The sequence below is a fragment of the Mustela putorius genome, unplaced genomic scaffold (genome assembly GCF_011764305.1).
Source record: "Mustela putorius furo isolate JIRA1106 unplaced genomic scaffold, ASM1176430v1.1 tig00003853_pilon_pilon_pilon, whole genome shotgun sequence".
In the NCBI taxonomy this organism is placed as follows: Eukaryota; Metazoa; Chordata; class Mammalia; order Carnivora; family Mustelidae; genus Mustela; species Mustela putorius.
This window is the reverse complement of record NW_025422005.1, coordinates 28,827,839-28,886,795: the sequence shown is the minus strand read 5'-3', so window position 1 is coordinate 28,886,795 and position 58,957 is coordinate 28,827,839. Positions and strand designations below refer to the sequence as shown.

Sequence of the window (58,957 nt, the reverse complement as noted above, 5' to 3'; positions counted from 1 at the left end):
TCAATCATCCAGTTTAACAATCAGGCCCTATGTTGAGCACTGAGAACACAGAGATAAATCAGACCAAGACCCCTGTCCTTAAAACACTCCTGGATTTGCTTCTTCTCCTCCCTACCTCTCAGTCATGTAGTGTAGCATGTGAGGGCCCAAGTGAGACCATTATTTGGGAGGAAACAATAAGGCTATTGTTACATCTATGCATCTTGGGTGTCAAAGCACCAAGAACCTCCACGCTCCATTCATTTCTTCAGGGCCCCATAGAAAATACAGTCAGTATGGCTTCTGTATGGCCCTAGGAGGCCTTAGGCTCTGATTTCTCACTCTAGGGATACAAAGCGCTGATCTGAACTAGAGAGATTTCAAAGGAAGTAGAGGACAGGAAGGCACTTATGAACATAACTTCTGCTAAGGCCAAAGAGCACAACTGAGTCTCAGTTTTTCTACCAGAAATGGCAGCAGCATCTCAGCACCAGGGACATATGGAGAAATGTTCTGGTCCCAGGCCTGTCACCACCTAGCTGTGTGAATTTAAGTAGTCCCCGCGATTCTCCAGACCTCAATTTCCCCACCAGTGTAATGTGATTGGTGGTCCTCTCAGCTCTGAGGTAGACCCTCTCAATCACTGTTTCCCTTCTAGCCTGGGTGGGCCCGCCCCTCTGACAATGGGGCCTCTCTGAGTGGCCCACACATGAGGAAGGGTGGGAGATGATGTGGTGGGTGTCCACAGCCCAGAGTCCTCTGACTATTCAACATCCGCCACCGCCCACCACCCCCCCACTGCGGGCACAAACAACCCTTAGTTGCCTCCCCCTCCCACCCCCCAGAATCTGGCCACAGCTGGGGCTTGCTATGCCCTGGCCACCCCATGAATCACCCCTCTATGGTCCCACGGGGGAGTGGTCCAGGGAGCATCCTACGCCCCCCATGGGGTGAGAGCCAGAATCACAGCCCTCAAGTAGGCAGTGTCCACAGGAACAATGGGGGCCTGTGGCTCACAGCAGGAATGCAGCCATTGTCCTGCCCTGGCCCCCAACCCCAGGGCCTCAGGTCCCCAGGCCAGGCAGGCTGGCGTGGGTCGGTGCGTCAGGCACTCGTGTGCCAGGGCCAGGACACATGGCCTGCTGGTTCCCCTCTCTGGGCAGGCGGGTGGGTGGGCCCATGGGCCGGACCCCATCCGCACATCCAGCCTCACAAAGGATCCCGTGCAAAGAGGGAAGAGAAGCAAGAGGGCCCAAAGAAGCCAAGGCAGCCTCCAACCAACCCATCCCTGGGGTACTTGGAGCAGACTCAGAGAAGGGGCCTCGCAGCTCTGAGACCTAAGCTATACATCACAGTGGGGAGGGGCACCACATTAGAATAATGCAGGATTGGAGTGGGGTTGCTATAGCGACGTATTAGGGCAATACATCTAGGGAGCCCCGGCCCCTTGGTGATGTATGACTCTGCTGAGCTGAGGGGAGCAGGGGGAGGGGATCTATCCCGCCCCTCCGAGGGGAGCACAGACACCAAACATTCTCTTCACTGGGGGAGAACATCTGCCTTGGACTCCAAAAATAGGCTTCTCTGAATCCTGTCAAGACTGAAAGAGATGCTCTGCCAACCCAACCTCCAACAACCCCACCTTCGTCCGTGCTCTACTCGGCCTCAACTGCAGATCCTGGCCTCAGCCTCCGCCCCAGCCTCAGCCCGGCTGTGCCCCGTGCCAACCTCAGCCCCAGCCTCCGTCCCAGCCGCCTCCAAGCTCTGTCCTTTCTGCTTCAGTGCGAAGGACCACTCCTGCACGATCTCCCCAGCATCCAGTGGGATTAACAGAACTATATTGGGAGGGGGGGGCAAAAAAAGGAATAGAGGAGGTGGAAATGTCCAGAAATGCTCCTCAGCCAAACCACTCAAAGCTATTAATTTGAGAGATGCCTAGAGAATAAGTCTGAGGTCACGTATGCTGTCCCTTTCTCACCCACGGGCCTCCTCGTGCTAGTATCTGGGCACCCATCCCCATCTGATCCCAGGTCTGGAAATTTAACTTCCCTCCACATAGCACCAGGGCCACCAAGGGGATGCAGGGTAGACTAGCCCTGAAGAAAAAAAGTTTTACGGGGCTCCCCACAAAGGAGAGCTCATTTAAAAATCTTTGCGTAATGTTCATAATGTTATTTGGCAAAGTCAGGCCTTAGGCTCTCTTTCAAACTGCTGGGTCAAGTCATTCGTAGTGGCTTGCCCCAGCTCAGAGGTCCTGGCCCTCAATCCCCGGGAGACCTCAGGGAAAGACTCTCCTGGGAGAGCCTCCATTGGTACATCTGCCTGAGCATCTCAGTGAGGAAGAGGACAGATAACCCCACATAAGGATCAGAGGTATGCATATGAGCACCCCTGCCTCTATCAGGACTCTCCCTGCGCACACCCTTGTCTGTGGTTAGCTTTTACTGTATACGTGTATGTGTTGGTGCACACGTGTGCACGCACCTTGCCTCCTCACTGAAGAGTAATTTTTCCATTAACTTCATTGATCATGATCATTACACCACCCAAAAGAAGTCTTTTTTCCTTTGGAGAGTGCCCACGGCCCTGTGCCAGAGAGGGCGCTACGGCTCCCCAAGAGGTAGAAGATGCTTGCCAGAGAAGTCGCCCCCTCTCCCACAGATGACACAGGTCACACGGTAAGCCCAGGGAAGGAGCACTGCTCTCCCCACGGACACACGTGTCCACCCTGCCCAAGAAGACACGTGCATAGACGTGCATGCCCACTTTGGCCCTATACTGGCGTTGTCCCCACAGCAAAAACTAGGTTCATCCTTGATTGGAAAGAACCCACAAAGCGTGTTTCTCTCACTGTCCTTCATCCTCGGGATGCCTCCTTGCTCACACTCTCACACACATGCTCACACACAGTACACACACACACTCACACACAAATGGAGCAAAGAGAAAGGGAAGAGAGAGACTGAAAGAAGGTAGGTGAAGACAGAGTGTGTGTGCCCAGAGGGCAGTGCCTCGGGCGGGGGCGGCAGGGTGCCCAGGGCACTGAGTGGGCAGGAAAGCTTCATGGCTTCCTCTCTTCCCTAGCCAACGACCAAAGGTCAGCCCTGGCGGCTCAGCCACGTGCAGTCCATCCACCCCCATCAAGTCATGTGAGGCCAGAACCAAGTCCTCATCAACATGCCATTGTCCTACAGGGCCCCAGCCTTGGGCTGAACCGGACCAGCCCCCTCCAGCCCAACTAGTCAGTGCCCCTCCAGAACTGATGGTCTCCACCCAATGGGACCCTCTGAGGGGGGTTCTTTCAGCCCCTATCTTGAGAGTCTTTCAGCCCCTACCTGGGTGATGATCCCCAGAATTCTTTAGGGCTTTCCATCCCCTTCTGAGAAATGGGAAGAAGCCCGCTTTCCATTTGCACTGAGAGTGCCTGAGTGGGAGCCACAGAGTAGGGGGGAGGAAGGGCCCTCTTTCCCGTGTTCCCTCCGAGGGGCACATACACCATCCCATGTCACCCCTCCCTGCCCATTCCCCCAAATGCTCTGGAGGGGAGAGTGAAGCAGAGGGGGTTGAAAAGTTGCCCTGAAGGTCATCTTGAACGTCAGCACTGGGAGGGGCCTCACAGCCCCTTGTGCCCTGGCTCCTAGCCTGGACCACAACACAGGCTCCATTGACTCCTGGGCACCCTTTTTCCCAAGATGCACGCAAAGCTGTGGGCTTGTGGTTCCTGCCCACGGGCCCCTGTGCCCACGGGGCTCCATGGAGCCTGGGCCCACAGGACCCACCCAGGGAAAGAAGCCAGAGCTGGCTGGATGGCTGGCCGTGGGTGGACCCAGCTCCCAAGGGGCTGGCCTTCTTCCGAAGAAGGAAGGGATGGATACCGCACCAGCGCAAGAATCTCTTGGATCTGGGCTGAAGGCCCTCATGGCCAACCTCCAGACCCTGCCCTGGCATGGAACCAAAGATACTGGGAACCTGGCTGGGACAGATTCTTCGCCAGCACCACCTGTACCCATCCTGTATTCCTTGCAAAAACAGGGAACCCCCGGCCCCCACCCCCGAGACTAAACCTGGGGTAAAGCAGCCCTGGCCCACCCTCTGTCTCCTAGAAAGGAAGTCCAGGAGAGAGAAGATGGTGTGTCTGGGGGAGGGGGCTTGGAGGAAAGCTGGGGCAGGAAGGGGAGGGCTGTCCCAGCAGGATGACAGAGAGATGATTAAACCCACAGAGAAGATTGATAAGGGAGCTGAACAGCTGCAGCTCTGCAAGGTGGGCTGGGGACAAATCTCATCTTGTCCTGGCAGCACTCAGAGCACTGGGGGGCTGGGACAGCCAGGATGAGCTCATGACCTCCACAAGCTCCCAGGGCAGGGATTGCGGACGGCGGGGGGGGGGGGGGGGGGCTCCCACCTTCTTCCTCTCAAAGGCCTCTGATGGTGGCTCCCAGAACCCAGCCCCCATTCCTGCCACCCTCCCCACTTAACACCCCAGTGCACCTGGGCAGTGTGCCCCTTCTCACCGGCGCCCCCTTCACCCACAGCCTCTCTGCCACAGCTCTCACTCTCGTTATTATTAGATGTGATTTACAGCGGAAACGCTGAGTCAGACAAACTCAGACTCCCCAGACGGAAGCAGTGGCAGAGGACAGTCCAGGGGAGGCAGCCCTCTCTGGACAACGTCCTCAGAAGCCAGCGAGCAGGTGAGGCTCCAGGAGGGGCTGGAGGTTCACCTCTCCCATTTCTCCTTGTTTGCTCCAGGCCCAAGATCCTCACCTGGGTCTCCTGGGACATCCAGATCCCCATTCTGACCCCCACCCAGCCTCTTGGTCTATTCCTGTCCACCCAGATCTGCCTTGGCAAGTCTGGGAGAGCAGCCCAGGGATCCCAAAGTCTTAAAATCCGGGTGGTTCTACTGAGCCATTTCCTCAAACCAGGGCCCATGGTTCAGAAGGTAGCCCGATTCCCAGAGATGGAGACAGGCAGGAAAAGTGCACTGTTGGGGTCCCAGCCCCCCACTCTGCAAGCAGCAAACACGGGCACGGTGCGTTCATGTGGGCGTCCAAAGGCACAAGAACGAGCGGGGAGCACGCATTCCTGCTTCCACCTTGCTCAGAAGAGCTCAGTGGGCAGGTCCATCTTCACTCCCTGGGTCTCTGACTCCCTGGCAGGGAGGAACTGGGCATTGTTGCCAAAAATAAACGTTCCCTCTCCCGCTCCCTGGCTCTCAGCTCCCGCTCATTAGGATGCGTGGCGTTTGGCTGCGGTCCCACACCTTGCAGCTCATTATAAATATGCAGTCGCTGCTGGCGCTACCCCAATCATCTCTGCAATCAGAGCTTTTAATTAGGTTAATTAAATTGTATCAAATCTCGCAGGGACGCAGTTCACTGATGCTGATGAGGCAGCCAAAACAGACCCCAGCTCCCCCGCTAATGAAGGCCGCTGCCTGCCTGCGCAGTGAGGGAGCCCGAGCGCATAATAAACGGGCGCGTCCTTTGGGAGGAGCCGCTGCCCAGGCCCAGCTCTGGGGACCTAGCAGGAGGTCTGCCTCAAGCCCACCAGGCTCCAGCTGCAGCAGAGACTCCCATCCTGGGGACCATCCCCTTCACTTGAGAGCTAACTGGGGCAGCTCTGGGAGCCCGGGCAGGTGGGCAGTGTCAGGGCCCCGAGCCACTTCTACACAAGAAACTGGGTGTGCCCCCAAGACCCAATGATCTCATCTGAGGTTCCCTCTTTACCTCTCCCCCAGAATGACCCAACAAGGCCAGGACTCCCATCTCCTAAACACACACACACTTAGCCCTGTCACTTTCCCTCTCAATTGTCTTATTAGCCAGAGAGGCCAGGCTGGGACTGGAAAGCTCACCCAGCCATCGCTGGCCTAGTCTCCATCTGCCATGGAGGCCATCTGCCCCTGTCGGGGGTCAGGCAGGGAGTGGCTTATAATACTACCAGCCAGTAACAGGAGGAGGTGGCCCCCCAGTCTCCATGTGCCAGATGGACCCTGCAGCTTCCCACCTACCACCCCACCTAAAGAGCCCTCTCTGAGGGAGGGACTTGCCCTCGACCTCCTGGGATCAAATTAGCTAAAGATATGAGATGGTTTCCTCCCCTAGCCCCTGCCGCTCCGGAACAGACTGGCCCCACCCCTTGGCAATACTACTGGCTCCAGAGCCAGAGGGCTCTGCAAAGGCTCTCCCCTGCCTTTAAGCAGGAAGGCAAATGCTGCTACCTCCAAAGGGGCTGTCCCCAATACTCTACACGCCCTAGCTCCAACCCCCACCTCTTAACCCCTCTGTCACTGGTCTCTGTGGCTGAGCAGATGAGGAGAGGGGATGGGGAAATTTCCAGTGCTCTTGGGACATGTTTCTGCTGTAAAAGCTGGGGGGTTTTGTTTTGTTTTGTTTTGTTTTTGGTTTGGAAAGGGTTTTTTTTCCACTCAGTAATGTAAAAACATGAAACCTGAAACCAACCCTCTACATTTGTCACCTCAAAAGAGAAGCCTTTGGGGTAACTGGGAGAAAGCTAAAAATGAGTCAGGCTGATTCAGGGCGGGGGGGCGGGGGGGGGCTGCCCAGCTGCCTCCAGGGCACCACAATTTTATTAATACTTATGATCGGAGCATGGCCATCAGGTGACAGATAACAGGAGGAATGGAAGGGCTTCCTTCCCACCCTTAACCCCAAACACAGCAGTCCCCAGATAGATTCCTCTTGCCTAGAAATAGCCAGGTCCAGCTCTGTTCTGGCCCAATGTCTACTACCACCAAAGCAGGGGACTCAGGACTGTACCACAGGCCTGGCACCAAACACTGTGCTCCCCGACACAAGAGAGGAAAGGGCTCTCAGCATTATCAGAGCTATCAAGTGAAGGAGACAAGACTGGTCAGAGACTACTAGGTAAACTTTGGTTACGAGAGATACAGAGGAGACAGAACTCTCCAAATGTAATGATGGTGGATCCAGGAAAGAACAACACAGAGATTCCATGGAGTCTGAAGAAGCAGGAGAGATTTCTTTTTCTTCCTCTCCAACCGGAGCAGTTTAGGAAAGAACAAGAAGCATAACCCGTGCAGCCTCTTGAGCTTCCACACTCTACAGGGTGGACTTGGGAAAGCCAGCTCTGCCTCTCAGGCTGTCGAAGCTTCTCCCCAATCCTTCCATGCACTTTCTGCTGAGACAGACCCACAGAGCTGGGTGAGAACCCCGCCAACAGGGAGGTCTGGTGATGGGCTCGGTGAGAGAGCGCACACCCTCTGACCCCAGGAGGCAGCCACCCAAGCCCAAGAAACCTGCCGGCTCAGCCCCAATAGTACTCCAGGTCCACCCCCAGTTCCTCCACTCACCTGGGGCTTTGAGCCAAGACTCCCACCCAAGCTTTACACGCACCCACCCCTTGCCCAACACCCTGTGCATGAGGCTGTGAATGGCCACGCTGGGAGAGCTTGAGGAAGGAAGCCGGCACCACACACCCACTTGCCTCACCAGTGCAAGTCTCGACAGGCCCTGGCCTCACCGGCCTCTACAGGCAGGCAGAGCAAGTCTGCGTCTGCTGGCTGCCTTCCCTGCTGGAGGACGTGCAGTTCCAATTGTTCACTGCCCCACAGCCAGCGGGGGGGAGAGCCAGACACAAACCCTCACAACTGCACATGGGGAGACCCCTACCATTTCCTGTTGAAACCACCCTCAATGTGGGACTCAACAATAAGCCTCCTCCATAGGCCTCACTAGAAATGAGGGGAAAGCCCTTTCCTGCCCAGGCCTTGTCTTGGGGCCACACTAATCTCAAAGTGGTGAAGCAAGCGTGGAGAATATCTTTTTTGCCAAGAGCTCTCCCCCATGGCATTAAATCCAATAAACAGGCACTGAGCACCAATGGAGCACGGGATGCTTCCAACAGAAGCCAAGAGTGCTAAGAGGGTAGACACCAGCACCCAGACAAATAACCCCAGCAAAGGGGCAGCAGCTCCACCTACTGGGCCTTTTCCTACCCTGTTGCCAATAATCAGTTCCCTCCAGAGTTAAAAAAAGATAAAATCCAAGAATAAAGCTAGGGCCTGACACTCTCCTGCTTGAGTCACAAGGGCTCTAAGAAGTGGCAACAGAGTGGGACTAAGGCAGGACAGCTGGGTTCTCTACTGGGGAGACCCGGGTGTCCCACAGCAGCTAACGTAGCTGACACTCTGGAGACCTCATCTGTACAAGAGACCTGAGCCACACAAGTTCTGACTCAGAGAAATGCTTTCCACCTCCGTAAGCTGCCCACGTTCATTCCCCTTGGCCTAGCCAGAGCAGGCTCCACCAAGAGCCCAAAACAGCCGCTGGGCCTGGAGGGGTGGATCCTAAGGAAACAATAGTCTTTCCCCTTCCCAAGCAATGAGCCAGGAATCTGAAGCCCCGCTGAGCACCAAAGCATGAAGTCCTGGCCTGTTTTTAGGACGCATGAGGCTGGAGCATGTCTTGGGTTAGTCACAAGGGAAAGCCACTCTCTCCTAGGGCCTCAGAGACAGCCCTCAATAGAACAGCAGTTCAGGACACCCAGTTTTATCCCCTCACAGTTCTCTGCCTCTAACCTGGCACTTGCAGTACTCCAACCGGCCTGTGCACATACCTCTTCAGGTATCATTGTGTTCCTATGCAACATGTGAGGACCCCGTGTGTCACCTGTGGACGGGAGGCATGTTCGTGTACCAGAGGGTACACAGATGTGCATGCACCTGTGTTTATGAGGTCTGAGCTGCATCCTGTGTGTCAAGTACCTTTGTGTAATGTAAACTCCAACAAAAAGGAATCAGGTATACTCCTTACCTCCTACCCAGCAGGGACAAGTGAGAGAGCAGCAGTACCAAGCTGTTCTGTGTCAAGAACAGATTTCTGCTTAGTCTGCCCACCCCTCTGTCCAACACCCATGGGATAAATCCCTTCCCTGGCTCAGAACTCAGTCCCCCAAACCCTTCATGTTTTAAGACCATCAACATGTACTTAGCTCACCACCCCCCAAGAGGGAAACACACAGACTGGGAAGCACTTCCTTCCTTAAGGCAAAAGCTGCTAGCTTCTATTCCCCAGCCCTCTTCCTCTTTTCCAGGGATCCCAGATCTAAATCCCACTGGGTACACCCTGAGGAAACAGGCTTTCATTTTACACTTTGTACAGGAGCCTAGCAGTCATAAGAACATACTGTTTTAACGATGATTTTTTTTCTTTTTCTTTTTTTTTTTTTTTGACTCTTTAAAATCCAGGCACAACTGTTCCTCCTCCAGGGGGTGAGGTGTAAGCAAGCCTCCCAGAACCCTGCTCCTCCCACCTTTGCTTTAAGCATGCTCAGCCCTGTCTTGACAGCCTCAGCCTACCTCCCCTCCATGGGCAGGGAGGGGTGAGACTCTGGGAAGAAAGCTGCTACACATGCCCTGGAGTCCCTATCACCAGGGCAAAGGCCTGAACCAAGCCATTTATAGCCTTGGAATCATGAGTTGGCCAGAAGTGCAGAGGGGAGGAACAGAAGGCCCTGTCTGTTTGACTGAGCTTCATCAATAAGGAGGTGCCACTGTGGCTTCCTAGTTCCAAGGTTTCTATCTGTAGCTATAAAGTATAAGAGAAAAAAAAATTCCTCCTTGGCTAATTTATGAAGCCACCTGAACAGCCAATAAACACAGAAGGAAGGAGGGTAAAATTGGTCTACCCACTGGATAGGACATGCGAATAAATAATAAAAATATTTATTTTAATTTTTACTACGGACATATATTATTTTTTTAAAATTTAGTGATGTAACAAAATGGAAGGGCTAATTTAAGTAAAAAAGGTATAAAACTGTTTGCTATAATTATACTTACAGAACACAAAAATAAAGCAAAAAAAAAAAAAAAACAGTACATGCCTTTACAGAAGGGAGAAAATAAAGCAGAACATTCACAATATTGTTCACTTCCAATGCCCTAGCTCCTAGCACTAATAACTATTTGGTGTTCTTCAGTAAGTACTGGGGTTAGAGAGGAATTCATTTTTTTCCAAAATTTGTCATAATGAGATTATAGAACGGTCAGCATGAAGAAAATACATTGGGGGCGCCTGGGTGGCTCAGTGGGTTCAAGCCTCTGCCTTCAGCTCAGGTCATGATCCCAGGGTTCTGGGATCAAGCCCCGCATGGGGCTCTCTGCTCAGCAGGGAGCCTGCTTCCTCCTCTCTCTGCCTGCCTCTCCTGCCTACTTGTGATTTCTGTCTCTCAAATAAACGAATAAAATCTTTTTAAAAAAAAAGGAAAATACATAGGTATATAAAGATATATTGGGGCATGATTTCATACCCCAAAAAAAAGTAAGACAAAGGAAAGCGTTTAAATGTTGTTCGCAGAAAGATATCAAATGCCAGATCTGTAATAAATTAAAGTTACAAACAGGAAAAACCATGTCATTCAGACTAATGGAATGTGAAGTTAGGAAAAAAACAATTATTTTCCATGTGGAATGACAAAGCTTATCTCTACCACTTCAACGTTTTCGACGACTTTGGAATTTGTAAATAGCTGGAGAGTTCACAGTTTGTTTCTTCACCTTCACCTTCTGAGTTTTATCCTACAAAAGAGTAAAAAAGTTACCAGTAAACATCAGGAGAGGGTTTTGAAAAACAATTAGGTTAATAAACTACCATTAGAGAGGCCCTAGTTCAGTCCTTCTCAAAGTGCAGAAGAGAAGAAGCCCACCACCCCAAAGTATCCCCAAACACAATGAATCCTTTTCTCCCCCAGGGACCTAGAATGCTACCAGTGTGTAGAAGTTCTTGGAAAAACTGAGAGGAGAGGTACTCAAATTAATTTTTTTGTAGGGCATATTCTCTCAGAACCCTAGCTGAGAAAGGCAGATCTGAAGGATCTGACATTTAAAGGAATGGTACGAATATGAACGGGACACCGCATAATCCTTAGTTGTGCTCTTTAACTACACAATGTTGTCTATTTTTAAACACCAGTGAGTGACACGCACTGTTTTGTTAACCTGTTTAAATGTTACACGTAGCTGCTCACAAGCTATAAAGTTCATGTGCTACCTGATCCTACCCTTGGCTGTTCCAGAGCACTGACTAATAAGCCCCTTATTACCCTTCTTAATCAAGGAACATTTCAACACTGTCAGAGTAACAGACACTGGCTCAAACCACTGCCCCTGAGGAGCAGACATTTTCACTGGGGTTGATTTACACACAGCTGAAATCCAGTTTCAGTTAAGACCTTTACAAGAGGAAGGCAGGGGGGGGGGGGGGCGCCTCAGGCTCTCTCTCCTCACCAGAAGATCTTTTCGTGTTTGAATTTTCTGTGCAATAACAAACAATTTCTTCTCACGTTCAATCCGCTGTGTCAGGCAGTTATACTGCTTTTGTCTTTCTTTAGCTATCCGCTGCGAAAAAAACACACACACATTTTCAATAAAATGAACAAGATATAAATGAATAAAAAACCTGCTTTTTAATCCACTTAAGTCCCAACGCATAAATGGTTTCATCAACTCCCTTCTCACTCAGAAATCAACATAACAAGGGACTATAAAATTGTCCATTTTAGGAACACCACATTCTAGAGCTAAGCAGAACCCTGGAGACTTGCCCAGGGACACGTGGTTCACCTGGAACAGAGTCAGGACTGTCCCGAGAGTCTCAGAGATCCCAGGAATCTTTCCACTACTACACTAAGCTGTTCAACCTCTATGTGAGCGTCCCAGTTACCTAAGGCAATACAGGAATGAGCCAGACCTGGAAACCCTACACAATGTGAACAGAGGACAGAAAGGCCACTGGCCAGTGTGCTGATGTCTGAGAACCACAGAACTCAGAGAGAGGGACTTTTCTGGTGAGAGCTGACCCAAGAACACTCCCTGCTGAATCCCCTTCAAAGGCCAGGGGTCCTTCAATTTGGGGGAATTATAAGCCCCTGAGAAACTCATGAAAGCTTTGGATTCTTCTTTTTTTTTTTCATTCTTTCTTTTTTTTTTTTTTTTTTTTTTTTTTTTGAAAGCTTTTGTATTTTATTTATTTATTTGACAGAGAGAAATCACAAGTAGATGGAGAGGCAGGCAGAGAGAGAGAGAGAAGCAGGCTCCCTGCTGAGCAGAGAGCCCGATGCGGGACTCGATCCCAGGACCCTGAGATCATGACCTGAGCCGAAGGCAGTGGCTTAACCCACTGAGCCACCCAGGCGCCCGTCATTCTTTCTTGAAATAAGCATGTATGTGTGTTGGTACAAATCTGTGCAAACATATATACCCATTTACACAAAGTATCAGAGTGGAAAGAGTGTTCACAGACTTCCTGCAGCTCACCCACAGACTGTCCACCCCTCCAAGTTACAGGTTAAAAATTCCCTTGCAATCACCCACCAGCAGACTTAATGAACATATTTTTGCTCTCAACAGAACCACCGAAAGAAACAATACCACTCGACAAAAATGGCAAGATCCAAACCTTCCCAACTTCTCAAAAGGCGTGTTGGTGAACTGTTTGTTCTGTTTGGAGCACTAATCTCTTTAGGGACTACCACAACACTTGAGAAGTGTTAGTGACACAGCTAATTGAAAATACAACTAATTGACAAACAGGGTTATCACGAGAACACTAGTCAGCCGGCTCCTCAGCTGGAAGTGTTATCTTCAAGAGGGGACTATGACTGGGCTTCAGATTTAAACAATTCACCAATTCTAGCACAGTCTCACAGCAGTGGTTTCAGACAGCTTTTGTTTTCACTTTATTACACAGACTGTCAAATTTATGGGATTACCCAATATAGTCAAACTAATTAGGGGTATTTATATTACTACAGCAAGTTTAGCTGCCTCTGAGCTAGAGAAACTGCTGTGAAATTAAACATTGGAAGCAAAGCTGATGCGGTGTAAATGATTCAAATCAAAACAGAACAGCTGTCTGCTTGAAACACATTGACAGCATTTTTTTAAATGAATCAGTCAGAAGTGAGAGTTCAACTCCAGAAGGCTTTGAGAAAAAAGCATGTCTTCTGCACAAATCCAGTTCCAGAGATGGAAGGCACCATAAGGAAAAGTCAATACAAAACTTTGGTTACAGGGCGCCTGGGTGCTCAGTGGGTTAAAGCCTCTGCCTTTGGGTCAGGTCATGATCCCAGGGTCCTGGGATCGAGCCCCACATCAGGCTCTCTGCTCTGCAGGGAGCCTGCTTCCTCCTCTCTCTCTCTGCCTGCCTCTCTGCCTATTTCTGATCTCTGTCTGTCAAATAAATAAATCTTAAGCAAAACAAAACAAAACAAAACAAAAACTTTGGTTACAAATGCATAATACGTAAAGACTTTCTGACATATGTTTGGTGCTAAAGGTGCGGTATCAGAATATACCCATCCCTTAATCTTCAGTGTCCCCTCCTCTCTCTGCATCAGTCACAAGCCTTAAAAGCACAAAGCCCAGAGTGAGAGGTGGGATTCAAATGCAAATCTAAAAGCCAGACCCTAAACTACTGACCATTAGGCCACAAGTTCCCCAATCTTAAAAACCAAGGACCCAAAACCAAAAACAAAACCCCAAGGAACCCTCCTCCACTCCCATCCCCAATGCAGTGACAAAAACCAACCAACCAACCAACCCCAGATGCTCCCAAGCTCAGACTCAAAAAACAACAGAGGAAATTACCTTCAGTCGAGTCTGCTGGGTAACCCCCTTCACTTTCTCCTTCTGCAAAGTCTCTAGTGTTGGTCTGTTAAAGACTCTGTCAACAAGTTCCGGGGCTGTTCGCAGGTGAGTGGCAACATCAAACTGCTCAACTGAAAGTCAAGACAATTCTTAAGGCACCCTGTAATGCCAAACACAGACCAACACGCTAGAAATCCCAGAAACCCTCATATATTTCATACCTTCCTTTTTGGTGTCAAAAAAAAACACATGCTTATTCTGCTGCTTCCCCTGGAAATCCAGCAGATGGAGCTCTGATTTTAGTCTTTCAATTTTCTAGAATACAGAACATGATCCCATTTTACATTGGGTTCATCAGGGTATCAGAAATGAACGTGCACAAGTTTAAACCATTTCACATCATTATCACGGGCCACCAAAAAATGTGCCTCATTTTTTTAAAGGAAAAGGTAACTAAAATTTACCAAGCACCAACCATATGTCAGGTACTGGGCTACACATTCCACAAAACTCACTTAACATTCCCATGAGATAGAAATAAGGCATCAATCTCTCAAAAAAGTTAATTTGTCCATAATCATGGGGCTAATAAATGGCAAAGCCAGAATTCAAACCTAAATAAGTCTCATTTCCAAACATGAACGCTTTTCACTCCACCATATTGACTATACTTCTAAATCACTACAACCATCAAGAAGCACTTTGAATCTGTAAATGCCAGAAGAAATCAACTTACAATTTGATACCAGTGAATTTTTATTTTTCTTCAATAACAAAAATACACCAGAACAACGGGTTTCAATTATTACCTTAGCTTCCGCAACCCTTTTCATTTCTATATATTTGACATCCTGGGTTCTCATCAGTTTCAGTTGTTCTGGAGTTACTTCCTCCTTAGTCTCCTTAATAACGTGAACTCCATCCTAAAATCCAAATTTAAAACATACATTGCCTATTAGATTAAAATCATGAATAAGTCATTAACATAGCTCATGACTATGAGCTATGGTATTCGGTTGAATACCATATGCAACAGCGGTCCGGTACACAAAGCCCAAGATGCGTGTTCAATTTAGCACCTTGTCATCCACTCTAAGAACAGCTCCAGACATAAAACAACTCAGATTCCGGAGCAGAAATGCATGCTGTCCATGAAGGGGCAATTTGCCTTGGACAGGGACCAAGAACACCTGGACTAACTAGAGAAGGGCTAAGTAAAGGCCAAGGATCCTTCCTCTCCATCTCTTCCCCCATCCTTATTTTCTTTAATGAGGTGGAGCTCGGAATACCAACTGATCCATTAGGCACCCACCTGGAGTTTAACCCGAGTCATTTTGTAGTAGAATTCATCTGGATTTTTTTCAAGAGCCTTCTTCCGGAGAGCTCTGAGGTATTCCTGTTTTTTTCGGTAGTCACTAAAAGGTTAAATGAGGTTCACAACAAAAACAACAAACTCACAATGAGCAAACTTTAGAAGCATCTAAAGTTTACTTAAAATGAAACCCAAAAAAACCAAAGCAATGACTAGATTTGATCCAGACTCCACAGTCATTGATGTTGAGCTACTGTCTGTGTAGGCTCCTCTCCTATCCCAAAACTCCCCTGAGATTAACATCTCACGTATTTTAGTGCCATTTACCTCCTCACAGAGAAACACCAAACAAAGCACACATCAGAGCTCATTAGACAGGGTTCTCTTTTTTTCCCAAGATTTTATTTATTTGACAAAGAGAGAGAGAAAGAGAGATCACAAGTAGGCAGAGACGCAGGCAGAGGGAGGGGGGAAGCAGGCTCCCCGATGAGCAGAAAGCCTGATGCAGGCTTCAATCCCAGGACCCCAAGACCATGACCCGAGCCAAAGGCAGAGGCCCAACACACTGAGCCACCCAGGTACCCCTAGACAGGGTTCTAAAGCAAACTTGGGCACCAAGTGACCAAATAAGATTCAGAAACTCCACAGTGCAATACAGCATATGGACTAGAATCATGGACTCTGGAGCCAGACTATTAGGATGAAAATCTGGACTCTACCACTTCTGGCTAAGTAATGTGGGTAAATTAGCTAACCAATCCATATCTCAATTTAATCTATAAAATGGGTATGATAGTAATAGCCTCCCAGAAGGCTACTGGGAGGAATGCATAAGTGTAAAAATTGCAAGTCTTCTAAAACACTGCCTGGTGCAGTAATAGCATTCAGTTATCATTATTAGCCTTAAAAACTCTGGGACGCAGAGCAATCCACTTAATCCATCACCATCTGTACCGGGAGCACAAAAGGACCTCAGCTGACAAGCATGGTTAACAAACAATTATAAAGTATTCTGCAAATAAAGTGCTAAAGGAAAAGAATGGGGGTAATTGTTTTATAAAATGTTTTCAGAGCTCATTATCACCCACGCTCAGTCTTATGAATCCATCTTTCACATCTCTTCATTCCACACCACACACGCAGTGATGTAAGAGACTCAATGACTGGAATTTTAGATTATATCTCGCATTTCAAGAAAAGGGAGAGGGAAAAAAAAGATTCAGCTTTTGGCTCACACACCAAGGCAGGAGCAAATCAAAGCCAATCTGAGAAAACTATCTAGAGCAACATAATTAAAAAAAGAAAAAAGAAAAAAAAATTTCACAATGCAACTACAGTTAAATAAATTATGCTCTGCCCAACAAAGAGAAAAGGTTAGGGTCACAGACAAGTATGTAACAGGTTGCCAGAGTTTTGGCCATTTTGTCAATGGCAAGAAATTATCCCGTCAGACACGAACAATTCAGCTGCAGTGCAGGGAAGCTGTCAGCTATCTCGGCAGCACCCCCACCAGAAAACTGAACTCACTCTGCACGAAGTTTGTAATCTTTCTTTTTCTCCAACAGGCCCAGATGTTTTCGAAAGCCAGGCTAGAAGACAAAAGGAAAAAAAAAACTCTTAGTTTCCTCAGCAAAAACATACTGAAATCAACATGACACCTGACAGGAACAAGAGTCTCTGGAGTGCTCAGTAAATCCATGTCCTTGGAGCCAACTTGCTACCCTGTTCCCTCCCCTCCCCCAACTGGGCTCTGCCCAAGGATGAGAGGTACCATACAGCCGCCAGAGAGGTCACAAGCACTGCCATAGTAGGCTTCCTGGCCTATTAAGGACAGAGAGAGAGGCAACAATGACTCGGCACTAAGCAAGTAGTTGCCAGCTGTACTAAAATTACTACAGACTTAATCCAAGGGTTTATAAAATACTATGAAGGGAAAACATAATAACAGGGAGGCAACTGTGGCAAGGGCACTAAATTTAGTTTGGAGAATGAGGTTCAAATCTAAGCTTTACCTCTTAACAACCTGTGACCTTGGGCAAGTCACTTAACTTCTCTGAGCTGCTGGTTCCTAATTATAAAATGAGTAACAGTACCTGCTTCTCATGATTATCATGAGGATTAAATGAGCCTATATGAGTGGGAGTGTCTGCACATGGCCTGGCACAAAGCAGGCACCCAGTATATTACTATTATATCTTTGGTAAGAAATATGAGAGAAAAAGCCAAGTGTGACACAAAATACTTTTTCTTACACAGAACTTGGATAGTATGGAAGGACTGTATCTTGGCACCATCTTTCTACAAGCTATTTGTTGAGCAATTAATACATGTCAGTGTCTGTGCTAGATGTTTCTGCCCACACGGTAACAGGCCACAGTTATTAGACACCAACTCTGTTACAAAACAATCTGCTATGCTTGTTACAATCTCATTTAATCCCCACAACAAACAAGAGAAGTAGATAAAACACACAACTGTTATCCCAATTTTCCAAAAGGGGAATGAGGCTTGCCCAAGAACACAGAATAACTGGCAAAGCTAGAACTGGAACCCGTTCCATATGGGGCCACAGTCTGTGCTCTTCCTCACCACACGAAGACTGCATCTTCTGCTCTGAATAATCTCAACTTTTGAAGAAGTACATAATACCTCTCTCTGTTTAAACTTCTCCAATAATTTAGATGAGATTTTTAGTCACGTCTCTTATCCTTGAAATGAAATAATAAATAACTCAGTAATTAAAATAACACCAACACTAAAAAGAAATAATAGTAACAAACAACACAAGAACAGGTGCTGGTGAGGACATGGAGAAAAAGGAACCTTCTCACACTGGTGTTGGGAATGCAAACTGGTGCAGCCACTATGGAAAACAGTATGCAGCTTCCTCAAAAAGTTAAAAATAGAACTACTCTATGATCCAGGAATCACACTACTGGGTATCTATCCAAAAAATACAAAAACACTAATTCAAAGGGATCTGTCTTATAGGAGACCTGGCATTGCGTCATTAATAGCTCCTCTAAGTACACCTATCCCCTCCAATACAAAACACCAGCACCTCAGTAAAGGATCTAGAGAATAAAGTCTAAATTGACCCAAACATGGAGCTCTCTTGTCAACATGCTTACCCACCTCGCCAGCATGGCCTTCTCTTCATCTCTCCCACAAAGTCCCTCTATTCCTACCTCAGACATGACCATGTCATGCTTATGGCCAGCCAAAGAAGCCCGGTCTTCTCTGTTAATCCAAATCAACTACTTACAACTGTGACTTTAGACACACTATTCAATCTCTTTAAGCATCAGAGTTCTCATCTGGAAAATGAGGATAATATCCACCTCACAGACATGCTGCAGATTTAAAGAACATGATCCTGTATAGCTGTTGGGCTGTACCTAGCATACAGTAAGTGCTCAAAATGCTATTATTGTTGCCTTTCAAGTCCAGCAAGTTCCATCGTGATGATTTCCCTCATCATCTCTACTCTTTGCTTTCAAATTCCTCATTTGGCATTCTTCACGTGTCATCTCTTATAAAGGTGCCTCTTAATTCATCTTTTAGTGGCCTCTGGATTCAAAACATGGGGCCTGATTCCTGGCTTTGCTGCTTGTCAGTACGCACTGTATGTCTTTGGGCAAGTTAACCTATCTGAGCCTTAGCTTCCCCATCTCCATATGTGAGAAAATAGTAATACCTACTTCCACATGGTGTGAGAGTTAAATGAGATAATGACAGTAAAGCATTCTGCACTTTCTCTGGCTCTGGCACACAACAAACATTTTCTATCATTAGCTTTACACAAGTCCACAAATAGGTTCAGAGAGGGTGGCAAACAAATTACACTACTGCTCCCAGCACACCACGGAGCACATAGCAAGTGCACAATAAATGTCTGATAAATGCTATTATGCAGGAAGACTGAACTGCAGTCAAGAGGCCTTAGTTCCATCCCATCAGTCAGAAACACAACCTTGCATGAGCCCTTCTCCCTCTTCCCCAACTGCTAAATGAAGCTGGACCAGATATCCCTAAGGGCCCTTCTGGATTGGTTACCATGTGATTTCTAAGCAAAGTGGAATGAATACACTGATTCTTCATATACTAAACGAATTTCTACTCAACCTTCTCAACACAGACACACCCTCCAAAGTCCTACAACTGTTTATCCACCTGAATTTGGTGTTTGTCACTAGGCAAGTCACTTCAGCTCCCTGGACCTCAGCTTGCTCATCTATATAATGGGGATAGAAAACATCAACGTTACAGTGTGAGACATAAGCAAAAACGAATGTGGCGGAGCTTCACGGACTTTGCACAATGCCCACGCCAAACGGTGATAAAAACATTATCATCACCAACCTCTTGGGTCACAGACCCCCTATGCAGCGGGCAGGGCCCACAGATGGGATTCCAGTTCCAGCCCGTGTGCGCTCTGACATCACCTTCCCCCCAGTCAAGCGCTTTATACAGTGTCTCACCCAACTCCCTCCCTGAAAACTCGCAAGACAGCCAATGCTCCCCCTAGAACGAGAACGACGACCCCCGACCCCGCCAAGCCGCGAGGCTCCGCCCCAGGCACGCCCGCGTCTTCAGCATACATTTGAGTTTATTTACGTGCCCCCTTGACGTTGGGAAGGGACCGGGGCCCGCAGGTGGAGAGAGGGAGGAGGCGAGGGTAGCACATGAGGCCACGGGCCAGCACTCGTGGGGCTTGTGCAGTCCTACCTGGCTTCGCTCTCGGTGTTCCCGCTGCCGGGATTTAGCCGCCTTCCGAAAAGCCGCCGCCATGTCTGCTCACGCCTGGAAAAACTCGAGTAGACAACGCCTTCCCCGCAAACCCTCGGCGGCCGCGTCCGCCGATCCTACCGGAAATAGGCCGGGGCGCCAGCTGCCTAGAACAGCCCACGTCCTATCCGCAGCCTATCCGGCGCCTGCTTTTCCGGAACTACGTCCTCCAGCGGAGGCGTCCAGCTCCAAGCTGCTTCTGGGAAGTGTAGTTTCCTGGGTCTAGTCCCGTGACTCTGCAAGAGTCTGTTCTCATTCGCCAGAACTTGTGCACGTGTACCGAGATCTCGTTTTCGCGCTCGGCTCCGCGTTGGCTCCTGGGAACACGTGGCTGGCACTGCCCTCGGGCTGAGCAGGGCTTGGGTGTGCGCATGCGCAGTCACCTACCGCTCCGCTCCAATTACCCGATTTATGCCGTGCGTGACAAGGTACGAGTCGTGTGAATTTTTTATCCTGTGCGGGAAAGCGCACCCTATAGACAGGAGAACTTAAAGCCATGTTTGGCTCTGCCATTTACCAGCTGTGTGACTTTTGACAGGTCTTTGATTTTAATGAGCATCATTTTTCTCGTCCATAAAACAAGGATAATAATAGCGTGTTCTGCTTGCTTCACAGGACTGTCGAGAGGCTCACAGCTGAATGCAGGAGTTCTCTCCCGGCGGTAGTTAAAAGCTTTGAGTCCCTCACACCCTGAAGGAATGGCTGGCTGACAGAATGAGTTTCAGAGGTAATGATTAGGACCAAAAACCACAGAGGTGTGTTCTGATCCTAACTGCCATCAGCCAAGGCAAAATTAGCTTCAATGAACCTCGATCTCCCCATCTGTAAAATGATAGTAATAATAGTATGTCCACGGAATTGTTGTAAGGATTAAAAGAACTAATACGTTTAAAGTGCTTAATGCTGTGTTCACCCCTTGAACGAGTTCACAATCAATTGGAGCAATGGTTGTTGTTGTTGTTACTAAAGCTACCAGTAAGGCTAGAGAGAGGGTTGGGCACCGTAGGGCACTTCAGAGGTGTTTGGTTTTCTTTTCTATCACATGAAGCTAACCCTCAGTGAGTTCAGCAATTGCACCCATTTGTCGTGACAGAGCTCACGCCTCCCACTGAGGCTTTCCGAGGAAATTCTCTCCTCAGTCCCCGGAGGTGCCAGTCCAGCAGATGGGTGGGCATGACAAAGCTGAAAGTAGCTGAGATCTGCCATGTGACAAGTTTTTTCCTGCCTCTCAATCTGAGCCTTTTGCCCAACTCAGGTCATAGACATTAACAAACTTGCACCGCATTTGTGACTTAACCGTTGAAAGACAAGGCCCTTCGTGATCTGATCCACCATTCCAGCCTCAGCTCCTTTAAGGGACCCAGGAATCAGCCTTGGGTTTGAATCGCACAGCCACCGCTATCAGCTTGGATTTAGGGCACGTGGTCAAATTCTCTGAGCTCCGCCTCCTATCCTATCAGACAGAAATAATAACATAACCAATTCATACCGCTTTTGTGAGAACCGAAGGAGGCAATGACTAACACTTAGCATGGTGCCTTGCTTGTAGAGGGCATTTAACAGGTTAATTCTCCCGCCCCACCCACCCCCAACCCTGCATACTCTTTAGAAGTCACTCACTTCACCCTCTACACCCACAGAGTATTGCGAGGCTTGGGTTCATGAGAATAGTGTTTCTGGGCAATCTGAAAGGGTGTCTGCTAAGCCATGAGGCCAGGCGGGGGCTCCAGGCAGCCCAGTGGGTAAGAGTGGGCAATACGCCCAGAGAAGGAAGGAAGTTTTCTCACTGGGGAAAGAAGGGCTTGTGATCACAAGCATCGGGGAGTGATTCAGCACCCACAGGAAACTAAGAGAGGCCTGTCAGTTGTCACTCAGGGGCTCCTCTTTAAAAAATGCTTCCAAGGTGAGAGAACAGCCAGAAGACCCAGAGTGAGACCTCCTCCAGCATGAGATAAGGAAGGGTGTGGGGGGGCTTCCTGAGGGGCGAAGGGATTGCCAGTTCCCACTCACCCAAGGCTAGTCATCCAGCAATCAGGCTCTTCTTCCAGCCCCAGCTCAGACACACCTGTTCCCTAGAGAAGGGGGGGAGGACTGATGGGAAATGGGAACAGGGAGTCCATGTGGCTGATCCCTAGACCTCCCTGGGGCACGTAGTCCTCCTGGGCCAAGGGAAATGTGAGCCCACTGGAGAGCTAGAAATGGGGAGGGGAAAGGACACATAGCCCCTGCCCTCTACCAGTGTCCCTCCCCCAGGCTGGCCCAAGCCAAAAATCTAATTTTCTCTGGCCTCCTGACTCCCAATCCAAGCAGCAGAACCTTAACACTGGACCATGAAAGGGAATGTGTTGGGCCGAGTGAGTCCCACATACTCAATACCTACTGTGTACTCACCTCTAATACTCATGAGAATGCTGGGAGACAGGGAGTCAAGCACTCTTAAGGGATGAGCAAATGAAGCGTAAAGAGGTTGAGTGACAAAAGAGGCTGCAGGGCCTGCCGGTTAAGCTCTTTATAGCATAAGGAGCTCTGACATTTGATTGTGTGGATTTGAATCCAGCCTTTGCCATTATTAGCTCTGTCACCTTTGGCAGGTTACTTATTCTCTCTGTACCTCCATTTTCTCAACCTTAAAATGGGGATAAGAATACACATTTCATACAGTTGTGGGATAATCAAGTACATTAATGTATGCCAAGTGCTGGGGCGCCTGGGTGGCTCAGTCTTTGAGCATCTTCCTTCAGCTCAGGTCATGATCCAGGGTCCTGGGATGGAGCCCGGGTGTCAGGCTCCTAACTCAGCAGGAGGCCTGCTTCTCCCTCTCCCACTCCCCCTACTTGTGTTCCTTCCCTCTCTCACTGTATCTCTCTCTGCCAAAAGATATAGATATTTATTTAAAATCTTTTAAATATATATATATGTTTTTTAAGATTTTATTTATTTATTTGACCTACAGAGATCACAAGTAGGCAGAGAGGCAGGCAGAGAGAGAGCAGGGAAGCAGACTCCCTGCTGAGCAGAGAGCCCGACTCGACTGGGGCTTGATCCCAGGAACCTGAGATCATGACCTGAGCCGAAGGCAGAGGCTTTAACCCACTGAGCCACCCAGGTGCCCCTAAATATATATATTTTAAAGTGTATCTTTAAAAAAAAAAAAATATATATATATATATATGCAAAGTGTTTAGGCAGGGAGGGACTGGTGCAAAGAACTCAGGACATGCCAACTCTTATTAAGGCTGTTCAGCAGAGGTTCAAGCGTGAGGAAACACCAGAGACTCCAACTCTATCTTTGATCCGTCACCTTCCTTACTCAGTCTTAAGCCCTCCCTCTCTGAAAGCGGCTCATCTTTGCCCTCTCCTTACCCCAGATCAGACCCTGCCTTGTCATCTACTCCAACCAGGCAATCTTCCCTGCCCTCCCCAGGTCTAGGAGTCACCTACACCTTCAAGACAAAGCCCAGAGCAAGGGCCCACCCATGGGCGGGCTGCTTACTCCCTGGACTCTGGTTAGCAGGTACCTATGGTCCAAACTGAGGTAGAGAAGAGTGCAAACTGAAGCAGTGCCATTCATTCATTCATCAGATATTTATTATGTGCCGACTTCAGAGTAAGTACTGGGAATGGGGTAGTGAACAAGAAGGACCTAGTCCCTGCCCTCATGGCACTTACAGTCCAGGTATCAGGAATAATAATAAAGCAATTAGTTTGATTTTGGAAGGAAACCTGGCCTCAAGGGTGACTTGGGATCCAGGAAGGCAAGCACATGATTCAGAGATGGGAGTGGAAGGAATTCAGGAGCTCCAGCCTGGATGGGAATGAGTCTCTGCTCTGAGAACTTGGCTGGATCCAGCCTGGGGGATGGGAGATCCTCTGTGGGCACCTGAATCTCGACTCTAGATGCTGAGGTTATTTCTAGGGTTGGTTTGTTGTCTCTTGTTTTGCAAACAGCACAGCAGAGCCTCCTCCTCCCTCCCCCACCCTTCTACATCGAGGCTATTTATGCCTAGTGACAAGCCTGAGGATCCCAGGGGAGTTGGCCTCAAGGACCTGGAGGGGCCTTGTGTCCCTGGCAGGCGCCAGTCCTCCCTCCCAGGCACAGGGAGGAAGCCAGAGGATTGGAAACTGTAGAGGTGGGGGAGGAGGGGTTCCCTCCACTTCCCTCCACCAACCCTGCAGTGCCCCATCTGAGCACAGGCTTCACACCCCTTCCTGAGAAATCCAAAAACCATGAGGCCAAGGATTAGGGTCTCCCCTGGGCTTCAAAGGTCAAAACTATTCCTGGGCACTGTGGAAACCAAGGCCAAACTTCTCTGTCCCAGGACGCGGCTGGAGGTGAGGAGTTGGTTACTTCTGTTTTTGCCACTCAGAGCCCTGAAATCAAGCGCTTTGAAGGTCAAGGTCCTCTCCGGGGTTAGGGGGTCTTCTCTTCACTGCTTGTTGCCAGAGAACACCTTGGTTCCCACTGGTAGGGCCCTGACGACAGAATCAAAACCACCCTCTCTCCCAGGCTCGATTAAGTACTCTTACAAACTCGGTCTAGGTGTGACCCCCGGGGTGGGAGTGGGGGGTAAGCTGGAAGCGGGGGGAGGGGCGCACTCACGAAGAGGCAGGGACTCTTGGCCCCCTAATGGACCTTGGTTTGGTCTGCTGGGTACTGTACCCCTTCCTTGAGATGGAGTAGAGCAGTCTCCCGCTGGCTGCCGGTAAGAGAGGGGAAGGCAGGGGGAGAGTAAGGCGAAAGCGAAGAGAGGACGGGGGCGGGGTCCTGGCCACCCGGGAAGGTTGGGAGAGCCAGGTTAAACTGGGCCAGCCGAGGGGACCTGGAGCGGGCTCCAGCGCAAAAAGGAGATGTGGGCGGGGTCTGGCCCCCAGCTTCTGGGATGCGGGGCCGGGGCGGGGTCCCCACCCCGCGGCCAGGGGCGGCCAGGGGGCGGGGTCCGGGCGGGGCGGGCCCCGCGCGCACTTCCTCGGGGAGGGGTTGGGGCAATGCTCCCACTCGCCCACACAGTCCGTGTGCAGCCGGCAGCCTCGCGGGCGCCTTGCTCTGCCCCAGCCCTGCCCGGCCCGCAGGTACGAGCCGGCGAGGGACGCGCGGCCCGGCTTCCCCTCCGCCGCCGCCCGCTTCGAGGTGAGCTCCCCGCCGAACCCGGCTCCGAATCCCCGCTCCCTGCCCCAGCCGCCGCCCCCTGCTCCCGACCCGGGTCCGGCCGAGATGACCCGGAGCGCGCTGGGAGCGGGCGGCGCGGGGGCGCTGAGCCCCGGAGGGTGCCTCCCGGATCGCACTGATCCTGGACTCCAAGCGGGGCGGGGGCTGCTCCGAGACTTGGGCGGGGGAGGGGGCCAAGTTTGAAACGGAGAAGCCAGAGTGAAGCGAGCCACCGGGAGGGTTCGAAAAACTGAGGCTCCCAGAAAGCCCGGTGGAGCGCGACCGAGACTGGGACAGGAGAGTCAGGCTTAGACAGGAGGCTGCAGGGATACCCGAGGAAGGGACAGAGGCTTGGCGGTAGAGTCAACGAGAGGCAGACCCGAGGCAGAGGGACCGACCCAGGTTTTGTGGAGCGGAGCATCTGAAGGAGAAGCGTACATTGCCCCCCGTGGACACGTTTTAGCGACCTTCCCGGGGCTTTGCAGGGTCTTTGGCAAGTGAGGGGCGCTGAAGCCTAAGATTCGTTAGCCTCGTGATAGATTAGCCTCTGTGAGGCCTAGAGAACCCTCCAGAAACTGGAAACAGAGACACTCAGCAACAGAGGTGCTAAGTGAGAGAAGGGGTAGGAACCCCTTAGAGAGACTCAGGTACCAAGATTTGGGTGTCCAGGGGTAGAAACCCGCGGGGGTGTGCGGGGGCATTGGGAGCTAACCAGCCAGAGAGATAAACCGCTCAAGTGTGCAGAGGAACTGACTGGCTGAGTGGGGCAGAGCTGGCTTTGATGGGGGCGCATTGACAGCTTCCCAGACAGACCTGTAAAGACTCTGGCCTGAAAGACTGGGAAGCAACAATGTGGGGAAACAGAAACTCTGGGCCAGCCAGACCCCTGTGAGGCAGAGGACCTGAGACAGACTGAGATCAAAAAGGAGCCCCAGGCATATACCAAGACAGCCCAACTTATTTTTAAACTCACATCTTGGACGGGCTGCTTCAGCCCTGGGGGACTCAGGGTGAATGAACTGTTCCTCTGCTGTCCCCAAGGCAGCTGCTGGATCCTGCTTCCCACCCCCCTTCCCCTATACTCCTTTGACTCCTAGGCCCCATGGGGGGAGGAGAGGAGAGAAGGAAAAGTTTGGGGTTGGTGCCTGATAGCAGGAGGTGAGGGGGTGGGGGGAATTAGGTTTCTCCCCTTAAATCTCCTGTCAGTTCATGGGAGCTGGGGGAGGGGTCTGTTCTGATCCTAACTCACAGCTGTGGGACCTGGCCAGGGTCCTCCTGGACAGTGCATGGTGGAGGGGGGCGAAGGAGTTGAGCGGTTGGCATGGGTAGTTGGAAAGGCTTCTGGGTGTCTTCCAACAGCAGGGTTGGCAGCTGGGGGAGAAGAGTGAGGTTCCTGTGCTGGTGATGTCACCCCGTATCTCCCATACCCCTGCTCTTAAGTGTTGACCACCCCCTTTACTGCCACTGCAGCAATTTTAGGGAGAAAAACAGGAAAGGGCTCCAGGCTGGAAAGCAGGCCTTTCTGAGACCTGAGTGACCTTGGGCCTGGCTTGTCCCTGGTTTCTATGCTCAACTGTAAGATGGGAACGATCCCCTATCCTGCCTGTCTTCTGTGAGATATGGTGAAATGGTGGATAGGATGGCACTTCGTGCAAAGCAGGACATCTTGCAGGTACTTATACCTGTGTACCCGGGTGACGGGTCTCTCTGGGGTCAGGCTGGTCCCACTGAGCTCCCTGGCCACGTCCTGGGCATCTTTACTTCTCCCAGCAGAACAGGGCTGGGGCAGCAGGAGGGCTCTTTGTTCTATCCGTGGGTCTACCCTGAGAACTTCCAGGTCAAAACCCAGGCCAGCTCCCTGACCCAGGCCTGGCTCAGAAACTTCTCTGACCCCTGGTGTGTGAGGGGCTAATAATAAAAACACCAACGGCTACCATTTTACTGACTACTCACTTTCTGCCAGGTGCTTTCCAAGCACCAACATTTCAGCCTGACAGCAACCGCAGGAGTAGGAGGTAAGCTTAGATAAGGAAACAGGCCCAGGGACCTTAAGTGACTTGCCCAAGATCACCCAGCTAGTAAGCGAAGAAGTCAGGATTCAGATCCACATGCCACATTTGAGCCTCTGTAAGCCACATGCCTCAGCCATTTATCCAGCCGTTCTGAGCTCTGGAAGGTTCACCAGGATGTGTCAGATGTGTGTGTGTGTCTGGGTCAGGTGTAGGGGTGTGTGTGTGTTGGTGGAAGCAGGGACTGAGAACCATCTGGCAGACTGAGCAGTCTCCCCTTGCACCCCCCCCATACCCCACTAGCCATGAAGGAATATAAGACTGGCTGTCTTCAGTCCCCTAGCCCTGCCAGGGAAAGTAGGAGGGAGATGGTGAGGGAGGGGGATGGGCAGGGACAGGTGGGCCTTGACTGTGCCCTTCACTCTGTCCTCATTAGCATCCAGCTGGACAGACTAAGAGCCTGGGGGATTCTGGGAAGGAAACAGAAGCCATGCCCATACCCTATTTGGGGTGCCCCTGTTTCAGAGTGGTGACTGCCTCCCAGGGTGTGGCCCCAGGGCTAGCCTGGGCCCAGGAAGGTGATGGCTGCTGTGGGCCACGCCAGGAAGGAAGGAAAAGACTCGGGTCACTCCCAGACAGACCACAGCCACATGCTCCACCTGTGTTGCCCCCTGCTGCCCAGTGGCTGACAGCCCAGGCAACCTTCAGATGCTGGGCCAGAGGAAACCCAGCCTGACTGGTGGGGAGTGGACCAAGAAAGAGGGCTACCCTCTACTGTACAGCATAGCCCTCCTCCAGAATCTGCTCTCTGAAGATCCCAGCCCCTGGAGGCCTCACGGCCTGGCCTGGGGTATGAACTTTGTATTCCCCCCCAACACACACATTGTACAGAAGGGCAGCTTTGAGTTCACAGAACATCCCTTCAAGAGCCAGGCCCTCCAGGCTTGGGCGTTTGCTGGCACCTGGAATCTGAACTCCAAGCTAGAGCAATGCTTCTTGGCCAGAATTTCCCACTGGGGGTGGCCGAGAAAAGGAGCACTTTTCCTTCAGCTTGAGCCTGGGCAGACTCTGGGGACTGCCAGTTAGTGGTGGCGGGGGGTGGGGTAGTGGGTTGGTGGGTTCCTTTGTCCTCTCCAGGCTCCTCTGCAGCTGTGAGAACATCCCCTTCCCATGAATCCTGGTGGTTCCTCTCCACCCAGCCAGGGATCCCAGCCCTTAGAAAGCAAGCTTCATGACGAGGACGCTGGGGGCGGGGAGCTCTGAACCTGGGGCTAGAGACTGGAGTCGAGTCAGGGGCAGCAGAAGGGACTGGGAACCCCACTTCCCTGCCCCCCCACTCCCTATGCTCCTGTTCCAGAGGCAGCTGTGTGGATGACCTCATCCCGCAAACATGCTTTGTTCCTGAGAAAATGGAAAGTGTCTGAGGTTTAGTGGGGGCTGGGGCTGGGTTCTGCAGCAGCAGCTCTGAGGGCTCCCCCTTGCCTGACTCCCCACCCAAGAGGGGGCCTGATTGGGGAGAAAATGTCTTCTGTGGCTCCCATTCCCTCACCCTCTACTCTCCCTACCCCAAACCCTCAGAAACCAGAAAAGCTGGGGAGACGCTGTTTCTCCCAGAGGCAGGGGGAGGGAAATAATGACCCAGGGGACTGGAAAGATCTGCCAGGAGGGATGCCTGGCTGGAGATGGCAGGGGCATGCTGCGTAATCCCGTCTTCAGTTCTTCAGTTCCCCGTCCCTCCCCAGGCATCTCACTTCCTTTTTCTTGCCCCTGTTGCTGGCCAAACCCGACATCTAGCCATCCTTCTGCCACAGCTGCTGCAGATGTGCAGGCCAAGGCTGCCCAGGCTGGTGTGACCAAGAGACCCAGCAGGGGCTGCATGGGGTGAGGGCAGAGGGTCCAGCTGGGGAAGCTTGGCTGTGTCCAGCTTACAGGATTTCCTTCCTGCTTAAACCTAGCCTGAGCCTCTGAAGTCCTTGCTTGGGCTGATTCTCCCGGACGGAAGGAGGCCCGAGGTGACTTCCACCTCCACCATTCATGGCCCAATATCCCTCTAACATTCCACTGGCTTCTGGACCGGGAGAGGGCGGGCACAGCCCATTCATATCCCTAAGCTCCTCACTCCGGGAGCTCTGAGTGGAGGTTCCTTTTTCCATATCCCTAAGGCCCCTTCCTGGGAGTCAGAAGAGGGCGGGAGTGCTCTTCACTCGCCATAGAGAGTGGGGTGACTCTCTGCCCCTGCTCCTGTCCCTTTGGGGACAGTAGGGACAGTAGAAGCTAAACTCAGGCTGGGGCAGGAAATGAGTCACTGACCCAGGAAAAGCCCCCTCCCCCCAGATCTGCCAAGGCTCAGATAAGAAAACAACTTCTGCTTCCTGATTTTTTCCTGACCCCTTCTCCCCCGCCTCACACGCCGTTAAATACAGAAGTAAACATGCACAACTGGCTTTCCAGAAGCACCCCCATCTTCATCATCTGCTGTTTGGACCCCACATTTCTTAGGCCTGGTCTCTTGGGCTTGTTGTTGTTGTAGTTGTTGTTTTTTACACAAAGGGCTTTGGCAAGGGGCTAAGCCACAGCCCGACTGAGTGACCCATGCCCCACCTTTGGCACCTGGCAGGGCTCACTCACAGCCACCATGAGCGAGGCCTTTGACTGTGCAAAATGCAGTGAGAGCCTGTATGGCCGCAAATACATCCAGACGGACGATGGCCCCTACTGTGTGCCCTGCTATGACAGCACCTTTGCCAACACCTGTGCCGAGTGCCAGCAGCTTATCGGGCACGACTCCAGGGTAAGGACTGGACCAGACCGGGCAAGGAGTGGGTGGAGGCTGGCAGAGGGGCACAGGTGCCAGGCCCCTGCCATGCTCCCTGCAGGAGCTGTTCTATGAAGACCGCCACTTCCATGAGGGCTGCTTCCGCTGCTGCCGCTGTAAGCGCTCCCTGGCCGACGAGCCCTTCACCTGCCAGGACAACGAGCTGCTCTGCAATGATTGCTACTGCAGCGCCTTCTCGTCACAGTGCTCTGCCTGCGGGGAGACCGTCATGCCCGGTACGTCCCTGGAGGCCCCGCCATGCACCTGCCGCCCTGATGCCAGGCCTCTGCGCAGGCTCCGTGCATGGCCAAGGGACGGGCACGTGTACGGTGCATCCCGGGAGGCTTAGTATTACAAAGACCTGCACGCATGGCATCTTTTTGGAAATTGAGCACGTACAGGACCAGTCCTGCCTGTACACTCGTGGGAGATGAGCGTGCCCAGGGACTGGCATGCTCAGGGATACACATGAGCGCTTAGCATGTGCAGGAACCCACATGCTTGGAATGTTCCTAAAGGTTTAACATGTGCCAGACCTGGTACAAACCTGTGGGCTTACCATACATGGGCAGACTGACAAGCTTGAAACACACCTGCGTATTTAGTACACTAGGAGCGAGGAGTTCAGTGAGACCATCCTGCTGGGCGCATCAGGGCTTGGTAGAGATGGGTAAACAGGGCCTAACATGTATGGTGACCTTCATTCCTCGTAGATAGGTGAGGGCTGAGGACATGTGGACAATGACATGATTAGTAGATACCAAGGCTTTGCATGTACTGAATCCAGGTGCCCGGCATTAGAATCCAGTAGGGGCAGAGACTCGCTGGCGTAGTGCACCTGGGTCTTTGCAGTTGTGCTAAAGCTGGTGTGTAAGGTGTCTGGTGTGTAAGGGCTTAGCATGTGCTGAGTCATCGTGCCTGTGACATGGAGGCCTGGTGGATGCTGACGTGGTCCTATCTAGCACATGTGGGGACTTCACACATGCCAGACCCTCGCGTCTAGATTCTGGGGGCCTAGCATGTGTCGTCTTGGGGAGGAGCGGGTCGTGGGTGCCATACGGGTGGTGAGGGTCCTGATGCGTATGTGTGGATGCTACCCAGCTTAGGCTTTGGGAACAGCGGGGTCTCTTCTCGGGGGCAGCAGAGGGCAGCGCTCAGGAGCTTGGGACCCAGCCTCTGAGAGGGACCCCTGTTCCCCACAGGGTCCCGGAAGCTGGAATATGGAGGCCAGACGTGGCACGAGCATTGCTTCCTGTGCAGCGGCTGTGAACAGCCTCTTGGCTCCCGTTCCTTCGTGCCGGACAAGGGTGCTCACTACTGCGTCCCCTGCTATGAGAACAAGTTTGCCCCTCGCTGTGCTCGCTGCAGCAAGGTGGGGGCAGGGCCGGTCGGTGGTGGGGAGTGAGCGAGGCTCTGTCCCAGGGTGGGGATCACCGCTCCCCACTGCTGACCGGTGCTGCCCCCACAGACGCTGACGCAAGGCGGCGTGACCTACCGTGACCAGCCCTGGCATCGAGAATGCCTGGTCTGCACGGGATGCCAGACGCCCCTGGCAGGGCAGCAGTTCACCTCCCGGGATGATGATCCCTACTGCGTGGCCTGTTTTGGAGAACTCTTTGCACCCAAGTGCAGCAGCTGCAAAAGCCCCATCACAGGTGCGACATGGGTCAACGAGCATGGCGGGTAGGGTGCAAGCAAGGGAACGGGATCGGGATCTGGAATGGGATGAGTCTGAGGGACAGGACTATGCTCTGGATCCTCAGAGCTAACCTCCAGCCTCCCTCCAGGACTCGGCGGAGGCAAGTATGTGTCCTTTGAAGACCGCCACTGGCACCACAGCTGCTTCTCCTGCGCCCGCTGCTCCACCTCCCTGGTGGGCCAAGGCTTTGTGCCGGATGGAGACCAAGTGCTGTGCCAGGGTTGCAGCCAGGCAGGGCCCTGAGCCAGGACTCCGGGGCCCAGGGCCTCCCAAACCAGGGCTCCAAGGACTAAGGCTCCTTTTCCATACCATCTTTGGGACCCAGCCCCTCCTCAAATCAGGGCTCCTCCTGGGCTCCAGGATTTAGCTTCCCCACTCCAACACCCCCATACCGGTACACTGACCCAGGGCCCCCAAACCTGGACCTTTATGGAGCCTCCATGGTTCAAATCCCTTTCGCCAGCCTGGACTTCAGGATTCAGCCCTTTCCCCACAGTCTGGTGCCCAGACCAAGACCTCTCCCCAGATCAGGGCTCTCTATCCAACCCTCCAAACCTGGACTCTGGGACCCAGGCCCCCTTCAATCTAGACTTCTTTCCAGAGACTTTAGGTCTTCTATGGGTGCCTGAGAAGCCCTCAGAAGTGGACTCTTCTCAGGCTTGATCCTCCCCACCCCCAATCCCACCGTATCCCCAGGGCTGGGGCTCTCTAGGCAGCAAATCAGGGGTTCACTGTTTAAGGGGATCCTAGAGCACAGGGTTTTGCCCAGTCCGTGTCTGTCGAGTGTTTTCTCATTTTGTTTGCGCTCCGTTTTGCCCAGAGATGGGCAGAGGGGTGGAATTGGTGCATTCCCCCCTCTTCCAGATTCTGCAATAAAGCAGTGTGAGGAAGCAAAGGCCTCTCTCTGTTTGTCCGCGGGTGGTGGGGTGGGGGGTTCCCTCGCAGACCGGGAGACTCAGGCTCTTCCAGACCTCCTCCGTGCAGGGCAGAGGAGGAAGCTGCTGGGCCACGGGGTGGGAAATCTCCGGAGAACTGGGATCCCCGACGCTGCTACCGTCCCTCTCAGGCTTAACCAGCCTCCCCAGTGCTGGCGAAGGGCTTTTTCCTCCGGGTGGGGGTGGGAGGGGTTTGGGGGAGGTCCCGGACTCGAGTGGAGTTGGCGGTGGGTTCCCCGCTGCAGTACAAACCGCCCCCCTCTTTTAGCAGCCCTTCCCAATCCCGCAGAGCACCCCGTGCGGATTCCCAGTCTGGACCCAGACCCCCAACCCCCTTCCCCCTCTTCCCGAGGATTAGCGGAGGCGGCCCGGGAACCGCTCGCGGCCGCACGTTTTTTGCCAAAAAAGGCAAGGATGCAGCTGCACGCGCCGCGGGAACATCTGGATCCGATTCCCGGCATGAATGGGTCACGGCCCCGCCCCCCCGTGATTCAGGGGCGGAGGCGGGAATGAGAGAGGGGGGCTGTCCCCCGAAGTGGGGAGATGGGGCGGAGCGCTGCTCCCCTCTGCCGACGTCCGACGCCGGCGGCCCCTGCCCCGCCCTCGGCCCCGAACGGTCGGAGGCACACTGGTGCGCCCTCGCCGGGCGCGCGGCTTAGGGAGCTCCTGGTCCCGCTCGCCGCCTCCTGGGGTGGGGACCGGCGCCACGGAGGGGCCCACGGGTCCGGCTGACCCGCGTGATCATCTGTATCTCACACTAAATGCTCCCAGAAATCCTGCGGGGCGCGCATTTTTCCACTTCACAGAGGTGGAGACTCCACTCGGCAGTTCCACAAAGTCACCTAGGTAGTCACAGGTAGATTCCTTTCAGACTGCCTCCCGGGCGGATTCGAATCCTAAACTTTCTGGGGCTGTGGTTGACATGTTCAACAAACCTTTACAAATACCCACCACGCGTGCTTATAATTAATAATTACATGTTTACATTTTTGTCTCTCCCATCGGCTTCTTCGAGAACTGGGCTCGCGCCTGCCTTGTTCGCACTACTGTTCTCAGCTCCTGGTACTTACTACGTGTTCAATAAATACTTGTTGAGGAAGAGTCGTCCGAGCATAGAAAACAGCTGGTGCAAAGAAAGGGCGAGCTGAAAAAACATATGGCGCTTCGGGCAGCAGCAAATAATTTCATTCGGAGGAAGTGCCGAGAGACTAAAATGGCAGGCAGAGGCCAGGTCGCAAAAAATTTAATGCCAAGTGAAACAGACCTCACCCTACGGGTAAAGCAGCCAGTGGAAATGTTTAAGCAGGGGCTTAAGTGATCACTCTGGCTACAGCATGAATAATGGATAGCAGGGGTAAGATGAGCAGGCTCTGTTGGAAGCTGGTGCACTGGTGGAGGAGAGAGGTAAAGAGGCATCGGGGTGGAAAAAAAGCACTACTTGGTGACTGGCTCAAGGCAATGGAGAAGGCTTTAAGGGAAAGAAGGTGAATGCTTTTGCTTAAGTGGTCCACCCCCCTAAGAGGAAAAGATACACAGTTACGGTGTCATTGATTTCAAGAGAAACATTTTTCAGATTTAACATCTTGGAAACCCAGATGCATTGTATAGTAGAAGATGTGACATAGTTTAACAATTTTTTCTTTCTTAGTGGAACATAAAATAATGGTGGAATTAACATTTGATGGCATCTCATATTTGATGAAATATGGTAGATTCCAAACCCTACCAAACACACACACACACACACACACACACACACAGATTGTCTTCAGTCTTAAATAGAGATTTCCCACCTCTTTGGGGAGGGGTGGGGCACCTCTGGTGAATTTTGCCAGGGGTGCTCTCTTTAAGGTTGAAATCTTGCTTAAATTTTTTAGGCATAAATATAACCCTCAAAACACCCCATGAGCCGGCAAGACAAGAGTCATTATCATCCTGTGTTATTTTTCAAACTTTAAAAAACAAAAAGCAACGCATTCCTATTTTAGAAAAATTGGAGACTTACAAAAAGTAAAGAGAATAGGTAAATCACTAATAATTCCTTGATATATTACAGCCTCCTGGTTCTTTTTTGTTAAGCATGCTTACGTACATACATATTTTCATTTTGAGTTTTAAGTTTATTTTTTAAAATGCGAAAGTGGGGTGGGTGGCTCAGACGGTTAAGCAGTTGCCTTCAGCTCAGGTTATGATCCCAGGGTTGGGCTCTCTGCTCAGTGCAGAGCCTGCTTCTCCCTCTCCCTCTGCCATTCCCTCTGCTTGTACTCTCTGGCTCTCTCTCTCTATCTGTGTGTGTGTGTGTGTGTGTGTGTGTGTGTCTGTGTCTGTGTCTGTGTGTGTGTGTGTCAAATAAATAAATAAACATTTTTCAAAAATGTGAAAGTAATACATGTACATGTTAAGAAAAAACCTTTCATGCTGAGTACACACAAAGAAAAGTTTCCCGCCTGTACCAGATCTTCTGGGATATCTCCTCATAAACAACCATTGTTTACTGTTACTTGGATATCCTCACAGAAATAACCTCTTCATGCATCTATTTTTATACACACTATTAGGTGTCTAGATTTTTTTTCACTTTGTGTGGCCATCTTTCCATTGAGTTCATATAGATTTTTTTAAACAGCTTTATTGAGGGATAAGTTCCATAAAGTCCATAACATAAAATTCACCCGCTTTGAGTGTACAATTCAATTACTTTGAACAAATTTAATAGCATTGTGGAACTCTCTCCACAATCCAATTTTAAAACATATCTATCACCACCAAATTTGCTGTCACTTCCAATCTTATTTCCAGCCACAGACAACCACTCATCTACTTTCTGCCTCCATAAATTTGCCTTTCTGGACATTTCCTCTCAATATATCCTATGTCGTTTTTTGTGTATGGCTTCTTTTTCTTAGTATGATGTTTTCATGGTTCGTTTATATTGTAACATTCCTTTATTGCTGAATACTATCCCACTGTATGGATATACCACATTTTCATTCATCAGCTAATGGATGTTGGAGCTGCGACCAGTTTTGTTGATTATAAATAACACTGCTATGACCGTCTGAATATATGGACATATCTTTTAATTTCTATACCTAGAAACTTGCTTCATTCTTTTTTTTATGGCTGTATAGCATTTCACTGCGTGAATGTACCATTTTTTTATTTAACCAGACCCCTTGCTTACAATTAGATTTTTCTCCACATGTGAACTTATTATTGTTTTTTAAAATATTTTATTTCAGAAAGAGAGAACGCCCCTGCTGGCGGGCATGGGGGGGAGGCGCGTGGGCAGAGGGAGAAGCAGACTCTTTGCCGAGCAGAGAACCTGATGTGGGGCTCGATCCCAAGACTCTGGGATCATGACCTGAGCTGAAGGCAAATGCTTAACTGACTGAGCTACCCAGGCAGCCCTCCACATGTGAATTTATTGAAGAAAAAAAAAAGAGAGATTTTTTTTTAAAGATTTCATTTATTTATTTGACAGACAGAGATCACAAGCAGACAGAGCAGCACGCAGAGAGAGAGAGGGAAGCAGGCTCCCTGCTGAGCAGAGAGCCCAATGTGGGACTCCATCCCAGGATCCTGAGATCATGACCTGAGCCGAAGGCAGAGGTTTAACCCACTGGGCCACCCAAGTGCCGAGAGAGAGAGAGAGATTATTAACAAGAAGGACCCCGAGGTCTAGAGAAGGAAAAAACGTTAACAGAAGTCACGCTGAAAGCTAAAGACTCAACGTCCGGTCCCCCAACTCCCATAGAGGTTCTTCAACTACTCCTCAGTCAGGGAGGTCCCTGCCTGCCCCGCCCGCCTCATAAAAACTCCAGGAAGTCGGCCCCTTAACCTCAGATTCCTGAATTTCTGTACGCCCCCTAGAGGCACCGGGAAATTACTCTGCATCGCTCCACGACACCTCCGGCCAGCAGGGGGCACTGCTGCCACCTCGAGCACACCGGCTATGCTTACCTTGTGATGCTCCCTTTTCTTCGAGTCCCCGAGGCACTTCCGGCGTCCGCGGAACTTTGGTGCGCCCGGACGCTCAGTGTGGGGCGCGGGCGCGCAAAGTAGCAGGAGTCGTTTCCGGCCGTGTCGGTGGTCTGAATCGAGGTGCAGAGGCGGAGGAGAAATGGAGACAATTCTGGAGCAGCAGCGGAGGTATCATGAGGAAAAGGAACGGCTCATGGATGTCATGGCCAAAGAGATGCTCACTAAGAAGTCCACGGTGAGTGGGGCCTGGGCAAAGGCTACGTCGAGGCTGGGCCCCATCCCGGTGTTTAACCTCGGAGGCCTTTCTTTGGCCCCGAGACCCTCCCGCACCCCATCCCCGGCTCCCTCCCGGGCTTCCTCTCCGAGCTCGGGCCGTGGTAACCGCCCCCCGAAGCCCAGCACTCCCCAGGCCTCGGTGGCAGCCGCGGAGACCTGGGCGGTTAAGCTCCGCCCTCGGGCGGCCTTTCCAGCCTCAGAACTCCCGACTAACGGCGCCTGTGTCACCGTTTGCTTTTCTCCAGCTCCGGGACCAGATCAATTCTGACCACCGCACACGGGCCATGCAAGATGTGAGTGCTCCGTTGTCCGCCTCTCTTTGGGTCGGGACGAGCTGCGAAAGTGAGGGAAGGCGGGGTTCGGGGTCTCAGTATGAGACCAGTCCAGCTAAAGGTAGCCAGATGGACCAGTCGAGGGCTGTGTGACTGGAGAAGTCCTCGCGGCTTCCAAACCCGAGAGTGCTGAGCTGTCCTTCCTCACCCCTGAATGGGACCTCCTATTCATACCATCCTGTGCCCAATGATGTACAAAGAATAGTTAGGAGGAGTAAGTGGCCCGGGCACAAAAGGTACCATCCCTACCCCCGCCCCCCTCCCCAGTGTTGGGTATTAGTGTTTTCCTCCCAGAATACCGTTTTTTTAAAAAAAAAAATTATTTATTTGGGCGCCTGGGTGGCTCAGTGGGTTAAGCCACTGCCTTCAGCTCAGGTCATGATCTCAGGGTCCTGGGATCGAGTCCCGCATCGGGCTCTCTGCTCAGCAGGGAGCCTGCTTCCCTCTCTCTCTCTCTCTCTCTGCCTGCCTCTCCATCTACTTGTGATCTCTCTCTGTCGAATAAATAAATAAAATCTTTTTTAAAAATTATTTATTTATTTGACAGAGATCTCAAGTAGGTGGAGAAGCAGGTAGAGAGAGAGGGGAACGCAGGCTTCCCGCTGAGCAGAGAGCCCTATGCGGGGCTGGATCCCAGGATTCTGAGATCATGACCTGAGCCAAAGGCAGAGGCTTTACCCCACTGAGCCACCCAGGCGCCCCTCCCAGAATACCATTTTGAAATTTTTACCTAGCAAACCAGGTTTGCTTAGTAATAGTTCAATTTTGTGCTTTTAGGAAATGAATCAAAATGTTGATGCTAACTGCTGAGTGATAGGTAAATGAAGGTTCATTATACACAATGTTTTCTATTCTTGCATGTATTTGAAGTCTGTTTAGAAAGGATTGAAAGACCTAATCAGAGTTTCCAATTCGCAGAAGATAATTAGTATTGTTAGCCTTTAGTTCCTTATTTAAATTCCCAAATCCGAAATACTGTGAAAACAAAGATTTTCTTTGTGATTTTGGGGGCGTGGGGGGATGTAATTACTTGGTGGCAACACCTGACTTGATCTCATTTGGCAGCAAAACCCTGACCTTAACAGATAAGCTTTGGATGGTCTTTAGCCCATTTATTAAATAATGCATAATTTTCACTGCAGAATTATTAATAGGTGTTCCAGATTCCAGCAGGGATGTTACATAATATATAATATTTTTCCCAACTTAGAAATTCCAAATTCTGGGGCGCCTGGGTGGCTCAGTGGGTTAAGCCGCTGCCTTCGGCTCAGGTCATGATCTCAGAGTCCTGGGATCGAGTCCCACATCGGGCTCTCTGCTCAGTGGAGAGCCTGCTTCCCTCTCTCTCTCTCTGCCTGCCTCTCCATCTACTTGTGATTTCTCTCTGTCAAATAAATAAATAAATAAAAATCTTTAAAAAAAAAAAAAAAAGAAATTCCAAATTCTGAAGCAAATCTGGTCCCAAAAGTTTTGAAAAAGAGACTAGGAACTTTTAACATCTCTCAGGGTTTCCCTGGGCCTTGACTAGTGAGCTCTGTTGGTCGCTTAGCCCTATAGTTGTACAGATTGCTTTGTTCTGATGAGTTTTGTGTTTATCTTTCAGAGGTACATGGAAGTCAGTGGGAACCTGCGGGATTTGTATGATGATAAGGATGGGTAAGTGATAGTCACTTCTAGTCCAGGAGTTAGTGCCTCTGAAGAGCCATGCTTCAAGGACTGATTTTGTGCACTGTGTTCTTCGAATTTTTTCTGGTATTGCAGATTACGAAAGGAGGAACTCAATGCCATTTCAGGACCCAATGAATTTGCCGAGTTTTATAATAGACTCAAGCAAATAAAGGAATTCCATCGGAAACACCCAAATGAGGTATGATACTCAGAAAGTATTTTTTCCAAACCTGCTTGAAGAGCATACTAAAGGAAAGGCATAAGGAGGATGGAGGTGCACAATTCAGATGTCCCTTCAAAAGAGCTATTTAGGGGCGCCTGGGTGGCTCAGGGGGTTAAAGCCTCTGCCTTCAGTTCAGGTCATGATCTCAGGGTCCTGGGATGGAGCCCCGCATCGGGCTCTCTGCTCAGCAGGGAGCCTGCTTCCCCCCTCTCTCTCTGCCTGCCTCTCTGCCTACTTGTGATCTCTCTGTCAAATAATAAATAAAATCTTAAAAAAAAAACCATTTAGGTGACATCTTGCAACTCCAGTACTTCCAGTTTCCCCCTCATCTTTAGGCCAAAGCCACACTCTTCCTGGGTAGCCCCAGCCAGGGATAGAGCACAAGTGAAGATACTGTGGCCTGGATATTTCCATTCAGTGCAGGACTCTTGTAATGAGCATTCTTTGCTCCTCAGCTCCCCACTGGGAAGGTAAAGACTTGGTCTGAATCACAGTGTAGGCTATCCCTGCCCAGTCATCCTCTCTCTTGGTTTTTATCTTTCCCAGGCATTACCCCCAATAAACTCCTTGCGCTCCTAACTCTGTCTTGAAATCTGCTAGCTAGGGGATCCATCTAACACAAAGACGCTGTACTTACTTAACAGTGATCATTATACTGTCAGCGTTTAGCCCAGAGGCCAACTTTTTCATGAAGTATATTTCCTTATCCAGTCCTCCCTTGAAATTAATCTTTATGATCTGATTATATTTTATGACAGTGAATGTGTACCTCACTGTATTGAAATAGTATAAGGAACAGGGATTATATCCCAGTTATCTAGAAGTGATTGAACATCTTGAGCAGCTGACCAGAGTTCTAGGGGGAGGAGATTTTTTGTTTTGTTTTGTTTTGTTTTGTTTATTTGACAGAGGCACAGTGAGAGAGGGAACACAAGTGGGGGATGGAGGAGGAAGAACTAGGCTTCCCACTGAGCAGGGAGCCCGATACCAGGCTCTGTCCTAGGACCCCAGGATCAAGACCTGAGCTGAAGGCAGATGCTTAACGAATGGGCCAACCAGGTGCCCCAGGAGAAGGAATTCTAGGGGGGAAAGGGAGCAAGGCCATGGCTGTAGCAGATGTGGAAAGGGGTTGGTTATGGATTATTCTGAGCTTTCATGACTGTGTAACTGGGAAGTTGTTCCCTTGGGGGAGATAAAGAGGTAATCCACTTGCAGTGGGAATGAATTTTTATATATGTAGCTTTTCAAGTGATGTTATACATTATATAGGTAGACGTGTCCTGTGGGTAGAAGTTAAGTGACTGGGGTTAGGCATGAAATAAAAAAAAAAAAAAAGCTTGTGATTTAGATCTGATAATTAGCTCATAGACTTAATGGTTGAGGTTGACTTGATGGATGAGGGCACTTTCTCACGCCAGCAGAAGTCTTCCCACCCCTTTAAGCATCAAGCGTGAAGCCTTTTGCTAAGAGAGAAGACATGAGTACCATTCCGGTATGTTAACCTTATTCTAGCCTTGGTAGAAAGGTGATGAGAAATAAATGGTTTGGTTTTATTTATTTGTTTGTTTGTTTGTTTGTTTATTTATTTGACGGAGACGGTGAACGAGGGAACACAACCAGGGGGAGCAGCAGAGGGAGAGGGAGAAGCAGGCTTCCCACAGAGCAGGGAGCCTGATGTGGGGCTTGATCCCAGGACCCTGGGATCCAGACACTTAATGACTGAGCCACCCAGGCGCCCCGAAATAGGTGGTTTTTAAAAAGGATTAGAAGGATGCTCAAGATATACTAAGGGGAAAAGGTCCAATTATGTGAAAAAATAAACACCTTACACTTGCCTGTAGGTGCATGTACATATGCATGTATTTAAATATACAGAATAGTGGTTTGCAAATTTTGTAGGATATGTTTAAATCCTTTGGGGATTTTTATATTTTAATTTTTTTTAAGATTTTTTTTTTTTTTAAACACTCCCAGGTAATCCTAATGTTGAGCAAAATTTGGAAACAGATGGTATAAAAGGTCTCTTAACAGTGCTAAAGGGGGACTTTGGTTTTTGTGAGCATGTGTTACTTTAGGAGTTCTTAGTCAAATGATACCAAAAAAGGAAAAGAAAAAAGCAAGGTAACTGTGGAATAATAGTAGGCTCCTAATGAAAATCAAGTCTCAAACATCAGAAGTCTAACTTACTATACAGCCCATTTCTGCAGCATTGCAACTTTTTTGTTAAAAATCCACCTGAAGGGGTGCCTGGGTGGCTCAGTGGGTTAAAGCCTCTGCCTTCGGCTCAGGTCATGGTCCCAGGGTCCTGGGATCGAGCCCCCTCGTCGGGCTCTCTGCTCAGCAGGGAGCCTGCTTCCTCCTCTCTCTCTCTGCCTGCTTGTGATCTCTGTCTATCAAATAAATAAATAAAATCTTTAAAAAAAAAAAAAATCCACCTGAATTTTTCTTTCTTCCCTTCAGATCTGTGTGCCAATGTCAGTGGAATTTGAGGAGCTTCTGAAGGCTCGAGAGAATCCAAGTGAAGAAGCCCAAAGTAAGTAGGTTTCAATATTTCTCTCGAGCACTAACAAAAGTGCAGGTTCATGACAGAGCTCAGATTTTCCCTCCAAGCCCTGGAAAACAGAGCCCCAGAGAAATTTATTGCCATGTTCTCAGCTGGATTGACGTCCTAAATTGGACTTGAACAAAATACTCACTTTGTACTACCCTTGCTCAAGTTCACTGGCCTGGAAAACTGAGGTCTGTTGACTTCCTGAGCATAGGGAGGACATTTGGGTGAAGGGGTATGTCGTGTCACAGAGAACTAGCCATCCATTTGAAGAGCCACATCCAAGAAAGTGGTCTTTAATGTCTGAATCACTGATACATCTTTGATTCTTTCAGACTTGGTCGAGTTCACAGATGAAGAGGGTTATGGTCGTTATCTTGATCTCCATGACTGTTACCTCAAATACATTAACCTAAAGGCCTCAGAGGTAGGGCCAGTGGTGGTGGTGGTCAGGTGTTGGGGACGGGGGACACACGGGATGACAGTGCTTCCGATTCTAGAGGTGGGTCAGGATGGCAGGCTGGGGCTTCTGGACAGAGAGCAATTACACTATCTTGTGTTTTGTAACCATTAGAAAAGACATAATGGGCTTTCTTGGAATGAAACAGTACGTAAAATGAAAGGTTTTTATAGTGGATACAACAGTCTTATTTATAGTTTTTAAATTTTTAAAAGGTATATATTTAGAGAGAGAGTGCATGTTTGTGTACATGCACACACAGTGAAGGGACAGAGGCAGAGAATCTTAAGCAGGCTCCCTGCTGAACACTGACACCAGAGTCTGACACAGGCTCCATCTCACAGTCTTGAGATCATGACCTGAGCTAAAACCAAGAGTTGGACACTCAGCCGACTGAGCCACCTTGGTGCCCCTACTTATTTTTATTTTTTTGAGTGAACACTGCAGCCAACATGGGCCTTGACTAAAGACCCTGAGATCAAGAGTCACATGCTCTATAAACTGAGTCAGCCAGGTGCCCCAAGCATACTATTTTATTAACAAATTTTATTGCTTATTGATACATATTTTGCTTTTATAAACATAAGATTTTTTTTTTAAAACTCACAGTGAGCCCCTGCAATAGACACATGTAGTAGGTATGTGAAAAATATGAAAACATAATCTCTGCCTGCAAAAGTGTCTTTTATCACAAGATTTAGGATCCAGTGTGACAATCTCAGAAAGGTCACAAGAAGGTGTATGATTAAGATCCTCATGGAGGTGTGAGGAAATGTCCCGAAAGTTCAGTGACTGTACCTTAAGCTCCAAGAGTTCAGGTCCTATATCTGTCTTGTTCTCATCTGTATCCACGTACTTGGTCCAAAGATGCTCAGTAAGTGACGCTGTGAGTGAACAAATGGCACTTCAGAACCTTAGTTTAGGATGTAGTAGGTGTCAGAGCCTTCGGTTTGCATTCAGTTAGTGTTGGACAAATGTTTCTTTCATTTACTGTTGATTGATTTGATCTTTATTTTTCAGTTAGTTGCATGTCTGATAAGTCTGCTCAGTGCCATGGCATTCACACCCCAGGTCGTGTAGGAATTAAGTCATGGGCAAGCAAAGACTAAGATGAGCTGGTCCTTGTTATTAGACAACACTCAGTTTTGATCTCATTTATTAGAGACTGTAGTGCAACTTGGTGCAAACCCCTAACTGGATCTCTTGTCATTTCTTTTTTCAGAAGTTGGATTATATCACGTATCTCTCCATCTTTGACCAGTTATTTGACATTCCTAAAGAAAGGAAGAATGCTGAATATAAGAGGTAGGCATTGCTAGCCTCTAGGCCTCTCCTGGATTTAATTAGGTTATTTAATGTAAAGATTTGATGGCAGAGTTCTGAATTTTATTGCCTGAAATAAGGACACAAATGGCTTCCAGGTTTATTGAAGGAGCGAGATTTCGAATGCCAGTTTCAACATGTGTCTTACTCTGGCTCTGGAAGAATGTGCATCTGTTGGCACATCTGTGATTTTACACTGAGGCTGTTCTTAAATTTGTTTCATTGTAGAAAGAAGTCTCATTCAGGGATCTGTGTCTTGAGTTTAACAAGAAAAAGATTAGCATTTCTCATTGTGACCGAAGTGAGGTGCATGACTGATGTACAGATGGAAAGTTTTTTTGTGTGTTTTTATGCCCCCAGTTTGTGATCTGTCCTACTGACTTTCTCTCTTCCTCATTTTCTCTTTACCTAACATCTTTTATGTGAGTTAATTAAGATTTTATCATTTGAAATTATGATGATGAAGTGAGATCATAAAGGTCAAAATCAAGATGACGTGTTAGGAAAAAATTCAATTGTAAGCTCATTCTAAAAATTAGTATTATTACTTTTAAAAACTGGTAATCACTGGAATTTTATTTTACGGGGCGTAACAGTATATAAAAAATACTCTGTTTTCTCTGTATTGTTCCTGTATAGATATTTGGAGATGCTGCTTGAGTACCTTCAAGATTACACAGATCGAGTGAAGCCCCTCCAAGATCAGAATGAACTTTTTGGGAAGATTCAGAATGAATTTGAGAAGAAGTGGGAGAATGGTACCTTTCCTGGATGGCCGGTAAGCTTTAGTGGGGTAGGGGAGAGAACATGCAGAGGAATTGGATTAATAGTTTTACTTGAATACTGAGCCTCTGCCTTAGGGCATTAGCTGCTGATCCCTCGGGATAAGTGTGACTGTGAGGTGTCCCCTGCCACATATGTCAGGCGTTCTTGCCTTGTATGCTTTGGAATGAGATTTGTCAGGGCCTCCTTGCCATTGGCCGAGCCTAGCATTTTCACCAGCTATGTCATTACTGCTGTGTGGTTCTTACTGACCCCAAACTGCAAAGATTATGTGCTAGAATCTGCATCATATGTTTTCAGTCCTTGGTGATAAACTTTTCCTGAAGTCTCAGGGAGAGAATGAACGATCTTGTCTTTGGCTCTGCTCTTATGGGAATTCAATTCATAGTCACACATGCATATAAGAAAGAGACCATCTGCCACCTGGTAACGTAGATAGATGGCTCCCTTGTCTTCATTTAAACCTGGATCTTACTGTTGTTCTTGCCAGAAAGAGACAAGCAGTGCCCTGACTCATGCTGGAGCCCATCTTGACCTTTCTGCATTCTCTTCCTGGGAGGTATGTTCTCTTTAGTAACTATACTGGCCCCACATGTTCACTCCTCAGAGAAACCACTCAATCTGTTTCTAATGCCATGGTAAGACACCAGTTCCTAGAACCAGGCATCTACAAAAAATATGGAAAGATAAAGCTAAAAAGAAAAAAGTTTACCCATCTACTTTGAAAAGTATAAACTTTATGAGACTTATAGTGGAGGTAGTCACTACCAGTATGATTGCATATGAACTAGACCACAGACTCAGACTTTGGAGAGTCTGAGCTGAGTGCTAGCTATTGGCTATGGAATGTATGGTCTTGCCACAGCTTCAAGAACACCCACACACCCACCTGTAAAGACCTAAGCTTAAGCATTTGTTGTTTCTCAAAGTCTATTTATATGAAATTGTAACTTGGCTCTTTTTTTTTTATGTAGGAGTTGGCCTCCCTGGGTCTGGACAGATTGAAATCTGCACTCTTAGCGTTAGGCTTGAAGTGTGGTGGGTAAGAGACTGCTTTTTCAGAACTGTCCCAGTTTACTGTGTGTTTGCACAATAATGGACTCTGATGCCATTCTTTCTGTTATCCTGCACCGCCGAAGTATGCAGAACCATATGGTAGAGTAACTCTGATATCTTTATCCCTTCTGTCTTCTTAGGACCCTAGAAGAGCGAGCCCAGAGGCTCTTCAGCACCAAAGGAAAGTCCCTGGAGTCACTTGACACCTCCCTGTTTGCCAAAAATCCCAAGTCAAAAGGCACCAAGCGGTGAGTGGCTGGGGTGGCATCTCTGTGGACAGTTCTAAGATGTTATTCCCCGGAGAATTTTTACCGCAGCAACCAGGTTTATCGCCATTATTGATTCAGAGAGATACAGTTTGCCATTTTTCTGTGCAAATGGTAGAGAGCCCCATCATTGTTATACACCAAGAACAGTTTGTACGCCGGTGATTGAGAGTGGGTTAATGTTGAAACAGCTTTAGGTACTTTTTTTTTTTTTTTTTAAGATTTTATTTATTTATTTGACAGAGAACACAAGTAGACAGAGAGGGAGAAGCAGGCTTCCTGCTTCCTACGATGACCCTGGGATCACGACCTGAGCTGAACCAACTGAGCCATCCAAGTGCCTCTCTAGGTACTTTTTGTTACCTCAGGAGGCTATGGAAGCTAAATAGGTTCCAAAAATATTTTTCTAAGTTTGTTTTTACTAATGGTAATTGATTGAATCTTTTTAAAATCATAGCATAGTTGACACACAGTGTTACATTAGTTTGAGGTGTACAAGGTAGTGATCTGACAACTCTGTATGTTATGCCATGCACAAGCATACCTGCCTTCTGTTGCCACAGAACCTATTGCAGTGCCGTTGGCTGTGTTCCCTGTGCTGTACCTTTCATCCCTGTAGTTGAATCTCTTCTTGAGCCTCATGCTTGTACAGGGTATTTTTTTTTTAGTGTGCACTTTGTAATTCTGAAAAGTAGCTTTTAGGGGCACCTGAGTGGCTCAGTGGGTTAAGCCTCTGCCTTCGGTTCAGGTTATGATCTCGGGGTCCTGGGATCGAGCCCAGCATTGGACTGTCTGCTCAGCGGGGAGCCTGCTTCCCCCTCTTTCTCTCTGCCTACTTGGGATCTCTGTGTCAAATAAATCAAATCTTTTTTTAAAAAAAAGAAAGAAAGAAAGAAAGAAAAGTAGCTTTTACCCTGATCTTTTGCAGATACGGACTTAGAAAAGTTAAGGCATATCCCCACTATCTCATAGTTACTAAGTACTAAGGGTCAGGATTTGGGCCTAAGTCTGTCCCAGAGATTGTCTCCTCTGCTACATTTTCTTTGGAGATTATAATGATGGAAATTTAAGTGTCTTGATGTGTTTTATGTCTTCTAAAATGAGATTAGAGAGGCAGCTTCCATGCATTCCAAGAAATAACCTTAATACTTCCATCAGCAAGTCCTGAGCTGAACAGAGCATTTGCTTTCACAGCATAACAGTTGTCACATGCTTGTAGTTTTTAATGCACACTTGGAATAAATGTTCCCAGATATGGGATAAGGCTTTGGGTGAAAGAATCCTTGAGTGATACACCTTTTTCTTGTTTCCAGAGACACTGAGAGGAACAAAGACATTGCTTTCCTAGAAGCCCAGATCTATGAATATGTAGAGATTCTTGGGGTGAGTAATGGACTCTGCTGAGAGCAGTAAATACTGTAAGGTGTGGGAATCAGATAAATGTGAACTCACAGGATTTTTTTTTTAGGAACGAAAGAAGAAGGGTAGGTTTTAAACTAGTTCAGCAGAAAGTAAGGTTCTCTCAGGTACTTGACCCTTCAGTGAGGTTCCGTTCTCTTCGTAGGTGCCTGTTGTTGGGTGATATTCCCAAGGTTGCTCAGTTGCCATGAAGCCAAGCAGAAAGAACAGACAACCCTCTCAGCATAGTATCCAGAATGGTGCAGGTTCTTTGCATTCCGGAATATACCTAGAAGTTCCTGAATATATCTAGGAGATGGGAGCAGATATTCAAAAGGCATTAAAAGGAAGTCTGCTTAGAGTAGCGTTTCAGGTGTAACTTGCTATGAAAAAACATTACTTACATGTTCAGAAGATAACAAGGAATTTGCTAGGGCTAGAATGCTAGTGGTATACAAAGCTTGCTATGAGCTGATTCTTGAATATTCTTTCAAGAAAGAGCCAAGGGTGGGTTGGGAGTGGGAAAAGGCCTCACCAGACAGGACGCTTATCTCAGAGAGAAAGGAAGTGGAATACAAGGGAAATCACTCTTTCAGGGAAGAGAAGATAGAAGAAAGGGCAGCACTCATCCAAAAAAGATGGGCACTATCTCTGGGAGTCCTGTAGAAGAGCAGCCTTTAAGAGTGTCTACAATTTTCAACTGCTCTCAGAGCCTTTCCCTTTATAGATGTTCAGATGGTGTTTTAAGTGATAGTTCTGGCTCAGATAGCTTGTTTACATGTCCCTGTCAGTTGTGTGGGTGTTTTCATTCTGCCTTTGTTTGAGGTATATAATAGCTATATATGTGTATAATATACATGCATATATTAGCTATATAACTAGTCACTTGTTGGTTCCCAACTGCTTTCACTAAAGGGCTAGTTAGAATGTTGGACACTAGGGCCACTAATATTCTCCACAGTGAACCTGGCTGTTACTATGGACAGCAGTCTGAGTGGCTAGTCCTCTAAAGATGATTGGGAGGCTAATCTGTACCTATGACCCAAGATGTTCTCTAACTTTTTGTTCTCTCCTTTGAGAGCATTTTGCCTTCCCTGCCAGGAGGTGGCACCACTCTCTAAAGTTTCAGCCAGAATGGTTTTTAGAAGTTGCTCCTGTTATGTACTGATAGGATTTTTACAATTGGCTTACCATTTATTGATGCCTGTTGGTTTCCAGACATTTTGCCCAATCCTTGGATACGATAGTGAATATGACATGCCTCTTGACCTTGAAAAGGCCACTTTGTGGTGGGGGGAGATAAGTGACTGTAGCAGAATAGATGTGTGCTGTGACACATTGAGACTGAGCTTTCTAAGTAGAAAGAGGGAAAAAGAATGTTCTAGAAAGAAGAAACAGAAAGGATGAAGGTAAAAACATCATGGAGAGAAAACAGATATTAGGACTAATGAGAAGAAAACCAGTGTGTGTGGAGTGTACCTTGTAAGGGTGGGAGTGGTCAGAGAATAATTTGGACAGTTATGTTGGAGATTTGGACTTTGTTCTTTAAATAGTAGAAAGAGGGCATCTGGGTGGCTCAGGCATTAAGGGTCTGCCTTCTACTCAGGTCATGATCCTGGGGTCCTGGGATCAAGCCCCTAGTCAGGCTTCCTGCTCAGCAGGAGGCCTGCTTCTCCCTCTCCCACTCATCCCACTTATGTTCTCTCTTCCACTGTGTCTATCTCTGTCAAATAAATAAAAATATTTTTATAAATAAAACTGTAGAAAGACAGGAGGCGCCTGGGTGGCTCAGTTGTTAAGTGTCTGCCTTTGGCTCAGGTCATGATCCCAGGGTCCTGGAATTGAGCCCCGAATTGGGCTCCCTGCTCAGCAGGAAGACTGCCTCTCCCTCTCCCACTCCCCCTGCTTGTGTTCCCTCTCTCGCTAGCTATGTCTCTGTCAAATAAATAAAATCTTAAAAAAAAAAAAAAAAGGACAAAATGTTTTAAACAAAGTATAACATTAGATTGGGGTGTTTTTTTTTTTTAAAGATTTTATTTATTTATTTGACAGAGAGATCACAAATAGGCAGAGAGACAGACAGAGAGAGAGATGAGGAGAAGCAGGCTCCCTGCTGAGCAGAGAGCCCTATGCGGGACTCGATCCCAGGCCCCTGGGATCATGACCTGAGCCGAAGGTAGAGGCTTAACCCACTGAGCCACCCAGGCGCCCCAAGATTGAGGTTTTTTAAAAGTACATAAATTTGGCGGGAAAAATGGAAGTTGGACTGGAATGAGGAGAGACTCAGGGCAAGTTAGAAGGTTGTCTTGGTAAGGAAGGAGAAGAACAAACTGGGTAAGGAAATATTTTTAGAGACAGAGAAGACTTTGTTCTCTGTTGTTCTGCATTAGTCCATGGCCTAAGATGAGTATCTTAGGCAAGTGACCTAAAACTTTTGACTTTTTCCTTCAGGATCAGGGAGAGCCTATTGATAAGGAGTTTTGATAAGAAGGCAAGATTTTCCCTTTATTGTACAAGTAAGAAAACCATATCCAGGGCACCTGGGTGGCTCAGTCGGTTAAACGGCTGCCTTCAGCTCAGGTCATGATCCCAGGGTCCTGGGATCAAGTACCTCATCCAGCTCCCTGCTTGGTGGGGAGCCTGCTTCTCCCTCTCCTCCCCCTTCTTGTGCTCGCTCGCTCTTTCTCTCTGTCTGTCAAATGATAAAATCTTTAAAAAAGAAAAAAAAGAAAACCATATCTTTGGAAGGTTGAGGGGTCAGCAAGAGTTGTAGAAAATTGCCCTTCTTGTTCTGCACTACTTTTCTCTGACTTCCCTTTCATTTCTGGACCTGACTTAGGAACAGCGACATCTCACTCATGAAAATGTACAACGTAAGCAGGCAAGGACCGGGGAAGAGCGAGAAGAAGAAGAGGAAGAGCAGATAAGTGAGAGTGAAAGTGAAGATGAAGAGAATGAGATCATTTACAACCCCAAGAACCTGCCCCTTGGCTGGGATGGCAAAGTACGTGCCTGCATTACCACCTTCCTTCCCATCGCCCGTTCAGGAAGCGGACAGGAGTCTAATACTGTTTCCTCTCTGATTTCTTTTAGCCTATTCCCTACTGGCTGTACAAGCTTCATGGTCTAAACATCAACTATAACTGTGAGATTTGTGGAAATTACACCTACCGAGGTCCCAAGGCTTTCCAGCGGCATTTTGCTGTAAGGAATTCAGAGCCATTTCTCCTGGAAATTAAAATGTGAAACATGCAGCTTTTAGAGAGGATAGGAACACCCTGAGAGTAGCACTCGTGTCCAGAGCTTAAGAGAAGCAAGGAGTGGATTTAAAGTCAAGCATGTGGCATTTGACCTTTGGCACCCTGCTAGCCTAGAATAATGCCTAAGATGGTTTCTGGAGGCATTCTGGCACTCTGCTATTTGAAATTCATTTCGGTTTGCTTGTGCTTATTATACTTCTCTCATTTTATCTTTCTGCCAGCCCCTGAGACCATCCTCTGACTCCTTACTCAGCTCTCTACCCACTGCTAGTACACAAAGAAGGGACTGACTGCCTCCTTTTTTGTGTCTTAAGTGGGTGTTTGCCTCTTTGAAAAATAGGAGCTAAGAGGATGACACTTATCAAGCAATTCTTGAGAAAAGGACTTATCTGGGTAGTACTCCAGAAAGTGGATTCATCCTTATTATGTTTCTGCCTTTGATTCTTCGTACTTGGAAGGAAGTTTTACAAATGGAAAGATTTGCTAGACCCAGGGCAGAGAATGTATATGAACTCCTCGCTTCCTTCCTCAGACATCCATATCACTTGGGTCTTTTCTCTTGAGCCCGAGTCATATCTGAGTTTTTCTCAGTACTCCCTCCAGTACATTAGAATTGGCGGCCAAGATAAAGCCCATGCCATTTGCCATCTGCGAGCCCAAGCTGTCATTGCCTCTCGGTGCTCTCTTGCACATCCCTGCTTATGCCTAATGAGCAGTCTTCGCCCTTACTTACAGAGGTGACCTGCCGTCAGTAGTGCTTACTCACGCTGGTGGTGGGGGCTGTGTGGGAGGCCACTGGTTAATTAGAGTGCTGGTGTTTTGCTGTGGTCTTGACACAGGTTTTGTCTGGACTATTATTAGATCTGGATCTTGGTTTGAGAAACCAGCCCAGTGAAGAGAACAATGCAATGCTGCTTTGAAATAACTGCCCCTTATCAGTCATGGCCAGCTGTTTACAAACGGGAGCCGCAGAAGGAATGCTGCCATTAGGTGGAGTCTTCTGCAAAGGGTCAAGTTAAGGTTTATGAATAGAGTGGAGCTCGTGCCCTGTGTTCAGTTATTCCCATTTCACAACCTTTTACTTCTCATTTTCACGTCCTTTCTCTTCTCTCTTCTCCTAGGAGTGGCGTCATGCCCATGGCATGAGGTGTTTGGGCATCCCAAACACGGCCCACTTTGCTAATGTGACACAGATCGAAGATGCTGTCTCCTGTAAGTATGCTTTATTTCCCATTCCCTAGACACCAGATCAGTGGCCAGTCCTACAGCTCACTGCCCCCAGTACCCTGGTGTATCCAGGGCTAGGGGCAGCAGGTTGTGGATCAGTGTATATTTTTATGTCCTGCAATTTGCCTCATTCCTTGAGATTGATATTGATAACATTTTAAGCTTACACTCATGCCAACTGCTAAAACAAAAGTGATACTTTGATTAATTTTGTTTCATGTTTGTTTGTTCCATGGATAGGATCCTTATCATTTTCCCCAAGTCTTATGTTAAATTAAATAGAAGTAGGTGATAGGTCGTTCTTACCTGGCTGGTGTTTTCCAAGAGAATGATGCTTGTTCATCTACACTGATTTTAAGATTGGCTCATGGTTTTATTAATCACATTGCACAAGAGAAAGATTGCACCTTTACCACTCTTTTTTATCGGGCGTTGGATTAAACAGCATTCCTGGATTCTTTCGTATTGGGGGTGTCCTCTCAATGCGTTATTTATCCTATTAGGATTCTCCTCAGAAGTTTTATATTTGTGTCTGTAAATCAAAGATGTGCTTCTTGTTTTCGTTTGAATCACTTGTCAGGTTTAAGGATCAAAACAGTATTGAGGACATAAAATGGATGGAATTACCGCTACATTCTCTTTTGTCATTTGAAACTATTTATATTTAAATAGGTTATTTCTTCATACAAAGGGACCAGCATAGAAAGATTTTCCAGTTATAATAACCCATAAATGCCTTGATTCATCATGACAAAGTAGAAACCAAGTGCTTCATTTCTCTTGTGTTTTATATTCTATTTCCTGCCAATACTTTCTGTAATCTCAGGGATTTTTTATTCCTTTCTTAAGTCTTTATTATTTTTTTTTTTTAAGATTTTATTTATTTATTTGTCAGAGAGAGAGCGAGTGAGAGGGAGCACAGGCATACAGAGTGGAAGGCAGAGTCAGAGGGAGAAGCAGGCTCCCTGCGGAGCAAGTAGCCCGATGTGGGACTCGATCCCAGGACGCTGGGATCATGACCTGAGCCGAAGGCAGCTGCTTAACCAACTGAGCCACCCAGGCGTCCCGTTTCTTAAGTCTTTAGATGAGAACTTTCTTCTGTTTGTTTCTTTATTATTTTTAATAGAGGCATGTAGAACCAGATGTCATTCTTTCAGAAATCCATTAGGAATATCCATTATTGATATGTTATATTGAGACTTTATTAAAGATGTTATTTCTGACTCTTAAGAAATTATTTAAAAGAGTATTTTTAATTATATAGTTGATTGAGGTAGTAGGTCACCCGCATTTTCAGAAGAGGAAAGTTAGGTAACTTTTTCCAGGTCCCATACCTTGTAAATGGGAAAAACCCAGGGATCAAACCCATGTCCTATGGCAGAGTCTTTTCTCTTTCCACAGTGCTAGACTGCTTCCTTTCACTCACCCTCACCAATTAAAGAGTTCATGGTCAGGGCGCCTGGCTGGCTTCATTGAAAGAGCATGTGACTCTCAGGGTTGTGAATTTGAGCCCCATGTTGGGTGTTGAGATTACTTAAATAAACAAAAAATTTTTTTAAAGTTTTTTTTTTTTTTAAGGCTTTATTTATTTATCTGACTGAGACACAGCAAGAGAGGGAACACAACCAGGGGGAGTGGGAGAGGGAGAAGCAGGTCTTCCGCCCAGCAGACGCCAAACGCAGATGCTTAGCAACTGAGACATCCAGGGGCCTCTTAAATAAATAAAATGTTTAAAAAATAAAAATAGTTGGGACACCTGGATCAAGTCCCACATTGGGCTCCTTGCTTACTGGAGAGCCTGCTTCTCCCTCTGTCTGTGCACACGCTCTCTTTATCTCTCTCTCTCTGATAGATAAATATTTTATTTCTTTTTAAGATTTGATTTATTAGGGGGAGGGATGGCGTGTCTGGGTTATGGACATTGGGGAGGGTATGTGCTATGGTGAGTGCTGTGAAATGTGTAAGACTGATGATTCACAGACCTGTACCCCCAAAGCAAATAATACATTATATGTTAATTTAAAAATTTTATTTATTTGAGAGACAGAACATGAGAGGGGGGTGGATCAAAGGGAGAAGCAGACTCCCCACCAAGCAGGGAGCCTGACATAGGGCTTGATCCTGGGACTCCAGGATCATGACCTGAGGCCAAAGCAGTCAGTCACTGAACCAACTGAGCCACCCAGGTGCCCAAATAAAATATTTTTTAAAAATAAATAAATAATAAATAAAAAAACATTAAAATAGTTGATCATTAAATTGATTCCAGGAAGAAATGTCATAGATTCTCTCCTTGGTCTTACCTAGATTTTTAGAAAAACTTATTTTTTTCCAAAACATTGTTGGCAGGCTCATGATTCCACCATCTTTCCATTAGCCAAATTATTTTCAGAATCTACCTCTTCTTTTTTTTTTTTTTTTTTTTTAAATAGAGAGAGACAGAATGCAAGCTGGGGGCTAGGGCAGGGGCAAAAGGAGAGAGAGAGAATCTTAAGCAGACTCCATGCCCAGTTCGGAACCTCATAATCTCCCAACCCCGAGATCATGACCTGAGCTGAGATCAAGAGTTGGACTTGATCAGCTGAGCCACCCAGACACCTCCAAAATCTGTTCCTTTGATTCAGACGCCTCGATTAATCAGTCCCATACACATTTTTATTACTGCCACTTCTTTGATTTGTTGCAGTATTTCCATCCATCATGACTTTCCTTAATATTTTGTTTCTCTGTATAACATTTATGGTTTTACCTCTATCTCAATATCATTTTGTCCTTTAACTTTTTTACTCCACCCTCAGCAGATCATAGATTTACTATAAATTTATCATCACCTCTCCCCTTCTCATTTCCCCAAGCATTGTTCCTCCGTTTGAGTATCCTGGATTAACTCTCTGGCTTCCTTTCTGACTTTCATAGCAGATCAGTGGTTGTACACATATTCGCTCCCACTAGATGGTGACAGTCTTTATCCCAGATGTCTCACCAGTATTAAGCGATTAATTACTGAATGGAGGTTAATTCTTTCATGATACAGAGTTTCTATAATTATTTATTTATTTGACAGAGAGAGATCACAAGTAGGCAAAGAGACAGGCAGAGAGAGAGAGGAGGAGGCAGACTCCCTGTGGAGCAGAGAGCCCGATGTGGGACTCGATCCCAGGACCCTGAGATCATAACCTGAGCCGAAGGCAGAAGCTTACCCCACTGAGCCACTCAGGCGCCCCTAGAGTTTCTATAATTTTTTTTCATTTCCTGTTGGTGGTAGAATTCTTTCTTATTAAACCTGGATTGTCCTTTTTTTTTTTTCTTGAAGATTCCGAAGTAGACATCTTAGAAATGTTTGGTTATAAGGAAGAAAGCATATTAAAACTGACTGCATGCTCTCCACCCTTTTTGCAAGAATATGCTTATTCAGCTGTGCTTCTCTGTATATACACCTTCTCCACTTTCTTGTATCTTTTCACCTGAGTTCACATGCAGGCAACCGTAGCCCTGCTCTGATGCCCTTCCTCAGTTTTCAGAGACTGCTATCGTCCAGCTCCATGTAGGTCTCGGTGTCCCCATTTATAGGACTAGGGGGAGACACAGCTGGTCTAGTGCCATCTGTAGTCCAGTCTGCTGGGTGTCCAGGAGTCGGCAGCACAAGTGGTTACTGCTTCTTCTAGAACACATCAAAAAGATGTGTTCCCTAATAAGGGGGTGGGCAGGGAAGTAACTATTGGCATAGCTTTTATGCTGGATTAACTTGTTGGTCTTTGTTTTAGATTATTCTGGTGAAGTTTTTCTTCTGGAGTTTTTAGCCAGGAGGGAGGGATTTGGCACTCCCATTTAAACTATGGTTATTTGTTGTTTTTTTTTTTTTTTTTTAAGGTTTTATTTATTTATTTGACAGAGAAATTACAAGTACACTGAGAGGCAGGCAGAGAGAGAGAGAAGGAAGCAGGCTCCCTGCTGAGCAGAGAGCCCGATGCGGGACTCGATCCCAGGACCCTGAGATCATGACCTGAGTCGAAGGCAGCGGCTTAACCCACTGAGCCACCCAGGAGCCCAATGGTTATTTGTTTTTAATCTAACTTTTATTTTTATCATCATCATCATTATTACTGTTTTAGAGAGAGAGGACACACATGCTCACACACAAATGGGTGGGGTGGGGTAGAGGGAGAGGAGCCCAGTGCAGGGCTTGATCTCAAGATCCTGAGATCGACCTGAGGAGAAATCAAAGCCGGACACTTAACCAGCTGAGCCACCCAGGTGCCCCTGTTTTTGTTTTCTTTTTTTAAGTTGTAGAAAAAACAGTTAAGAAAGAGCACTGTGAAATTGCCACCAGAGACCCCCATGATTTAGATGGGTGGTCACCACAGACCAGTATTCACTAGGTACAAATTTATCTAACTGATAAATTTACAGCATCAAGTTCAGTTACCACCATGTTATCTACAGTAATAGCATAAGAAATGTAAATGTTGTAATGAACTCTGGACGTTGCCAGTGAGAGGAATGACTTTGCTAAAATTGTGATATCCTATGTCTCTGGCTTTTTATTGGGTCAGCTAGCTCATCAAAAGCAGGAAAATCAATTCATTCACTTTACTTAGTGAATCCACACTGGCGCCCAAGGTGATCCCATTCTTTTCTAATTGTTTCCGGAACCCTCTGAAGAATAATATCCCCCTTACTGATCCGTAGTTTCCTACACATCCATTTCTTTTCTGAAAGAAAAATCACGACGGCTCCAAAAAAAAAAAAAAAGACAGTCATAACAGCATTTCCAGTCTCCAATATTATAGTACCACTCTGGACTGGATTCCTGAATGGCCTGGACATAGAATGTGACATGACACTGCCCTGGTTCCTTGTAGCACATGATAAATTTTCTGTTCACTTGTAATGTGTGTATTGCCTGGGCCTGAAGACTTGAGCTCATTTGAAGATTTGAAGCAATGAGCAAGGAAGGAAAGGCTGATGAGGCGAGCATCTGTACACAGAGCCAAGCACTTTCTCATCTATTGTTTCCCTGTCATGTCCCCTGTGTTAGGATTCAACTTGCTCTCTATGGTATTTTTTCCACTCTTCTCAAGTATTTTTTTTTAATATTTCAAGTTTTTAGTTAAATTTTAGTTGTTAACACATAGCGTCAAAGTAGTTTCAGGAGTAGAATTTAGTGATTCATCTCTTACACATAACACTCACTGCTTATCACAATATAATCTTGTCAAGTTTAGAGTCACTCTACTTGGTGGGAAATGTGGAAGCAGCTAGGAATCAATATTCCTAATACTGGTAATATTTAACCTCTCTCCCTCAGTGGGCCTGTCCTAGCTGTTCTGTGTGGATCTCTCTACTGGGAGTGCACCTGTCCTCACCAGTCTATCAGAGTTAGGTCTCTCTTTCCTGGTTCAGTACCTGTCCTGCCTTGTTTATGTGTGCTTCCTCCCTTTGAATCTGTGGTCATTTCTGGACGTATCTGGTCCCTTTCCTCTTCATCGGAATACTTTTACTGAACTGTCAGTGTTCTCGTTTTAATATTTTAAATATTAGTGTTTGCTGAGCTATCTTATCTTTCGGATTTTTTGGTCATGATATTTCATCTTTTATTTTCCTCCTCTGAAGCTTTTGAAATCTACACACCAGGCTTTAAAAAAACATATTTGACCCAGCCTGGTGTTCCCTTTCTCTTCTGTAATGAACTTTAAGACCTTAAGGTCAGTTTGTCCCATAATTCCTGTAGGTTGTACACACTAACTTCTTTGAGGGCATATCAGTTCTGTGTTCTAAGAGGTCTTTGGTTATATTTGGTCCAACTTTTCTTTTACAGCAAAGCATAGATTGTGGTAAGAGTTGCCGTGGAAGGGGTTTTGTCTGTGGGTGGGCCAGAACTGAAATTCCAGTCCGGGGCAGGCAAAAGTCTCAAGCACAGTGTCATCCAGGAGAACTTTAATGGGGACAGGGATGTTGTAACCCCTGTCTGCCTGATGGATACTCAGTCCAGTCTTGACTGCTGCTCATTTCTCATCCTGCAGTGTGGGCCAAGCTGAAACTACAGAAGGCGTCAGAACGATGGCAGCCTGACACCGAGGTGGGTGCTAACATAGCATTGGGAGAGTGTCAAGTGACCGCTCCCTCACCCTGTAGAAGGGAGGAGAAAGGCAGTCACAGTAGTGGCGAGTACTCTGTGCCAGTATCTGTAAATTGGCTCTTGACTTGTAAGCCTAGTTTATTTGTGATATTCACATGTGTCAGACTTGAAATGTGTGTCTTAAGACAGACTGTATTCTGCTCTTAAAATGTTGAAGTGGCAAGCAGGAGTACCCAATGCCTTGCCCTGCCACGAGGATTCACAGGCTAAGAAGTTGTGAATCCATATCATAGGTTAGGTCTCCTTTGAGGAAAGCACCCAGAGAGAGATGAGCCTGTCTCATGAGGTGGGGAAGCATCCTTGTTTCCTCGTTGGTCCTGAGATAGTCATCCCACAGAGCAGATTTCAGAGGTGAGGAATGATGTGTATGTGAGGTGTGGCAGCTGTTCCTTTTTTTGTTTTTTTAGGTCAGTGATTTCCAATATTCCTTTTTCTTTTCTTTTTTTTTTTTAAGCAGCGAAGTCATTTACAAACTAATGTAGAATTCTAGTATATAAAATAAAGGAGAATTATACTTGAAATGAGGAAGCTCAGCCTTCTCGGCCTCCCTTTCAACCCTTCAATGGTCTCGGGTAGAAAGGGCAGAAACCTAGGGTCTTGGGAGTAATTAGAGAACTGTTGCCTTTGGTCACCCTTTCTCAACCAGCGTTCATCATCTTAGATACAGAGAGTGATATGAACAGACTATTTTCTCGGGTATCCCAAAGGTAGGTCATAAATGGTAGCACGCTAGATGCCTCGGATATGTTAGATCATGGCGCGCGGCGGATGCCTGGAGCAGTCAGGTTGGATTCTCCGGCACACCCCTGTTGAGTAAGGCTGTCTTAGATGCATACCATGAGATCAAGCCAGGGTGAGCTCAGGTACCCAGAGGCTGGTTCCAGATATTTCTCCCAGGAGACAAGGCTAATAGTGTGCCCCTTTCCTTCCAGGAGGAGTATGAAGACTCCAGTGGGAATGTTGTGAATAAGAAGACCTATGAGGATCTGAAAAGACAAGGACTGCTGTAGTGTTCAGGGACGAATCTCAGCTTTGGGTCTTGCCCAGACTTCCCTGGAATCTGCTTTTTCTATTTCTCCCAACCAAATGCTCCTAAAGACTCTGCTACTTAGTCTTAAGGTCTAGCGTGCTTCTTGTAAAGAACAAGGCGTGCTGGCAGATGGCAGGGTTGAGATGTGTTTTATCTTTGTTTTATATTAAAAGATTCCGTCAGAAAATAAACCCAGCCCTTCTTCGGAATGTGTCTTGTACTAAAGCCCAGGATCGTGGACTAACGCAATCCTTTAGTTCTTAACACTCCCTACCTCTTTCTCATCAATTTAAGTGGCAACTGAGGTTTGAAGAGCACTGGTTATGTTACATTTATTCTCTTTATTCTCTCAGGTAGATCTGACTTAACTTTGTTCCCCAGGCCCATTTTCTGTGCTGTCCCCTAAGGTGCATCACCCCAGGATACGCCCTGCCCTAGTTGAGTCAGCCAGTTCTGCAGGTATTAGACAAAGATGGGGAGGGCAAGCCAGGGCCTCTGCTAAGGACAAGATTGTGGCACCAGGATTTGCCAGGAAGGAGTTGAGCTGTCCTGGAATGGGCCCGCAGCCCTGCGCTTGCCCCAGCCCCACACCTCAAGCGGCCTGGCACACAGTGGCTCTAAGACCAGCTGTGAATTCACCGGCTTGCTAGTTCAGTACAAGTCTTTGG

General features: G+C 48.0%; 3 protein-coding genes across 5 annotated transcripts; 2 read left to right on the top strand and 1 right to left on the bottom strand.

The window, feature by feature from the left end:
* Window positions 1–10,300: 10,300 nt before the first annotated feature.
* Window positions 10,301–19,810, bottom strand: UTP11 (UTP11 small subunit processome component). The gene is made up of 8 exons (XM_004740741.3): window positions 19,653–19,810; window positions 16,452–16,513; window positions 14,925–15,027; window positions 14,422–14,535; window positions 13,834–13,927; window positions 13,613–13,743; window positions 11,252–11,362; window positions 10,301–10,543 (listed from the first exon to the last, which is right to left on the bottom strand). The coding sequence occupies exons 1-8, from the start codon at window positions 19,713–19,715 to the stop codon at window positions 10,460–10,462; spliced, it is 762 nt and encodes a 253-aa protein (XP_004740798.1). The 5' UTR covers window positions 19,716–19,810; the 3' UTR covers window positions 10,301–10,459.
* A 256-nt stretch (window positions 19,811–20,066) lies between these two features.
* Window positions 20,067–32,276, top strand: FHL3 (four and a half LIM domains 3). 3 transcript variants are annotated; one of them, XM_013045721.2, is made up of 7 exons: window positions 20,067–20,140; window positions 20,328–20,439; window positions 29,485–29,658; window positions 29,744–29,918; window positions 30,885–31,054; window positions 31,151–31,337; window positions 31,470–32,276. In XM_013045721.2, the coding sequence occupies exons 3-7, from the start codon at window positions 29,503–29,505 to the stop codon at window positions 31,622–31,624; spliced, it is 843 nt and encodes a 280-aa protein (XP_012901175.1). In that variant the 5' UTR covers window positions 20,067–20,140; window positions 20,328–20,439; window positions 29,485–29,502; the 3' UTR covers window positions 31,625–32,276. The 3 variants fall into 3 exon arrangements, with proteins under 3 accessions (XP_012901175.1, XP_044920159.1, XP_004740799.1); XM_004740742.3 differs by lacking the exons at window positions 20,067–20,140; window positions 20,328–20,439 and adding an exon at window positions 24,685–24,840; XM_045064224.1 differs by lacking the exons at window positions 20,067–20,140; window positions 20,328–20,439; window positions 29,485–29,658; window positions 29,744–29,918 and adding an exon at window positions 24,675–24,840.
* A 4,034-nt stretch (window positions 32,277–36,310) lies between these two features.
* Window positions 36,311–58,498, top strand: SF3A3 (splicing factor 3a subunit 3). Its single transcript, XM_045064223.1, has 17 exons — window positions 36,311–36,535; window positions 36,822–36,869; window positions 38,512–38,564; window positions 38,670–38,775; window positions 41,260–41,332; window positions 41,683–41,774; window positions 43,030–43,112; window positions 43,770–43,908; window positions 44,404–44,472; window positions 44,888–44,955; window positions 45,110–45,217; window positions 46,549–46,618; window positions 49,473–49,637; window positions 49,727–49,837; window positions 51,015–51,105; window positions 57,144–57,199; window positions 58,192–58,498. The coding sequence occupies exons 1-17, from the start codon at window positions 36,440–36,442 to the stop codon at window positions 58,267–58,269; spliced, it is 1,506 nt and encodes a 501-aa protein (XP_044920158.1). The 5' UTR covers window positions 36,311–36,439; the 3' UTR covers window positions 58,270–58,498.
* Window positions 58,499–58,957: the final 459 nt, after the last annotated feature.

Bases quoted from the DNA above. Each gene is read 5' to 3' on its own strand.
- UTP11 (XM_004740741.3), bottom strand. From the start codon at position 19,715: ATGGCGGCGGCTTTTCGGAAGGCGGCTAAATCCCGGCAGCGGGAACAC. The intron at 14,536-14,924 runs GTGGGTGCCTAA...TTTGGATTTTAG, and splicing joins TGACTCGGGTTAAACTCCAG to GATGGAGTTCACGTTATTAA. The intron at 13,928-14,421 runs GTAATAATTGAA...TCTGTATTCTAG, and splicing joins AAAGGGTTGCGGAAGCTAAG to AAAATTGAAAGACTAAAATC.
- FHL3 (XM_013045721.2), top strand. From the start codon at position 29,503: ATGAGCGAGGCCTTTGACTGTGCAAAATGCAGTGAGAGCCTGTATGGC. The intron at 29,659-29,743 runs GTAAGGACTGGA...TGCTCCCTGCAG, and splicing joins TTATCGGGCACGACTCCAGG to GAGCTGTTCTATGAAGACCG. The intron at 31,055-31,150 runs GTGGGGGCAGGG...CTGCCCCCACAG, and splicing joins GCTGTGCTCGCTGCAGCAAG to ACGCTGACGCAAGGCGGCGT.
- SF3A3 (XM_045064223.1), top strand. From the start codon at position 36,440: ATGGAGACAATTCTGGAGCAGCAGCGGAGGTATCATGAGGAAAAGGAA. The intron at 44,956-45,109 runs GTAAGAGACTGC...CTGTCTTCTTAG, and splicing joins TTAGGCTTGAAGTGTGGTGG to GACCCTAGAAGAGCGAGCCC. The intron at 51,106-57,143 runs GTAAGTATGCTT...CTCATCCTGCAG, and splicing joins GATCGAAGATGCTGTCTCCT to TGTGGGCCAAGCTGAAACTA.